The sequence below is a fragment of the Nicotiana tabacum genome, chromosome 20, assembly GCF_000715075.1.
Source record: "Nicotiana tabacum cultivar K326 chromosome 20, ASM71507v2, whole genome shotgun sequence".
Taxonomy (NCBI): Eukaryota; Viridiplantae; Streptophyta; class Magnoliopsida; order Solanales; family Solanaceae; genus Nicotiana; species Nicotiana tabacum.
Window position 1 is genome coordinate 155,569,015 of NC_134099.1, and position 72,089 is coordinate 155,641,103.

Consider the following 72,089-nt stretch of genomic DNA (forward strand, 5'->3'; position numbering starts at 1 on the left):
AAGAAGAGGCTCAATTCCGACTTTCTTTATATTTTCGCTCTCTTTTCTTCTTTTATTTCTCTAAAACTAAATTATAAAAATACTTAAATTATTATTAAGAACTAAATTAAGTTATAAAAGCGCAAATTAACTCCAAATAATAATTAATGCACAATTAAGTAGTAATTAAGCATAAAATTGTATATTTGGACATTAAATGCTAAAAATGCAAACGATGCCTATTTTTGTAAATTTTTATTTTTTTGTAAACAAACATAATTACTAACAAATTGTAGAATTAAATCCTACATGCAAAATGCGACATATTTTTGTATTTTTTATTAATTTAGCAAATAAACATGCACAGACAAATACAAATAATTATTCAAAATATCACAAAATTGCACACCAAGGAAAATTATTTTATTTTTGAATTTTTTGAGAGTAATTCTCATATAGGGCAAAAATCACGTGCTTACAATCATGTAAGTACTTCATCTTGCCCTTATACAAGGAGAGCTGGAATAGGCATGAAACCGGAACTCATCAAGCTCATTGAGTTGTTCTACCTGGAGATTTGCTGCAACGTCCCATTCAAGATTTAACTTTTTCAAAGCCTACGTAGCCTTGTGCTCTAACTCAACCGGAAGATGGCAAGATTTCCCAAATACCAACCGGTACAGAGACATACCAATCGGAGTCTTGTAAGCAGTCTTGTAAGCCCACAAAGCATCACCTAGTTTCTTTGACCAGTCAGTCCTATTTGCATTGATAGTCTTTGACAATATGCTCTTTGTCTCCCATTTGGAGACCTCAACATACCCACTAGCCTGAGGATGGTAAGGGTTTGAAACCTTTTAATTGACACCATACTTTACAAGCAAAATGTCAAATGCCTTATTGCAAAAATGAGAACCCCCATCACTGATGATTGCTCCATGAGTGCCAAACCGAGTAAAGATATTCTTCTTGAGAAAAGCCACCACACTCCGGGCCTCGTTGTTGAGTAAAGACATGGCCTCAACCCACTTGGAAACATAATCAACGGCCACCAGAATGTACGTATTGCCACATGAACTCACAAAAGGTCCCATGAAGTCAATGCCCTACACATCAAATATGTCAACCTCAAGAATAGTGGTGAGAGGCATTTCATCCTTCTTTGAAATTCCACCAGCTCTCTAACACTCATCACATCTCTTCACAAGCTCACCTGCATCCTTGTACAAAGTAGGCCAATAAAAACCACAGCTAAGCACCTTTAAAGCCATTCTCGCCCCACCATGATGACCACCGTAGGTGTCACGACCCAAATTGGAGGGCCGTGACAGGCACCTGGTACACTACTCAACCGAGTACCAATGTAACGTATCTTTCTTATCACACCATCATGGGTAAATGGTCCAGAAGGGTCATCATGAGATAATCAGAATAAAACATAAGGGAATGCTAGACATAGGGCGACCCCAACATGATATAGAAACCTATACATGTGATATACATGCCTATAAGGTCGACATGATTATTTGTATACTTAAAACATAGGCCGACAAGGCCGTACAAGTATTCATGTATATGACATTTGTCTACAAGCCTCTAAGAGTACATAAACATCATAAAGGTCGGGACAAGGCCCCGTCATACCAATCAATACATGTCCAAATCATATTAACCAAATGGGCAACTCCAGAGCAAGTGGAGTGCACCAATACCTTCCGATGAGCTGATAGCCTACTAGGAGGAATGTCAACCTGTCTATCAGGACCTGCGAGCATGAAATGTAACGTCCCCAGGAAAAAGGGATGTTAGTACGAATAAAGTATCGAGTATGTAAGGCAGGATAGAATAAACAAGAACAATAATGTAAATGAGAGATAGAGGAGATACAACCTGTAGCATCTGAGTGCCTCTGGGGCTGATGACATGAAATGCATAATACATACATATACATAAACTTCTAAAAAACATACTCCTTTGTGGTCATCATAATCATATCGTACCCGGCCTCAAAGAGGACTCGGTAAAAATGTACCCGTCCATCATAAGGCTCGGTAGAATCATAACCGGCCACGTGGAGCTTGGTAAACCAAGCTGATCAGTGGTTGGACAATAGGTGTCGTACCCGGCCGACTATAGCGCGGCTCGGTAGAGTAAAATAGATATTATATATAATGCATGCTAGACTCATGGAATCACGTTCTAAACCTTTCGATGTGACTTAAGGTTGTTGTACCTTCGATTAATATTATGGACATACATACCCTCAATATGAACCTCAGTAGGATTCAAGGATCATACACACTTGCTTAGGATAACTTTATAAGGAAAGGACAACATGAACAACCTTAGTTGCTAGGAGTAGATCCGTTATGAAATAGCATATTCATTTCACTTTAGATCATGCCAAAAGAAAGAATGAAGTGCCTTAACACACCTTAAACCCGTTAAGTCCTTAATACCTTCCAAGCAACTCTTCAAATAAGTCAACTCAATCTATCATAGTATATGGAGATTCAAAATCACTGCTGAGCAAAGGCTAAATTTGTAACTTAAGTTAGTAGCTCATTTACGTAAACTCGGGCAGCATCTCCCCTGTAACAAGGGCCTCCTCCAATACCATATACCAACAACTACAACCAGAGAAATCCATCAACATATAAATATTAATAACAAGACACCATATAACAACAACAAGTTACAACTACTTCACGACGAGCGACAAGCTCCGATTGGAATCCGTATAACCCATATCACCCCTTATAGACTTCTTACATTAACTTAACAGTATCTCCCCTGTAACAAGGGTCTCATCCAATACTATATACCAACAACTACAACCAGAGAAATCCATCAACATATAAATATCAATAACAAGACACCATATAACAACAAGTTACAACTACTTTACGACGAGCGGCAAGCTCCGATTAGAATCCGTATAACCCATATCACCTTTTATAGACTTATTACATTAACTTAATAGTATAATTAACATGATAATAGAGTCATTCATCAATGATTACATCCTTATACCATATATTTATAACAAAGGAAACAATCCTCAACTCTAACTATCTTCAATTAGTAACTTTATTCACTAGTTTATATCTACTCCATCCATTTAACTTAATCAACATAAAGTTAACCTTAAACACATGCAAGAACACAATACACATACCTCCTATAGTAACTTCAAGTCAAAATCCAAGTTATATTCATCTTACAACAACCCTCAATGGCAATACAACACCATAGTAGTGACTTAAGCTATTCCAAGTATTATATTATAGTTTATCATCCTAACAACTTAACCAACATACAAGCAAGCTTAAGAACAATTAGTAGGCTGTTATACTCACCTTAACCAGTAGCAACACCTTGGAATTTTATCCAAACACAACCCACAACAATCCTCAATGACAACACAACCTCAAAGAGTTGTTGTTCTTCACTAGAACTAAGCTTTGATATTGAAATATGGTGTAATCACTTCAAAACCTTGTGGTATCTGTTTAGAAGGGTTAGGAGAAGTTTGGAGACGAAGTTTAGTTGAAAATGAGTTAAAAAAAGGCGTCCAAATCATTTATAAAGTGAAGTAGGTCGACCACCGCCTAAGTGGGTCCCACTGGGAGATGCTTGCACGGTCTCGCAAAAATGTGAATATCTCTCTACTCCGATGTCGCATTGACGAACATTTAATGCGTTAGAAACTAGACTCGTAGATCTTAAATTTGGTAGTTATATCACCCCATCCAAGTATATTTTTGAAAAGTTCAGCTACATTTGACCTAATTTTCAGAAAATTTATGAATGTAACTTGTGATGACCTTTGCCAACTTTTGTTCCACAACTTGCCTGCCTTCAAAACCTAGCAAATGACTATCATACGACTAAAATAACTCATAGAATAACCTTCTTATCATGTTAATGACCCTAGTCTCACCCCAAAGTACATGTTATAACGTTCCAAACTTGTCGACTTTCGACGAAACTTATTTTCTTCAATTGGTTTAGCTTCTAAGCTTTCCAACCCTCTTGGTACTCGTTATTCATGATCTTAAATATTTGTAACCTCCAAGGTAACATGATTAACTTACTTTATTTGCTTCCAAATATAATCTCATTTCTGAGCTTACATCAATGACTTACGACGTACTCTCACGTATGAAAACTTGGGGTGTAACATGGGAGCTCTCAACTCAAGAATACTCATTTGCTCCTCTTCTGGAACACATCTCCGGAGCACACCATCATTACAAATTTTAAACAAATAAGGCTCATCCCAGTAGTAGTCCAAGCTATCCCATTTAAGCTTCTTCCTTTGGTTAGAAGAGAGATCACATGGAACAATACTGGTTACAAGAAAGTTGGCAACATCCGCGAACCAAGGCATGCTATTCACAGATACGGAGAGGAGTTGCTAATCAGGGAATGAATCATTAATTTCGAGGTCATCACGGGGCCTCCCCTCCTCCTTCAAGCGGGACAAGTGGTCCGCCACTTAGTTTTCATACCCTTTTCGATCAACAATCTCAAGATCAAACTCTTGAAGCAATAGAACCCATCTCATCAATCGAGCCTTAGAATCCTTCTTTGTCATCAAGTAGCGGAGTGCTGCATGGTCAGTACAAACTATCACCTTGGAACCCATGAGATAAGGCCTAAACTTATCCATTGCAAACACAATTGCTAACAACTCTTTTTCCGTCATCGTGTAATTTACCTGAGCATCATTCATTGTTTTTGTGGGTCATCACTTGATTTACAAGTAAATTCTACATTCCGAGGTCTTAAAAGCCTCCATTTATCTCACATTGATTTTCGTGCGCAGTTCGGGCGTATGTCCGGAACGCTTTTATGTGAAAATTTGATGAAAATGCTAATTTGGCCTTAAAATTGAATTTAAGTTGACTTAGGTCAATATTTTGGGTAAACGTACCCAGACTCGTGATTTGACGGTCTCGGAGGGTCCGTAGAAAAATACGAGACTTGGGCGTATGTCCAGAATTGAATTCCGAGGTCCCAAGCCCAAAAAATGAATTTTGAAGAAAATTGTTTAACTGAAATTTTAAGAGTTTTTGCAAATTTGAATATATTTAAAATTGATGGTATCAGGACTGTATCTAGGTTCTGGAGCCTGGTACAGGTATTATATGGTATATAAGTTGAGCCTGTAAAATTTGGTAAAAAACGGACTTGAAATGACGTGAATCGGACCCTCAGCTGTTAAAATTTGAACTTAGGAGTTCTTAAGATTCTTCTTTGATTTTAATGTTAAATTCATTTTTAAAGGTGTTAATTTGGCGATTTGATCACACGAGCAAGTTCATATGATGTTTTTGAGTTAGTATGCTTGTTTGGTTTGGAGCCCTGAGGGCTCGGGTGAGTTTCAGATAGGTTTTGGGATGTTTTTACACTTAGAAAAGTTGCAGGTTTTGCTATCTCAAGTGCTCAGTGATTTTGTTCTTCACGTTCGCGTGGCTTCTCTCGTAAATGTGTAAGGCAAACTCCTCATGTGTTGGATTTGTTCATCGCAAATGCGAAGCTTGGGGGGGTTACCCTTCGCGAACGCGGACCTGTTGTCGCGAACGTGGAGGCCTTTTTGGTCGGGGACTGGGGGAAGGGATTTTGTTCTACGCGAATGCGGCCACTTGACCGTGAATGAGAAGTCCATCTGGGCCTGACCCATCGCGAATGCGACAGGCCCATCGCGAACGCGATGAAGGCCTGCCTAGTCATTTAAAACAGATTCCAACACAGACAGAACTCATTTTTCTTCATATTTTCGAACTCCCAAGGCCTAGAGGCAATTTTTCACACAAATTCATCCCCAAAGTATTGGTAATCAATTCTAAACTTTACTCTTTCAATTACCCACTATTTTTCATCACTTGTTAATTAAAAATCAAGAGTTTTCATGGTAGAAATTAGGAATTTGGGTAGAGTTAGAACTTTTTGAATAATTGGGATTTATAAATTGTTTCGGGGTCGGATTTCGAAACTAATTGTATATTTGGGCTCGTGGGTGAATAGTGATCGGGTTTTGGTCCAAACCTCGAGTTTTGACCAAGCGGGCCCGGGGTTGATTTTTGACTTTTTGGGGAAAATGGTAGAAAATCTATAATTTAGCATTGGGTATGAATTCCTTAGCATTTATTGATGTTGTTAAATTAATTTGGACTAGATACAAGTAATTTGGACGCGAATTCTAAAGGAAAATCGGTGTTTGAGGCTTGAGTAGGCCGTGGAAATTCGAGGTAAGTGTTTAGTCTAACCTTAGCTTGAGGGAATAGGTATCATGCTTTATTTGCTATGTGCTAGTGTAGTGTACGACATATAGGTGTGGTGACGAGTATCTATACGTCGTTGTCAAGTATGCCCGTGAGTCTTAAATTGAAATTGTTGTGTTCTTAATAAGTACTACAAATGCCTAAGTAGTTGATTCTCGGTGTTGGGTAAGAATTATGATTATTCTCGTGGTATTTGTTTATGGTTGAGTATTGTTTATAGTTGAGGTTTCTTTTGTGAAGTTAAATGTTGGAACAAGTTTGGTTATAGTTGATTCCCTTGCCAAGACGTATTTACTTCTTACTGTTGGTTCCCTTACCGGGATGTATTTATTCTCATTGTTGATTCCCTTGTCGGGATAATGCTATTTCCTTATTGTTCCCTTGCTGGGATTCTTTTGTGATTGGTGTCGAATTATATATTGGGATCGGGTTGTACACCGCAACAACATGATATGGGATCGGGTTGCACACCGCAACATGGAGTAATAAGGGAGGACAGGAGGGGTCGAGTTGCACGTCGCAACAATGATATATGATTGGATCGGGTTGCACGCCGCAACCATGATATATGATTGGATCGGGTTGCCTGTCGCAACAGTGTTATATGATTTGGATCAGGTTGCGCGATGCAACAATAAGTAATAAAAGTGGATATTGATTTGTTATTGTTTCCCTATTCTTACTGATGCAAGCCTTAAAATGTTCTTTTATGTTTTTCTCCTGAGTTACTGTTGTTACTTGATATCCCCCCACAGTATTTTCCCCTTCCCATCTTTAACTGCTTGTTTCCGTTCTTATTGCTTGTCGTATATGCTTTAACTACATAGGTTTATTTGGTAGTCTCGTCCTAACCTCATTACTACTTCGCCAAGGTTAGGCTCGACACTTACCAACACATAGGGTCGGTTGTGCTGATACTATACTCTGCACTGTGTGCAGATCTCGGTACTAGAGCATACAGACCTTAGCTAAGGGTTGCTGCCTTTAGTCCATTAGGAGACCCGAGGTAGACTTGCAGGCGTCTGCAGGCCTTGGCGTCCCCTCCCTATCTAACTTATTTCTATTTTTTTATATTCCAAAGACAGACATGTATTTTCTTGTTCAGACTTTATTTGTAGTTGTATTAGATAGTCTGTGAGATTGTGACACCAGTTCTGGGTGGTTTATGTTATAGATTCGTTTTGGTATTGGATTAATTGTTAAATTTCATTCTTCCGCTTATTTAATATCCGTTGTTTATAAAATATTAATTTACAACTGTTAAGGGATTAAAAAATAAAAAGGGTAAAATAATTGAAATTATTGGCTTGCCTAGCTTTAACTAGTAGGCGTCATCACGACTCCCGAGGGTGGGAACTCCGGATCGTGACAAGTTGGTATCCAAGCTCTAGGTTGCTTAGGTCTTACAATTCACGAACAAGTTTGGTAGAGTTTGAAGGATTAGTACGGAGACGTTTGTGCTTATCCCCTAGATGCTGCAGAGTTAGGAACAATCTCACTTATATTCATCTTTGTCATGCGGTTTGGTTTCTCAATGCTAATTGAATTTCTACTCTATTCTTTTGCAGATGGCGAGAACACACACTTCTTCATCCACTGACCATCAGCCCAAGCCCCCAGCAGCAGCTCCCACAAGGGGTAGAGGGCGAGGTCAAGGCGGGGCAGAGCTCAGCCTAGAGCAACAACACTAGTGGCGGAGCCTCATGTAGAGTTTGATGATGAGGTTCCGGCCCAGACAATTCTGGTGGGCCCAGCTCAGGTCCCAGAGGGGTTCATTGCTACCCCAGTACTCTAGGATGCTCTCGTCCGTCTAGTGGGCCTTATGGAGAGTGTCACCCGGGCAGGCTTACTTCCTGTAGCACCAGCTATCTCTTAGGTTGGGGGAGGAGCACAGACTCCCCCTACCCACACTCCGGAGCAGATGGCTCCCCAGTTTCAGACTCCAGCAGCTCAGCCAGTTGGAGCAGTTCAGCCGGGTGTAGTAGCTTAGACCGATGATGGAGCAACTATGTGTGCCGATGCTTTGTGGAGATTGGACAGGTTCACTAAGGTGTTCACTACTACTTATTGTGAGCACGTGATTTTTGCCCTATATGAATTACTCCCAGAAATTCAAAACAAAATAACTTCTTTCAGTATTTGCAATTTTGCGAATTTTTGTGACGTTTTCCATTAATTGTTTGCATTTTTGTCTTTGCATTTTTATTTTTTTTAAACTAATGAAAATACCAAAATATACATTGCATCCGCATTTAGGACTTAGTTTCACATATTTTTAGATTAATTAATAATTAGGGTTTTTACAAATTAGAAAAATCACAAAAAATAATTTATTTGTGCATTGCTTAATTCTTAGCTTTGAGTTTCGCTAGTTTTCTTCTAATTTGGTATTTAATTGATTGTGTCGATTATTAATTAGAGCTTAATATAATTTGATAGGTCAATTTAGTTTTTAAGAGTTAATTTAGGTTTTTATTTTAATTTGAAAAGAAAAGAGAACAAATTAAAAAGAATTTTGGTCCTCTTAATAAGAGACCCATTTTGGGCCATTTCAATTTACTCTCCCCAGCCCAAACGAATTTCACCCAGAACTCGCCCCCATCCGGCCCAGATACCCTCCAAACCAATCCGTCTCTAATACACACACGATACAAAGAGCCAAAACCAAAATCCCTAAATCAGATGCTTACTGTTCTTCTTCTCCAACACGCCCAAACCCAACCTTTTTCAAGCCCAAAATCCACGCGAGTGAGCTCCCATCCCACCTCACGCGTTCCCCCTCCCTCCTCATTACCATCTTTGTAACGACCTCTGACAGATTCTCTCATCCCCATTCCCTTCTCACGTGATTGGAAACATCTAGAAGGCATATGCTGGATGAATGGAGAGCGTGGGATGGATTCCGATTAATCCCAGCCCTTCATTCATCAGGTGTTTGCCTAATAACTAGAGGGATTTTGGGATTTCAGAGGGGGATTTTTTTTTTGTTTTCGGATAAGAATTTTGGGAAGAGAAAAGTTCGGAAGTTGGATTTCTAATTTCTATTTTGGTTTTCTGATTCTTGGCGTTGGTTTGATTGATACAGAACCCTCGTTGTTTTGGATTTTCTTTTAGTTTCAATCCAGAAAATACCGAAATATACCAAAAATGGCTTGAGTTTCTTTTGCGATGAATTCTATTTTCCTTTGTTAGAATCAGAAAACGAAAAAAATAATTAAAAAAAAGTTTCGATTTCTTTGCATATCATCTCTGGCTTAATCGTGCTTGTGATGGAGTTGGTTCACAAATGGAGCTCATTTGAGAATTGCTGAGTTCGTCGCTGTCTAAACTTCTGATTTCTGCTCGTCTTTGCTACTGGTTGGGCTGTGCTTCGAGCCTTGACCTGCTGTTATTTTATTGCTGAAAGTTTGGAGTCGAAACTGTGTAATCGCCTTTTATTCTGTTAGCAAAAGAAGTTCGAATTTTCAGGTTCAATCTTTATCTCTCTACTCTTGCGATTCTATTTCGTTTCAATGCTTTGAACTATGCGTTTCTGCCTCGAATGATTCTATGATCGAATTTCATATTGAATGAATTCATTCTCAGTGGTGTGATGTATTTGAGTATCTCCAATTAGTAGAAGCTGATTTTGAGTGGTCGTTTTCTATGGTTTAATGGTTATTGTGATGTCGAGCCTTCATTTGAATCCCAATTTCGTCTTTTCAAATAGCTATTATAGTTTGGTTGGTCTGTCATTGTGAAACTACTCTCGGCTGCTGGAACTGGAAGGTTGGCTCATAAGTTTGCTTGATTTTGAGCATTATAGTGTGAGTATGGAAATCGATCGTGTGTTTTCTAGGAACACAAATTGCATATCATTTGTTTTCCTTCTCTGAAAAACATCTGCTACCCTATACCATGTTTTGCTTTTGGTATTTGGACGTCTATATGAAATCTGTTCAACTCCAACATGGTTAATCGAGGCTCAATTTGATTGTGTGATTATGTGAGTTGGTGAAGCATGTTAGGTTACTGTTAGAATTCATTTAACATGTAGCTGTGTGTGTGCGTCTGCCTCCTCTATGTTTTTTTTGGAGAAAATGTTTGAAAGCTGGTTTCTAAATGATTTGAAGGTTAACTTTGTTTGGCTTTCTTTTATCGTAGGATGCTGGAGTTGGTTTGTTGTTACTAATTGAATAAGTTGAATAACTCGTGTATTTTTCTGAAATTCCATGCTTACTCGTGTACTATTTGCAAATCAGACAAGTCACGCGTAGTTTCATTTAGGTCTTAATGCTAAGAAGATGTGACTATCTTGACGTTTGTATTCCAATCAACTTGAATTTTCTATCTATTTGTCGACATTTCCAGTGATCTGTTTTCACCCTTGGATAAGATCAGGATCATTTCAGTTTTCAAGCATCGTTTCTATCCTAATCCGGTTATGTAGGTGGTTTGATCTTGGATTGAGCTTCATATTCTTCTAAATACAATCAAGAAAAGATAGATTTGGGAAAGAATTTCTGAAATTGTATCCTCTTTTCATTTTCTGAGACTGCTTTCTTCTGAACAATGTTGGAAATTCTAGGATTTGAGTGAGTTTTCTCTGGTAGGCTGCTGCTATGTCTAGCTGTGCTTGAAGTCCAACCTGAAAGCTAGGATTATTGCTAGGTTCTCTTTATTTGTTGCTTTACTACTAGTAGCTGAGTTTATTCCTGTGGGTTGCAGGCCTTTACTTAGTATCAGTTCTGTGATTTATTCTTTAGGTACCTTAAAAACTCTCTTTATGACTAAAATGTGTCAATGGAAAATTGAATAGCTTGCTGCCTGACTCTTTATCTTTGTCTGATGGATTTGTGCATGGTTTAAGTGATTTGGAGGTATTCTCTCTTTTGGTCCATGTAAACTAATGAGGCCTACCGTCGAGGTTTGCCAATGTAATTGCTATGTCTCCACTTTTTTGAGAAAAACTATCTTGTGATGGGCTTAGGTTAGGATAACACTTCAGTTCTTTCTAAATAGTGTCCTTATAACACTTTACATTGGTTAAATTTTTGGAGTTCAAAAGGTGATTTCTTGAGTAGTGCTAGATAAAACTTTGGTCAGCCTTGTTATAGTTTTTCATACGCTAGTTTCATGTTAGTGTGCTTGTTGAACTAGTTTGTTTACACTTAAATCATTTTCGAATCAGTTTGGTTAAGCATGATTTCAAGTCAGTCTGTTTGAATTTAAATCTACTGTTACTGGTGATATTCTTCCCTTAGATTCAGTCTCGGCGTCAAGCCTGTGAGTCTGTTCAATTTGATTTTCCTTAAAGTGAGATGATAGTTTGATAAGTTGGGATTTAAAGAGTTTGGGTTTCATGTTAATCAGTATGGTTGGCGGCTAGCTTTCTTTGTATTCTCTGTTTCGTTTTTTTTAGTGGTGCCAGCAGGGGAGAAGCCTTCACTAAGAGTGGCAGCCGTAGTTGTTGCACCCTCTTCCTTTCTGGTAGATTTTGAACGTTTTCTTAGCTTTCTTCTTTTAGTTTTACTGGATTCCAATGTCTCAGCATGAAGCATCTGAACCAGAACCTGCATCATCATTCTTGTCTTATTGTGCCTCAGCCAGTTCTTGTTTAGTAAACTCAGTCAATTCGTGTGAGTTAAAGTAAACTCCGCGAATGTTTTCTTATTATATTGATTTTAGATTGCAGGCCGATTTTTCTTTCTCCTGATTCTGTGAAAGTTTACTTTCTTTTATATTCTTAGTTAAAGATCTTTGTTCATTGATAGCAACTCACTGATTTTCTTGAACAATTAGATTCGAGGCGCACCATATTAGGCGAGTTATAATTTATGGCCCCTCGAAATTCCGTTTGAATTCCCCTTTAAAATTGGAATTGAGGTGCGCCGCGCCAAATAGAATCCCAAATGCGTGGCCCTCGCTTAATTATTTCTTTTAAAAACCTTTAGAATTCGAGGCATGCCATTTAGCAAATATCCATGGCCCTCGTGAACTTAACAACGCGTAGATGTTCTAGGCGCGTGAACTTAAATTATTTCCTTAAAGCTCGGGTGCGCATTGATGCGACCCAAATCCAAATCTCAACGGAGTCAAAATGTATTAACAACCGCGGGTGCATTGATTGCGACGTGGTTCAAGACGCATTTCCACGACGTTGTAATTCGTTTAAAATAATGGCAAAAATGGTTTACGAATAAAAGGCACATAAGCTAGTATGCATTAAAATCAGATAAAATTAAATACAACAGTTAAGCGACCGTGCTAGAACCACGGAAACCGGGAATGCCTAACACCTTCTCCCGAGTTAACAAAATTCCTTACTCGGATTGCTGGTTTGCGGACTGTTAACAGAGTCATAAATCTCCTCGGTTCGGGGTTCAACCAGTGACTTGGGAGACCATTGACATCCCAAGTGGTGACTCTGATTAATTAATAATTAAACCCCGTTCCGATTGTCCTTTAATTGGAAAAACTCATTTATGTCCTTACGGGGTGTGGGTGAAAAAGGAGGTGTGCCACTTATGGTAGTATATCTTTAGAGGATCCTCAGGATTACTTAGATAGTTGTCATGAGGTTCTTCGGAATATGGGGATAGTGGAGACCAATGGGGTCGACTTTACTGCTTTTTGTCTGTCAGGTTCCGCCAAGACTTGATGGATGGATTATTGTTTGGCTAGGCCAGCTGGGTCGCCTGCCTTGACTTGGGATCAGTTCTCTCAGCTATTTCTGGAGAAGTTTCTTCCTATCACTCAGAAGGAGGACTATCAGAGGCAGTTTAAGCGTCTCCAGTAGGGTTCTATGACCGTCACTCAGTACGAGACCAGATTCATTGCTTTGGCCCGTCATGCTCTTATTATACTTCCCATAGAGAGAGAGAGAGAGAGAGAGAGAAAGAGGATGAGGAGGTTCATTGAAGGACTCGCTCAGCCCATTCGATTGCAGATGGCTAAGGAGACTAGGCACAAGATTTCTTTTCAGAATGCGGCCAATGTGGCCAGGATAGTTGAGATGGTTTTATCATAGGGTAGTGGTCAGGGGTCTGACAAGAGGCCCCTTCATTCAGGCAGGTTCAGTGGTGCCTCATCTGGAGGCAGGGATTGTTTTGGTAGGGAACATCCTCCTAAGACGTTTTATTCAGCACTTTAGACTTCTCATGGTGCTTCAGGTGGTCGTGGTTCTCATATGTAGTATTCTGATCAGCAGTCTTACTATGCACCATCAGCTCCTATTAGAGCACCTCATAGTTAGAGCTATTCTCATGGTTAGCCGACCTACCAAGGTCGGTCTCAGTTCCCTCAACTGCAGCACTCAGGTGGATGCTTTGAGTGCGGTGAGTATAGTCATATCCGGAGGGCTTGTCTGAGATTAGTGGGTGTTCAGTTGCAGCAGCAGGGTTCCCGTGCTATGGTTCAGGTACTAGGTGTTCCACCGCCCGCTCTGCCAGCTAGGGGTGGTGGTAGAGGTGCTAAAGGTGGAGGTACTAGAGGTGGAGGCCAGGCCGCTAGAGGTGGGGGCTAGCCAGCAGGAGGCCGTCCTAGGGATGTAGCTTAGAGTGGTAGGGCCCAGCCCCGATGTTATGCTCTTCCAGCCAGGCCCGAGGCTGAGGCCTTTGATGTAGTTATCACAGGTACCGCTCTGGTCCGTAGTAGAGATGCTTCAGTTCTATTTGATCCAGGGTCTACATACTCATATGTGTCATCTTATTTTGCCCCGTATCTGGTCATGCCTAGTGATTCTTTGAGTGCTCATATATATGTGTCTACATCGATGGGTGATTCTATCGTGGTAAATCATGTACATCATACATATAGAGTTGTGATTGAGGGTTTTGAGACTCGAGTAGATCTGTTACTTTTGGATATGGTTGATTTTAATGTCATATTGGGAATGGACTGGTTATCACCTTACCACGCTATCTTGGACTGTCATGCTAAGACTGTGACCTTAGCCTTGCCGGGTTTTCCTCGTTTAGAGTGGAGAGGGTCTCCTAGATATTCCACCCATAGGGTTGTCTCATATATGAAATCTCGGCATATGGTTGAGAAGGGATGTTTGGCCTATTTGGCATATGTTCGTGATTCTAATGCCGAGGTTCCTCCCATGGATTCTGTGCCTGTTGTGCGTGAATTTCCAGAGGTATTTCCTGCAGACCTGTCGGGTATGTCGTCCGACAGGGATATTGACTTTTGCATTGATTTGGCTTCGGGCACTCAGCCCATTTCCATTCCGCCATATCGTATGGCCCTGCCAGAGTTGAAAGAATTGAAAGAACAGTTGCAAGACTTACTTGATAAGGGCTTCATTAGACCTAGTGTCTTGCCTTGGGGTGCGCCAGTGTTGTTTGTTAAGAAGAAGGACAGATCGATGAGGATGTGTATATATTATCAGTAGTTGAACAAGGTCACAATCAAGAATAAGTATCCACTGCCGAGGATAGATGATTTGTTTGATCAGCTTCAAGGTGCCAAGGTGTTTTCAAAGATTGACTTGAGATCTGGCTACCATCAGTTGAGGATTAGGGCATCTGATGTCCCTAAGACAACTTTTTCGCACTCGGTATGGGCATTATGAGTTCTTAATTATGTCATTTGAGTTGACAAATGCCCCAGCAGCCTTCATGGACTTGATGAACCGAGTTTTCAAGCCTTATTTGGATTCCTTCATGATTGTCTTCATTAATGATATTTTGATCTATTCTTGTAGCCGGGAGGAGCACGAGCATCATCTTCGAGTCGTTCTTCAGACTCTTAGGGATAGTTAGTTGTATGCCAAGTTTTCAAAGTGAGTTTTGGTTGAGTTCGGTTGCGTTCTTGGGTCATGTTGTATTAGCAGAGGGTATTTAGGTGGATCCTAAGAAGATTGCGACAGTCAAGGACTAGCCTAGACCCACATCAGCTACAGAGATTCGGAGCTTCTTGGGTTTGGCGGGTTATTATCATCGGTTTGTGGAGGGGTTTTCATCTATTGCAGCCCCGATAACTAGGTTGACCTAGAAGGGTGCCCAGTTTAGGTGGTTGGATGAGTGTTAGGCGAGCTTTCAGAAGCTCAAGACAACTTTGACTACGACACCAATGTTGGTTTTGCCCACAGGTTCAAGGCTATATACAGTGTATTGTGATGCATCACGTATTGGACTTGGTGTAGTGTTGATGCAGAATGGCAAGGTTATTGCATATGCTTCGCGACAGTTAAAGATCCATGAGAAGAATTACCCAGTTCATGATTTGGAGTTAACAGCCATTGTTTACGCGCTAAAGATTTGGAGGCATTATTTGTATGCCGTGCCATGTGAGGTGTTCACAGATCACAAAAGTTTACAATACTTGTTCAAGAAGAAGGAGCTGAATTTGAGGTAGATGAGGTGGTTGGAGCTATTGAAAGACTATGATATCACCATCATGTATCATACGGGAAAGGCCAATATAGTGACAGATGCATTGAGTAGGAAGTCAGCCAGTATGGGTAACCTTGCGTATATTCCAGTCGGTGAGAGGGCGCTTGCTTTGGATGTTCTAGCTTTGGCCAATCAGTTCGTGAGGTTGGATATTTATGAGCCCAATCGTGTTTTAGCTTGCATAGTCGCTCGTTCTTCATTATTTGAGTGTATCCAAGATCGGCAGTATGATGATCCTCATTTGCTTGTCCTTAGAGACATAGTGCGGCACGAAGGTTCCAAGCAGGTTACAGTTGGAGAAGATGGAGTTCTGAGGATACAGGGTCGTATTTGTGTGCCTAATGTGGATGAACTCCGTGAGTTGATTCTAGAGGAGTCCAATAGTTCCTGGTATTCTATTCATCCGGGCACCGATAAGATGTATCAGGATTTGCGGCAGCACTATTGGTGGAGGAGGATGAAGAAGGACATTGTTGCGTATATGGCTCGGTGTTTGAACTGTCAGCAAGTAAAGTACGAGCATCAGAGGCCTGGTGGTTTGTTTCAGAGGATTGAGCTTCCTGAGTGGAAGTGGGAGCGTATCACTATGGACTTTGTTATTGGACTCCCACGGATTCAAAGGAAGTTCGATATAGTGTGGGTTATTGTTGATAAACTGACTAAGTCAGCGCGTTTCATTCCTATGGCAGTCTCCTATTCTTCCGAAAGGTTAGCTGAGATCTATATCCGGGAGATTGTTCGTCTTCATGGTGTGCCCGTGTCTATCATTTCCGATCGAGGTACGCAGTTTACCTCGCATTTCTAGAGGGTGGTTCAACGTGAGTTTGGAACACGGGTCGAGTTGAGCACAACATTTCATCCCCAGATGGACGGACAATCCGAGCGTACTATTCAAATTTTGGAGGATATACTCCAAGCTTGTGTTATGGACTTTGGAGGTTCGTGGGATCAGTTCCTGCCTTTAGCAGAGTTTGCCTATAATAACAACTACCAGTCGAGCATTCAGATGGCTCCCTATAAGGCACTATATGGTAGGCGGTGTCGGTCGCCATTTGGATGGTTTGAGCCAAGAGAGGCTCGGTTGTTAGGTACAGATTTAGTCCAAGATGCCTTGGATAAGGTGAAGATTATTCAGGACAGGTTTCGTACAACTTAGTCCATGTAGAAGAGTTATGCCAACCGCAAGGTACGTGACGTGGCATTTATGGTCGGAGAGCGGGTGTTGCTCCGGGTGTCGCCCATGAAGGGCGTGATGAGATTTGGGAAGAAGGGCAAGCTAAGCCCTAGGTTCATAAGTCCTTTTGATATTCTTGACCGAGTGGGAGAGGCAGCTTACAGACTTGCATTGCCGCCGAGTTTATCAGCTGTGCACCCAGTGTTTCATGTGTCCATGCTTCGAAAATATCACGGCGATCCATCTCACGTGTTAGACTTCAGCACTGTCCAGTTGGACAAGGACTTGACCTATGAGAAAGAGCCGGTAGCTATTCTAGACCGGCAGGTTCGTCAGTTGAGATCAAAGAAGTTCCCTTATGTTCATGTTCAGTGGAGCGGTCATCTTGCCGAGGTAGCTACCTGGGAGTCCGAGTCCAATATGCGGAGCCGTTATCCCCATCTTTTCCCCGACTCAGGTACTTATTTTCTATGTCCGTTCGAGGACGAACAATTGTTTTAAAGGTGGAGGATGTGATGACCCAAAAGGTCATTACTTGATTTACAAGTAAATTCTGCGTTCCTTCTTAAAAGCCTCCTTTTATCTCACCTCGATTTGCGTCGCAGTCCGGGCGTATATTCAGAACGCGTTAAAATTTGATAAAATTGCTAATTTGGCCTTAAAATTAAATTTAAGTTGACTTAGGTCAATATTTTGGGTAAAAGGATCTGGACCCATGATTTGACTGTCCCAGAGGGTCCGCAAAAAAATATGGGACTTGGGCGTATGCCCGGAATTGAATTCTGAGCCCCAAGCCCGAGAAATGAATTTTTGAAGAAAATTGTTTCACTGAAATTTTAAGAGTTTTTGGAAATTTGAATGTATTTGAAATTAATTGTATCTGGCTCGTATCTTTGTTCTGAAGCCCGGTATAGGTCTTATATGGTATTTAGGTTGAGCCTGTAAAATTTGGTAAGAAACGGACTTGAAATGACGTGAATCGGACCCTCGATTGTTAAAATTTTGAACTTAAGAGTTCTTGAGATTCTTCTTTGATTTTAATGCTAAATTCGTTGTTAAAGGTGTTAATTTGGCGATTTGATCGCACGAGTAAGTCCATATGTTGTTTTTGAGTTAGTATGCATGTCTGGTTTGGAGCCCCGAGGGCTCGGGTGAGTTTCGAATAGGTTTCAAGATGTTTTTACACTTAGAAAAGTTGCAAGTTTTGCTGTCTGAGGTGCTCAGTGATTTTGTTATTCACATTCGCGTGGCTTCTCTCGCGAAAATGTAAGGCGAGTTCCTCAGGTGTCAGATTTGTTCATCGCGAACGCAAAGCTTAGGATGCGAACGCGAAGCTTGGAGGGGGTTACCCTTCACGAACGCGGACCTGCTGTCGTGAACACGAAGGCCTTTTTGACCGGGGACCGGGGGAAGGGATTTTGTTCTATGCGAACGCGGCCACTCGACCGCGAACACGAAGGCCATCTGGGCCTGACCCATCGCGAACGCGACAGGCCCATCGTGAACGCGATGAAGACATGCCCCGTCATTTTAAGACAGACTCCAACACAGATCTTATTGAGATTTAATATTGTGTCTCCCCTTGATCGATGTGGAGATAACTTTACATCTTCTTCAATAGATTACTTCTTTCCTATCAAGAATACAAAGAGAGAGCTTCAGAGAGAGAAAGGAGGGAGCAACCCCCCTAATTGAAGGTTTTCCCTTATTATATTTAGTCAAGTCACCCTTGTCCTTTACTTGGGCAGACGCCCTCTTGCCTCCAATATGTCTCGGTCGTCCCTTTAGGCGCTACTTCTTTCGACTCGACGGATGTCGGGAAAGAGATGCAGAGTGTGCTATGCTATCTTTCACTGCGCAATCACCTAGGCGGGGCGTTGGTTAGGTCAGTCGTGACAGTTAGATTTTGACCATTACAACCCTTACTCCAATAAATATGAAAATAAATTAATATAGTGAAAACAATAATAGTGATTAAATGAGATCAAGGAATAAATAAGTACAATTCAGTTTAATTATTTTTTAATTAATTATTTTTTAAAGTTTAAAGGGACAAGAGCGAGTAGTACTTACCTAGTTAAGTTTCCTAATTCAAAAGTAATTTTGAAAAAATAAAAAATACAAAAAGAGGAAGCCGGGTCATGATCCATCCGTTTCAATTTGGGTCGGGTATCAATTCTATATTTACAACAATTCATACCCTCAAATTTTGATTTTTTTCCCTCTTTAGCTGTCACTGCTCATCAGCTGCTCTTGCTTCTGCTCACGGCGAACTAGAAACTCAGCTCTCAATCCAAAACCCTAGCTCTCAATTTTCAACAATGAACTGTTCAAGTAACTCCCAATCCCTTCTATACGTACTCTTTATGCATTTTCTTCATACCTTTAATATATGCTTTTATGTTTTTATATCTGATTTATCGTTTTCTATGTTTTCTCAATTGTACGTGCAGTTTCCGGTGAGGTACCGGAAGTGCCAGTAGTGTCAATGAAATCTGGACTTATTTTTGAGAAGCGTTTAATTGAAAGACACATCTCGGTTAGTTTTTTTTATTACTCTCTATGTGTTTAGTGCGTGAACATATTTTCATGTGGTCTTCTTTTTCTTATTTATGTGGAAGTTGTTTTGTGTTGCTTATCTTAGTCATTAAAGTAAAATTTGAAGTAAAAAAGGTTTAGAATTTGAGAATGTGTATGAATGGAGGGTTTTATTTGTGCTTAGTAAAGAGAACGGCTTAAAATGAGGTCTTAGGTTCTAATCCCAATGGAGTAAAAAATACTAGGTAGTTATTCCTATCTGTCTAAGTTTTTGGTGGACATAGTTACTCGGTACTTGTACTGGTAGGAAGTAGCAGGTACAAATGGAATTAGTTGAGGTGTAAGCAAGCTGGCCGGGAAACCACTATCATAAACACAAAAGTAAATAGAGTTGCTTAATATAAAAACCAAATGGACATGATAAGATCGGAGTGAATAGTAGAAAATTCATATAGCTCCCATACTGAGTGTAATATTGGTCTATAAAGTTTAATATGATTGATTGATTGTAGTTACCTGGTATCTTTGCTGGTATAAGATACAGGTACCCGGTGGAATAGTTGAGGTGTGCACAAACTGGCCTGAATACCACCGTCCTAAAAAAATGATTGTTTGGTTGTATGTAAATAAAATTAGAACCCAAAGTTATGATTACGTAATTGCGACTAAGAATGTTGTTAGGTTGGATGATTCTACATTTCTACCCATTAGCACAAATTTGGAATTTATTGGTCTCTATCTCTTCGAACTTCCATCTCTGCCCCTCCTACTGAACTAAGAGAATTGACCTAGGTTATCTTGATAGCTAGGAGTAGGTTGATGTGATGTTCCCTATCTTTGACTTGGGCCAAGTCAGCTTCTTTTCGGAGGAAAAAAACTGAACAGAGCGATTAAATTATTTACACCTTAATTTTCAATTTGATCATTGGAAAGTTTTCCTAGTTTTTTAGTAAACAATATTATAATTTTTGTTTCAAAATATGTTTAATGTGGTGTCTAATGATTTCTAGGTATATGCTCCATTTTCTCATTTTATTTGTTGTAATATGGCACCCTTTTGTATTTTCTTTTTTGGATTATATAGAGAGATTGAAAACTTTTGAAGGGGCCAAGAATCAAGAGTTCATTGTTGCATTAAGGATTCTCTTTTGTCTACCTTGTATATTTGGTGTGTACATGAAATTCTGATTTGTATAGATGATTGTTTAGATTTCGGGAATTTTAATACGTTCTTGTATGATGTAGTTATGTAATACGATGCGAACTTGGAGTAACATTAATAAATACATTTGATTTATGGGACAAATATTTTGCATTTTCTCATGTTTGCTTGGTGTGTTCCTTCTATTTTTCCGTTTCTTTTTGTTCGTATAGGATTATGGTAAATGTCCGGTCACTGGAGAGCCACTGACAATGGATGACATTATTCCAGTTAAAACTGGCAAGGTACAAATCCATTTGAAGTTTATTAGCATGATTTGCTTGTAGTGTTTGACAGCAATTTTGAAGTTTCTGTACCATATGATGTCAAATGGGCTTTTATAGTGCAGCTTCCTTTACTTGGGACCTTTTGCAGATAGTGAAGCCCCGACCTGTGCAGGCCGCCAGTATTCCTGGGATGTTGGGAATGTTTCAGATAGTATGTATTTCTGATCCTAGATTTTCTGCTTCCGTTTTCTATGCATTACTTGCAACATAAATAGATTAAAAAAACTCTGAGGTGAGGCGTAGTATGAAATCAGTCTTTTTTGATAGGTGAAGTGTAACTTATATTGAATTACCAACAAAAAGGTAATGCTGGGAGGAGAACCAAAATATTGAGGCCATTACAAGTTGTATAATGAGCTAGAAAGTCTAAATCTAATGTTACTTTCCTTCCAAATGGCTCACCAAGTAGCAGCTGGAATTGTGCCTCTATAAGGAGATGAGGCATTGTGTAGATCCTTCCTATGCCAACTTTGAAGAAACTAAAATGTAGAAACAGGCATGCACCACTTTAGACCCATGATATAAAATTGAAAACGAAATGCCAAAACTGTGTTGTGTACTTGCAGTGAAGAAACAAATGATTAATGTCCTCTTCCTTCTCCTTTCAAAGGCAGCATTTGTTGCACAATCGAGATCACTTTATTTAGTTTTTTATTTCTTGTGTCTTTTTTTTTCTTCTTTTCTTATTGTTACTCCCGTTAGCATGTATGCAATATCTGATAGAAATTTAAATCTTGCACATTTTAATTTCATGTATACTATACAGAATTCTGTGTTGAGGTTGGTAGTTGGAGTCAAACGCGGATCTGTAATATTAGATTCCTTTTTAGTGCTATATATCTATATAAAAATCTTTATATTTTACATTGATGGGTCTAAAATCATAGTTTTTATTTTGTCTTATAGGAGTGGGATGGTCTGATGCTATCCAATTTTGCATTGGAACAACAATTACATACTGCAAGGCAAGAGCTGAGTCATGCTCTATATCAGGTAATAATAATATAGAGCATCTTTCAAAGCATTGAGACAAGCTTAAGGAATTTATAGAGCTCCTTTCCTCATTTATTGTCTTGGTGCAAATAAAGAATTCCTGTTTGTTTATATAGGTTGTTGGGCTTGATAGGGGTTCATGGATAGCCTTCCTACCATATCTTTTTAGCACTGTCTTTGTGAATGAATCAAATGATTTTACGACATCAAAATGCTCAATCATATTTCTCATTTTTTATCGTACTCTTTTGTATCTCAAATGTTTTCTCTCTCATATTCTATGATTGAAATATAGCCCTTTCTTTCATATTCCTCTGTTGCCTACTTGTTTGCCTCTTGTATGGACATGCATGTCTATCTGTTGCATTCTTTGCTCTTTATAGAAAAGAAGTATTCTTTGCTGAAAGTATCTGCCCTTTCTTGGCAGCATGATGCTGCATGCCGGGTAATTGCTAGGTTGAAAAAGGAAAGGGACGAGGCAAGAGCATTGCTTGCACAGGCTGAAAGACAAGTACCCGTGGCAGCAACTACAACTGCAACTAATGGTGATGCTTTAAGCAATGGGAAAAGAGGTCCTTGATTTTTTTAATTTTACTGTTAGGTCTATAATATGCCATTTTTCTTTCCATACTTGCTGATTTGTGTAATCAACTTGTATCAATAGCTGCTGCTGCGGAGGAGGAGATGGGTCCTGGTGGTAAGAAAATTCGCCCAGGAATATCAGGCGATGTTATTAAAGAGCTTCAAGATTGTAATGCTGCTCTTTCACAACAAAGGAAAAGGCGACAGGTAATATCTGCTATGGAAAAAACTCTATAAATCGGAAAGATGTTGTTATGGTGTTATTCTTTCCCCGCTCATCTTCTAGCTTATATGCTTTCCTCTTTTAAATTAATTGTATGAACATTTTAAAGTCACTAGTATATGAGTTATTTAGCTTTCCCCCAGTTTGAATGCAAAATGATTATACAACTTTTGTTTGCCACCTAGATTCCTGCAACATTGGCTCCGGTTGATGCTGTTGAAAGATATACCCAGCTGAATAGTTATCCTCTTCATAAAACAAACAAACCAGGCATTTTGTCTCTGGATATCCATTATCCTAAGGTATGGGTCCATCTTTATCTGGACTATTTTTATTGATTCTTTTTCAATTCTTGTTCATCTATTCGCATCCCTTTCTTGTTCATACACGACGCCGAGCAACTGATCATTTTGATTATGATTGTATCTCTGAACTACAGAAGTGGATATATGAGTCATTTTGTTAACAAAACTTCTGGCTATGTACAGTTGCCTAGGGTTTGTTGCTTCTTTGTTTCTACATGAATTGTGAGTGCTTATCTTAAGAATATCAGCAGTTTTCACTGGACTTCGTCCAAGGCAATAAGTTTTACAGTATCAGGTGCTTTGACTAAGGTCTTAAAAGTGAGCTGGTAATTTATATTCTTAACCTTCTCAAAAGTATGCATATGATGTTCACTTAATATCTGTTCAGTATTGTTAGAGATAGCTATGTAATTGTCCCACATTAGAATAGGAGTAGTATCCCCTTTGTATAGAGTGGCTATAAATAACACCTCTTGTATTGCATTACACACAATATCAATATATATCATATTTTCTCCGGTGCTTTCTCACATGGTATCAGAGCTATCGTGAGAGATTTATTGCTGTGCATAAATTCAGCGATTCCGTGAAGTGAAATCAGTCACCGGAACCCTTTTTCCGGTGACTTTCAAAGTTGTTTTGCGTCTGCTTTGTCTCGGTCAGTGTTGTGCAAAAAAAATCCAACACTACCACAAGAGTAGTCACTGTCTGGCGGCCAAACCCCAGTGAAAATCCTGGCGGTACTGTAGCTGTCCGAAGAAAATTTTCCGACGAAGTTCCGACGTCACGTGGGCCACCTTCCGGCCATTTTTTGGCGACGACTCTTCAAGACAGATTGTTTCCCTTGCAATTCCGAGCCTACCCATCCAGGTTACACCAAATTCCGACCACTTTTATATTTTTCCGGCGTGAATAGTGATTTCAAAAGTGGACTTCCGGCCATTTTTCGAAAAAGTTCCTTCAGAACAGTTGGGTTTTTTGATAATTTCGATCTTACCCCTACTGTTTTTATTTCATTCCGACCACTTTGAATATTTCTCTAGCAGCTACAGTAACTTTCCGACTGCTACAGTAACTTTCCAAACTGCTACAGTAGTTTCCTATTCTGGTTCAGTGTTCCTTACTCTATTTTCAGTGGATTACAGTTGATTATTTCTCTTATTTGGTAATAATTTACAAGATGTCTTTGGGAATTGATGTTTTTGGGTCTAAAAGAGTTCTGGAAACTCTAATGTTATGATTACCTCGGAACCTTTAATGGGAGGTTCAAACTACTTAACTTGGGCTTCATCTGTTGAGTTGTGGTGTAAAAGTCAAGGTGTGCAAGATCATCTAATTAAACAGTCTAGCGAAGGAGATGAAAAGGCGATAGCACTTTGGGCAAAAATTGATGCTCAATTATGTAGCATCTTGTGGCGTTCTATTGATTCTAAGTTGATGCCTTTGTTTCGGCCATTCCAGACATGTTATTTGGTTTGGGCAAAGGCTCGTACGTTATACACTAATGACATATCTCGCTTCTATGATGTGATATCACAGATGACAAACTTAAAGAAGCAAGAATTAGATATGTCTACTTACTTGGGTCAGGTACAGGCAGTCATGGAGGAATTTGAGACATTGATGCCAGTTTCTGCTGTTGTGTCAAAACAACAAGAGCAACGACATAAAATGTTTCTAGTTCTTACACTCGCTGGACTTCCTCATGATCTTGATTCAGTACGAGACCAGATTTTGGCGAGTCCGACTGTCCCCACAGTTGATGAATTATTCTCTCGATTACTTCGCCTTATTGCAGCACCAAGTCACCCAGTGATTTCATCACAAATACTTGATTCCTCTGTTCTTGCATCCCAGACAGTGGATGTTCGGGCATCTCAAGCTATGGAGAATAGACGAGGAGGAGGTCGTTTTGGGAGATCTAGACCCAAGTGTTCTTATTGTCACAAACTTGGACACACTCGTGAAATGTGTTATTCCCTACATGGCCGTCCACCCAAAAATGCCTACGTTGCTCAGAGCGAGACTACAGGTAACCAGGGCTTTTCTGTATCTAAAGAAGAATATAATGAGCTCCTTCAGTATCGAGCAAGTAAGTAGACATCTCCACAAGTAGCTTCAGTTGCCCAGACTAATACTTCTGTTGCTGGTAATTCTTTTGCTTGTGTTTCCCAGTCTAGTACTCTTGGACCATGGGTCATGGACTCAGGCGCTTCTGATCACATCTCTGGTAATAAATCACTTTTGTTGAATATTGTATATTCACAGTCTCTTCCTATTGTTACTTTAGCCAATGAATGTCAAACTAAGGCATAAGGAGTTGGACAAGCCAACCCATTGTCTTCTATCACCCTAGATTCTGTTCTTTATGTTCCTGGTTGTCCTTTTAGTCTTGCATCTGTTAGTCGTTTGACTCGTGCCCTCAATTGTGGTATATTTATTGATGATTCTTTTATTATGCAGGACCCCAGTACGGGACGGACAATTGGTACAGGTTGTGAATCACAAGGTCTTTACTACCTTAACTCGCTCAGTCCTTCCACAACATGTCTAGTTATAGATCCTTTAGATCTAATCCACGTACGTTTAGGACATCTGAGTTTATCCAAACTTCAGAAGATGGTGCCTAGTTTATCCAGTTTGTCTACATTAGATTGTGAGTCGTGTCAGCTTGGGAAACATACCCGAGCTTCCTTTACGCATAGTGTTGAGTCATGCAGAGTCTGTTTTCTCCTTGGTTCATTCTGATATATGGTGTCCTAGTAGAGTCAATTCAACCTTGAGATTTTGTTATTTTGTTAGCTTTATTGATGATTACTCAAGATGTACTTGGCTTTTCTTAATGAAAGATCGTTCTGAGTTATTCTTTATATTCCAGAGTTTTTGTGCTGAAATCAAAAACCAATTTGGTGTCTCTATCCGCATTTTTCGCAGTGATAATGCCTTAGAATATGTATCTTCTCAGTTTCAGCAGTTTATGTCTTCTCATGGAATTATTCATCAGGCATCTTGTCCTTATATCCCTCAGCAAAATGGGGTTGCAGAAAGAAAGAATAGGCACCTTATTGAGACTGCTCGCACACTTCTAATTGAGTCTCGTGTTCCGCTGCATTTTTGGGGCGATGTAGTTCTCACAACTTGTTAGTTGATTAATAGGATGCCTTCATCTCCCATCAAGGATCAGATTTCACATTCAATATTGTTTCCCCAGTTAGCCTTATACCCTCTTCCACCTCGGGTTTTTGGGAGCACATTTTTTGTTCATAACTTAGCCCCGGGGAAAGATAAGTTAGCTCCTCGTGCTCTCAAGTGTGTCTTCCTTGGTTATTCTCGTGTTCAGAAGGGACATCGTTGTTATTCACCTGATCTTCGTAGGTACCTTATGTCAGCTGACGTCACATTTTTTGAGTCTAAACCTTTCTTCACAACTGACGTCACTTCTGCTGACCACCATGACATATCTGAGGTCTTACCTATACCGACTTTTGAGGAGTTTAGTATCAATCCTCCTCCACCTTCGACCACAGAGGTTTCGCCCATACCAACTTTTGAGGAGTCCAGTGTTACCCTCCTAGTTCTCCAGCCACAGGAACACCACTCTTGACTTATCATCGTCGTTCGCGCCCTACATCAGGCCCATCTAGTTCTCATCCTGCACCTGACACGGCTCCTACTGCGGATCCTGCTCCTAGTACACCGATTGCACTTCGAAAAGGTATACAGACCACACTAAACCCTAATCCTCATTATGTTGGTTTAAGTTATCATCGTCTGTCATCTTCCCATTATGCTTTTATATCTTCATTGTTTTCAGTTTCCATCCCTAAGTCTACAGGTGAAGCGTTGTCTCATCCAGGATGGCGACATGCTATGAGTGACGAGATGTCTGCTTTACATACAAGTGGTACATGGGAGCTTGTTCCTCTTCCTTCAGGCAAATCTACCGTTGGTTGTCGTTGGGTTTATGCAGTCAAAGTTGGTCCCGATGACCAGATTGATCGACTTAAGGCACGTCTTGTTGCCAAAGGATACACTCAAATATTTGGGCTAGATTACAGTGATACCTTCTCTCCAGTGGCTAAAGTGGCATCAGTTTGCCTTTTTCTATCCATGGCTGCGGTTCGTCATTGGCCCCTCTATCAGTTGGACATTAAGAATGCCTTTCTTCATGGTGATCTTGAGGATGAGGTTTATATGGAACAACCACGCGGTTTTGTTGCTTAGGGGGAGTCTCGTGGCCTTGTATGTCGCTTGCGTCGGTCACTTGATGGTCTAAAGCAGTCTCCTCGAGCCTGGTTTGGTAAGTTCTGCACGGTTATCCAGGAGTTTGGCATGACTCGTAGTGAAGCTGATCACTTTGTGTTTTATCGGCACTCTGCTTCAAGTCTATGTATATATCTGGTAGTCTATGTTGATGATATTGTTATTACGGGCAATGATCAGGATGATATTACTAATCTGAAGTAGCATCTCTTCCAGCACTTTCAAACTAAGGATCTAGGCAGATTGAAATACTTTCTAGGTATTGAGGTTGCTCAATCTAGCTCAGGTATTGTTATTTCTCAAAGGAAATATGTTTTAGACATTCTTGAGGAAACATGGATGACAGGTTACAAACCTGTTGACACGCCGATGGATCCGAATTCTAAACTTCTGCCTGGACAGGGGGAGCCGCTTAGCGATCCTGCAAGCTATAGGCGTCTGGTTGGTAAATTAAATTATCTCACAGTGACTAGACCCGACATTTCTTATCCTGTGAGTGTCGTAAGTCAGTTTATGAATTCTCCATATGATAGTCATTGGGATGCAGTTGTCCGCATTATCCGATATATAAAATCGGCTCCAGGCAAAGGATTACTGTTTGAGGATCGAGGTCATGAGCAGATCGTTGGGTACTCGGATGCTGATTGGGCAGGATCACCTTCTGATAGACGTTCTACGTCTGGATATTGTGTTTTAGTAGGAGGAAATTTGGTGTCCTGGAAAAGTAAGAAACAGAATGTAGTTGCTCGGTCTAGTGCAGAAGCAGAATATCGAGCAATGGCTATGGCAACATGTGAACTAGTCTGGACCAATTGCTCAAGGAGTTGAAATTTGGTGAAATCAGTCGGATGGAACTTGCGTGCGAACTTGTGTGCGATAATCAAGCTGCACTTCATATTGCATCAAATCCGGTGTTTCATAAGAGAACTAAACACATTGAGATTGATTCTCACTTCGTCAGAGAAAAGATACTTTCAGGAGATATTACTACCAAGTTTGTGAGATCGAACGATCAACTTGCAGATATTTTCACCAAGTCCCTCACTGGTCCTCGCATTGATTATATATGTAACAAGCTCGGTACATATGATTTGTATGCTCCGGCTTGAGGGGGAGTGTTAGAGATAGCTATGTAATTGTCCCACATTGGAATAGGAGTAGTATCCCCTTTGTATAGAGTAGCTATAAATAGCACCTCTTGTATTGCATTACACACTATCAATATATATCATATTTTCTCCCGTGCCTTCTCACAAGTATTGTTCTGGAGAACTCATTTCTTGAGAAGAAAAAGTATTACTACGCTTGATTGCATTTCATGTTTAGTTGCCTGAGTTCACAATTTCATTTTAAATGTACGAAACCGGAAATGCTTATGATTTTTGTGCAACTCGCAAATCTATTACCCTTCTGTACATTCTCAAACATGGCTCCTCTTTTCTAGAGGTGCGCCATCTGATAGACTCCATATGTCCGTCTAAGAGGGATGTAAGTAGTAAATCTGAAGTAGAAAAGCTAATGATATCTTGATAGCCAATGTTATTGCTGTATTCCTGCTTAATCACAGGTCACTAACCTTTTATTAGGAACAAAATGTAGATCTAAGGATTACCTCTTGGATTCTATCAAGCTAAAAGCATTGTGGTCAATGAGCAAAAATACTTTACTGGTAAACTGTACTATATTTATTTTTAATGGGTAGGTTTAGTCTGGTGCTAGGACTTCTGCATACTTTTCGAGGATGTTCCCTGTTGTAGAATCTTCACACATTTAATTGCTCATGATAAATTTATTGTCAGATTTAAATATATGCATTGTGCTTTACCAAAAAATATAGTCACACTGTATTGGTGTCAAAGTGCTGTCACTTATCAGACACTGCATTTGCATCTTGTTATCTCGGTTAATGGTTATGTCTTCTTTCATGTAGAAGATGTATCACCAAACTTAATATTGGTAGCTCAATTTTTTTTTTTTTTGCCTATCTATTAGGACATCATTGCTACTGGTGGAGTTGATTCAAATGCTGTGATCTTTGATCGGCCTTCAGGGCAGATTGTATCGACACTAAGTGGTCACTCAAAGAGGGTCTGTTATCTTTTTCCAATACATCATTATTTTATTCCAAGCAAGAATGTCTGATTCATGATATCCTCCTTTTCTGATATCCTGATTAATACTTATTTATTCATTAACCTTACCCGCAACGAATTTGTGGCTCATATTCTTCTTTTTTAGGTTACCAGTATCAGATTTGCTGCTGAGGGTGAACTAGTAGTTACTGGCTCTGCAGATAAGGTAAACCTGTTTGACTCTGTTTGATCGGAAGTTGCAATTGACTTGTTCCTTTCCTGTGTGTTGTTTTTTGGATTCAGTTGTCATGATCGTATTCTCATTGATAGTCCACTTCATCTTCTTCTTTGTCATTTAGAACATTTACTTCTCCCAGTGTTTCCTACCATATGGTGGTATGGGTCGGTAATAGTTGTTTGGAATTAATGAAACGTGGGTTTACTTATGAAGGATATAGAAATACATGGTATCCAAGATTTAACTGTGAAAGTACAGAATCTCTTTAAATCCGAAATATTTGGTGACAATTTGCTTTGCCACAAAATTATACTATTTGATATGCTTTAAAGAACAGAATGCTAAATAAAGATAAAGGGCATGTTGGTCAAACTTGTGTGTTCGTTAGTGATTCCTTTGTCCTTCATTTCTAGGTTAAGATCTGGTTGAGGTAGGATTGAAAAGTGGTACATATGAAACATAAGAACAGCTTTAGTTTCAGATGTTACTTATCAATTTAGATGGGTAAGTTAAATGCTGTTATTGCTTGAAGTTCAATTGCATAACTGGTGCATGTATTTTTTTTGCCTTCCATGTTCTATTGAACTTCTGCAGTTGACCTTTGCAGACAGTACGTGTGTGGCAAAGCTCTGAAAATGGAAATTATGACTGTAAGCATACTTTGAAGGATCACAGTGCTGAGGTACTTCATCTTGTTATCTCATTTATTAATACTGAAAGTTATGATGTTCTTTGGCTTTTTGAATATTTTAACAAGGTGCTACTAGTTATCCTGATTTGACGAATTAAGATGGATTATGGAAAACCTTATTTTGCTTTGTCTCTCAAACTTAGAATGCACTTTGTGGTTGGTTGCATTGATATTCGACCTCCGCTTTAGGTTTGCCATTTGGATGTTTCTTTCCTGGGCTGGAATGAAAGAGATCCGTGCCTAAGTGATGAAAAATTGGGATGGAAGTCATTCCATAGGGGCTGATGCTTAGTTGTATGATTATGGTTGTCTATGTTTCACCATGAATATTTGCGAGGAAGCAATATGAACAAAATTTGAGACAAGGAACAATTTTTAGCTAGAGAGAGGCAGGAGCGAAAAGAGAGAAGATAGCTGGCTATAGATGTCATTATTTCTTTACCAGAGCTAGCCACATTGTTATTTTCCACCTCTAAATACATACTTGAGTGGGTCAAAGGAAGGAACGCTCTTAACACCATTCCACATGCTTGTGGCAAAACCCTAAGATTTTCCGTGGAAATTGGTAATACCTTGTTCCCTGCCTTGTTTTATTATACAAGTTCTTCAGAGCACAAATATTACTTCGACTTAACAATATGGACCCACAACTGAAATTTTGGCTCTCTGTTAACTATAGTGAATCTTTAACGTTGATTTATCTACCAATAAATTCAGGTGCAAGCTGTCACAGTCCATGCAACCAATAAGTACTTTGTGACGGCTTCTCTTGATGGCACATGGTGTTTTTATGAACTTGCTTCTGGTTTATGCCTTGCTCAGGTATCTTGCTCCTTTGTTCTCTTTTCCAGAAACAATTTTCAGATTTCTGGGGTCATCAACTCTAAAGTTCTAATGCAGGTAGCAGATGCTTCAGAATCTGAGGGCTACACATCTGCAGCTTTTCATCCTGATGGTCTGATCCTTGGAGCAGGAACTTCGGGGGCTCTGGTCAAGATATGGGATGTAAAAAGCCAGGTGTGTATTCTTGAAGAGCTGCATAAGCTACTGATGTAATTCCTCTTCTATCTTATTGTTTTTACTGTTCCTCATCCTTTTCTTTTTTCTTTGGATTCCCTTTTGGTGCTTGCTATATAGGCAAATGTTGCAAAATTTGATGGCCATGTTGGAGCAGTAACTGCAATCTCCTTCTCAGAAAATGGTTATTTCTTAGCAGTGAGTGTTCTGTTACTGAATGAACCTTTGCTGACCATTCTTTTACCAGCATTAACTAAGTTTTATGATTAAAATTTTAACTGGTGGGTTTCCTTTTTTCATTTTTTTTTCAGACCGCAGCCCAAGATGGCGTCAAACTTTGGGATTTACGCAAATTGAGAAACTTCAGAAGCTTTACTCCTTATGATGAAGATACAGCAACTCAATCAGGCATAAATACTAACTGCATTCTACTGGAGTTTGACACGAAAAATATCTTAGAAGAGCTGTGTTAATCAAAAGAACTTCGCTAAGTGGTTTAGCAAAATTCGACTTTTAGTGCGCACTAAGCAGTTTAAAAGCCAAGTTTCTTGTTTTATATATGAACTATAATATATCTATGATTATACTATCTTTAGGAGTTGCATGTACATATGGATCATTTCCCTTTTGGGGCACTTCAACCCTTTTCTTTTCTGATGCTTCATAATGTTATGGTTACCTGTCAAACTTGCTTTTAAAGATAATTTTTCTACAAATGATATCTGAAATGTCTTTCATTACTGCAGTTTGTAATCATTTACTAAGATGATTGTATCTTCTATGGGAATTTCTATGCATTTAAAAACTGACTAGCTGCTTCTTCTGTACTTGCAGTGGAATTTGACCACAGTGGAAGTTATCTTGCATTAGGAGGCTCAGATATAAGGTAAGACTTCTTTACAAACTTCCCGTGCTGGTTACTGGATAAGGAAGGTGCATTACCCCCTTAGAACATCTGTTGTTCAAGTGTCCTAATTTTGCTTGAACTTATATTTTGTCCTTTGTCATCACCCTACACCTTACTGGGTGATCAATGAGGCTTTAGTTATTACCCCAACTAGAATGGGATTAAGGTGTAGTTGTCATTGCCATTGTTGTTACTTTGATTATGACTGTCCTCCATTCCAATTATGCATTTAAATGCTGATTGCTATTTGGAGCTTTCTGTTGATACATTGGAATTAATATCAACATAATTTTGCGCTGAATCAGAGTTCATCAAGCTGCAAGTGTCAAGTCCGAATGGAATCTCATCAAAACTTTCCCTGACTTGTCAGGCACAGGTAAGCTTTCTCTGCTCGCTCTTTTTGCCTATTTGTGCTTTTGATGTCCTCTGTTTCATCCCTGTTTATTAAAGTGGAGTCTGTTATTGTCTCATGCAGGTAAAGCAACATGTCTGAAATTCGGACCAGATGCGAAATACATAGCTGTTGGATCCATGGATCGGAATTTAAGAATATTCGGGCTGCCTGGGGAGGATCAATCAGAGAGTTAGGCTCAGTTAGAGGAGTTAAAAGGAGATAACTAGTCCTACAACTCCTGCTGCGGGGTCGGCACATTTATCTTCCAGGGTGAAGAAAGAGGTTGACAGAGATTTATTGTTCTTTCAAGTGTAACTTCAGTGGTTTTTTATTCAATATAGTTCCATTCTAGTAGGGGAAGCAGGGAAACATATTTACCACTAACATGGTATAATATAGAAGTGATGTAAAACAATTCTTGAATAGTGATATATCATTCATTCATATGCATCCGCTATCCATTTTCCATTAAAAACCAAGACGTGCTCAGGAAAATTAGAACTTGCTTAAGTACACGCAATTCGGACTCAGATTTTGAATACAACCTTCTGTCTTATCCTCCTTTCTGCTGATGTTAGCTCACGTTGACACACAATTTAACGACAGCAAAACTGTCTTCTCCGACATAACTGTTGGTTCTTCAGAATTTAACATAATTTAACATTGGGACCTTATTGGTGAGAGTAGCAAAACGGACCTGAATCAGTGAAGCATCGTTGATACAACTATCCATCCATCTTAATGCTGTTAAGGGAGGATTTTTTTGCTGTCTTTTGCGAAAAAAGGGGGAAAAAGAGAACCCTAGAAGTCAAAAATGCTCCAAGGCATCTTCTCTCTCCTTCATCTTCTCTCTCTTCTTCTTCCTAAGAGTCCACCACCCCGATCAAGAGCCAAGCTTCCCGCGTCCAAACCCCAGTGAAGTTCTCCGGCAACCGATGCCGAAAAAGCATTGTTTAGGGAGGATTTTTTTGCTGTCTTTTGCAAAAAAAGAAAAAAAAGAGAACCCCAGAAATCAGAAATGCTCCCAGGCATCTTCTCTCTCTTCTTCTTTCTAAGACTTCACCACCCCCATCAAGAGCCAAGCTTCCCGCATCCAAACCCCAGTGAAGTTCTCCGGCAACCGAGCCCTCACGCGCGGCCAACTCGCCTGCTTTTCCGGCGAGATCTCAGCCACGAGCCGGCGCGTGTGGCTTTTTCCGGTGACTTTTTAAACTTTTTTCTTCAGACAGCCTCTTCTCGAGGCTTTTCCGAGCCTTCCCATTTCAGTTTCACCAAAATTCGACGACATTTTCTTTTTTCGGCCATTAAACCCTAGATTCCGGCGATTGTTTCCTTTGTCAGTACTAGAAAACTTTCTTCCCTCCCTATAATACTGTTTTCACCCACTGTGAATACTGATATTCTAACCTTTGAGGCTTTTTTCAGCCAGATCTGCATTTAGAATATGATGGATTCTATAGAGAGAAGCTCCTACTTCTCTCTAGAATCTAGAAAACTGGAAAATATGTCGTTCATCAAAGCTGCCTCTTGGCCAGCCCTAGAACTTGGGGAAAGATGCCATCGAAAGCTTGACGTAGGGCAGGAGCCGCACTTATCGCTGTCTGAGGAGCACACTCTCAAGCGCAAGGGTTTCTTGGAATCTTGTCTGATTGAGTCTTTCTCCAAATGGGTTGGTTCTCCAGAGGCTGTTAGGAACTGGGTAGCAGAGGCATGGAACGTCAAGGACGGGTTGAAAATATCGCAATTGGGGACACTCAATATCTCTTTCGTTTTATCGGCAAGTCTCAAGCTTAAGAAATTCTTGTCAAAGGAAACAGGTGGTTCGATGGGAACTTTTTAAAGCTAGATAGATGGGTGGAGCACGATGGGTGTCTCGACCCTCATTTCACCGGCGAATCATTAGTGGTCAACATGGTGGGTCTCCCGGTGCATCTTTGGTGTCTTGAACTATTCAAGAAGATTGGGGAAATCTGTGGGGTTTTTTATTGATGTCACTTGCAGCTTACACGATCTCTCGCGAGTAAGGATTGTGGTGAGGAAAGGGGGCAGAATCCCTGTCTCCACTGTGGTGGAAGATGGCTACTTGATTTATAGGGTTTGGTTGAGCCCTGAATTTCACCCTATCTTTATGCCTGTGATAGTGGCAGAAGAAAAGGGAAGGTCAAATAGAAGGGAGGGGAGGGGAAATCAGTCTCGGAGGGGAGGGGAGGGCTCACCGGATCAGTGGTCTAAGCCAGAATCAAATGTTAGATCGAGAAGAGATGGGAGGTTTGAATTTGGGAGAAGAAGACAAAATTTTAATAGGAGGAGACGACGTGAATGGGTTAGTGATGCGGTCTGGAAAGGCAGAATGGGCCGGTCCTCTTCTAATTATCATAGGGTCGGGCAAGGTTTCAGCAAGTATAGGCCCGGGCCTCCTCACATGGGCGCAATAACTTTTCCCAATTCTATTAGAATTGATCCAAAGAGGCCCAGATTATTTCAAGTTGCGTCTGATAAGGCTTCTATGCATATAGGAACAATCGTTCCTCCTTCTTTTGCCAATGGTGCTTCACACAACGACATTTCTTCACCGAGCTCTAGTGACCTGCGCCCCTCTTCGATGGCTGTTGCTTCAGGGGCAGCACCGGCTAAAGGTGGTGCTGTTATTCCACGGCCTCCCGCCTCTAATGGACCCAACTCCATCGCCCCCTCATCTGCTCCTGGGCTTAGTTGTGCTGAGGTTACACTTCAAGCTTCTTCTTCTTCTGGGGAGATTGTTGAGCATTCCCCAATTGATGATAGTGCCGGACTAGTATTTCCAGTTAGTATGCCGCCAAAGGTTCCATGCTCTCTTCCTTCCTGCTACCCTACTGGTGTTTCTGGACATTCCTATAGCAGCGGGGTGTTAATTTCAGATGTTACTGCCCCTCAAGGAAATAGTGAGATCCTTTCGGCACCTAAGGTTCCTATTGCTAGCAATGCTATGGTCTTGTATTCCTCCGACAGGAGCAAGGAAAGGGTACATGTAGAAGACGCCTATCCAATTTCGTCAGGGATTGGAGGAGGGGATATGTCTTTCCGGATGGAGGATAAACTATTAAACTTTGGGAAGTTTCTAGGTGTTTCTTTTGAAGGGAAGGAAGATAGGGTGTTAGAACTGTTGAGAGAGACTGAGCAACAATCTTTTTATGATGGTGCAGGGAGGGAGTTGGGTCAAGGTGTTAAGCAAAATAATTTAGGAGATGTAGTGGTGTACCAGAGAAGGGGACATGTGTATGACAGGGAGGAAGGGAGCTCGGTTGGGGGGGGGATGGGGAAAAGGGGGATATTGTTACTTATGGAGGTTAATATTCTTTCATGGAATGTGAGGGGGATAAATGACCCAAACAAAAGGGTCATCATCAAAGTGAGAGTTAGAGAGTGGGGTGATTTTGTTTTCAGGAGACAAAAATGGAAGTTTTGTCGGATGTGATTGTGAGGAGTATTTGGGGAGGTAGTTGGGTAAAATATGACTGGGTTCCAGCAGTGGAAAGTGTCGGGGGCATTTTTCTTATGTGGGATGATAGCAGCACTTGTCAAAGATAGAGTGAGCAGGGTGGAGTGAAGATTTGGGGGAGTGTACGGACCGGTAGGAGAAGAGTCCAAGGTGTTTTTCTGGGAGGAACTGGCCAATCTGATGGGGGAATGGGATATTCCATGGGTTCTAAGGGGAGACTTTAACACTATTAGATTCCCGAAGGAGAGATTAGGGTGTAGTATGATTTCGGGGGCCATGGAGGAGTTTTCTGACTTCATCAATGATCACTTTCTCATTGATTTTCCTCTATCAGGGGAAAGGTTTACTTGGGCCAGGGCTGAGGATTCCAACTCTAGGTCTAGACTTGATAGATTTCTGATATCGCCCTCCTGGGATGAGCTGGTGCTGAATGTGCTGCAGATTCCTTTACCTAAGCTGACTTTGGATCATTTGCCTATCTTGCTAGATGGATGCAGAGGGAGGAGGGTGCGTGCTCCCTTATGATTCGAGAACATGTGGTTGAAAGTGGTAGGATTTGGTGACAAGGTGAAAGAATGGTGGACAAGCTACGGGGTATCAGAGACACCTTCATTGCATATTTCGAAGAAACTTAAATTGCTCAAGGGAGATATTATTAGGTGGAATAAGGAGGTTTTTGGGAGGGTAGAGGTTAAAATGAGGGAACTTATGCATGAATTGGGGGAATTAGAGAGAGGGGAAGGGGCGAGAGAGTTAGATGAATATGAGAAAGTGAGATTGGGGGAGGTTAAGAGGGAAATAGTCGAGTTAGCAATAACGCAGGAGACTAGTTGGCGGCAAAAATTGAGGGCGCTCTAGTTAAAGGAGAGGGATTCGAATACCAAGTTTTTTCACCGGGTGGGGGTTGCAAATCGAAGGAGAAACTTTATAGAGTCCTTAGTTATGGATGGGGTGAGGATTGAGGGAGAGGAGGAGGTAAAAGGAGCAATAGTGGGGGGTTTTATGAGAACTTATACAAAGAGAAAGTTAGTTGGAGGCCGACTTTGGGGGGAATAGAGTTTAACCACATAGGGGAGGGAGACAATGAGTGGTTAGAAAGGGCTTTCGAGGAGGAGGAGGTGCACAAGGCTGTGTCGAGTTGTGCTGGTGATAAGGCCCCCGGGCCTGATGGTTTCTCTTTGGCCTTCTTCCAGCTTTGTTGGGACACCATCAAGGGGAGTTGATAGAAGCCATTTAATACTTCCATGTGAATGGTATTTTCGAGAGAAGTATCAATGCTTCTTTTATTACTATTGTGCCTAAGAAAGAAGGTGCATCTTGTATCAGAGACTACATGCCTATTAGTCTCGTGGGGAGCATTTACAAGATTATTTCTAAAGTGCTTTCCAACAGACTCAAGAAGGTTCTTGACGTGTCTATTTCGTCCTCCCAAAAAGCGTTTGCGGAAGGTAGGCAGATAATGGATGCTGCTTTGGTGGCAAATGAACTTGTAGACTCCAGAAGGAAAAATAGAGAACCCGACTTACTATGCAAGTTGGACCTTGAGAAAACTTTCGACAATGTCAATTGGGAGTTCCTGGATCTCATTATGATGCGAATGTGGTTTGGGGAAAGATGGAGGTGATAGATCAAGTTTTGCATTTCCTCAGTCAGATTCTCTGTCCTAGTTAATGGTAGCCCGTGTGGTTTCTTTGGCAGCTCCAGGGGTCTCAGGCAAGGTGACTCCCTATCTCCCATGCTATTTATTCTAGTGATGGATGCTCTGAGTAAAATGATGGATCGTGCGGTGGGCGGTGGCTTCTTAAGAGGATTCTCAGCTCCGATCGGGGTGCTTAGTGCCCGAAGAGTTTCTCATATGCTCTTTGCAGATGACACCCTGATTTTCTGTGATGCCGATATGGATCAGTTGACCTACCTGAAGCAGGTCTTGCAGTGGTTTCAGATAGTATCATAACTCAAAATCAACCTCGACAAGTGTGAGAGTTTTCCGGTGGCTGAGGTTGCTAACGTTGATGCTTCGTCTTATGTTCTCAGATGTAAGGTGGGATCCTTTCTTACTACTTACCTGGGTCTCCCATTGGGCGCTTCGCATAAGGATACTACGGTTTGGAATCCAGTGATCGAAAGGGTTGAAAAAAGATTAACACGCTGCCAGAAACGGTACTTGTCAAAAGGCGATGAGGAAGTGCTTATTAAAAGTACTTTATCGAGTATGCCCAGCTATTACTTGTCCCTGTTGCAAGCTCTTGTGAGCACCACAGAAAAACTGGAGAGGTTTCAAAGGAATTTTCTTTGGGATGCGGCGGATGGAACTAGAAAGTTTCATCTAGTGAATTGGCAGACAATCACTTCCCCAAAGAAGTGAGGTGAACTTGGAGTAAAAGATCTTAGGGTATTCAACATATCTTTGTTGGGAAAGTGGCTGTGGAGATTCGGGGTAGAAGAGCATGCTCTATGGATGGTCATAGTAGAAAAGTACGATTCCACGGGAGGGGGTTGGAGGACCAAGACAATCACAATACCTTTTGAGTGTGGCATGTGGAGGAGCATCATGAAGAATTGGGAAGCTTTCAGTGGCAACATCACTTACAAGGTGGGAGATGGAAGGAGAATGAGCTTTTGGAATCATAGGTGGTGTGGAGAGGATACTCTGAGGGTCTCCTTCTCCCATGTATTTAGAGTTTCAAACCAGAAGGAATTGATGGACCAACAGATTCGTAAGGAGCATGGGGGTGGGGGGTGGGGGGGGGAGGAGGGTTAGTATGGGACCTCTTATTTAGAAGGAACATGCAAGATTGGGAGATTGTGGAGCTCCAAGATTTGTTGACACTGTTATATGGGCAAGACAAGCCCCAACCATCTTATGATTCTTGGAGATGGGGTTTGTGTGGCGATGGTTTGTTCACCGTAAAGTCCTTTTACCAGAGTAAGTTGGTGAGAGAGGAGACCACTTTTCCATACTCCTCGATCTGGATTCCTAAGGCTCCCACAAAGGTGTGCTTTTTTGCATAGCTAGTGGCGAGGGAAGTGATTTTGACTGCTGAAAATCTGCGAAAGAGAGGGATTAAACTTGTTATTTGCTGCTACATGTGTAAAAGCTCAGGGGAAGAAGTTGATCATCTTTTGTTGCATTGCCCTGTGTCCTCGGCTTTGTGGAGGGTAATCCTGAATCTTTTTGGTGTTCAATTGGCGATGCCAAGCACGGTAAAGGAAATGTTATACAACTGGGCCGGTTTCTGTAGAAGAAAAAAGCAAAAGACGTGGAAGTTCGCCCCATTAGCTCTCATGTGGATAGTTTGGGGGAGAGAAATAGGAGAACTTTTGAGGGGATTGAGTCTCCTTTTTCACATCTTAAGAATAGTCTTTTATTTTTGATCGCTTTTTGGTGCACTCATATAGCCCCTACCTGTTTAGAAGATTGGACGTCTTTTGTAGAGAATCATGTTCTGATGTAAATTCTCTACTTTTTGGTATACGGGAGTTCTCTATTAAAAAAAAGAAGCTATTAGCACCATATCTGGTTCGCTAGAACTTGGTGGCGATTTCTCAATTTTTTGGAAAATAATAAGATTGGTTACAATTTTTTAAAATACCATAAAAAAGAATGAACGTTGTCACACATGCATCTGTGTCTGTTTGCGTTGTTGGAAAATTAATGAACGGATTCATAGATAATCCGATCCTAATTATAGACTGGATAGAGTATGATCTATTTTCTAGTGATCGATAATAATGCTCATGTAATTACGATTACCAGCATTAGTGTGTCGATTTAAGAAGCATGTATTAGCCTTCGCAACCCAGACCTCACTTGTGAGATTATACTGGGTTTGTTGTTGTTGTATATTGGCCTTCGCAAAGGAAAATCATTGCCAGGACACTCATAAGCAAATAGCTTAACTACAAATTGTGTGCAGAATATATAACTGCTGTGGTTTGTATAATAACACTCATTTTTTTAATAAAGAGTTTAACACTCATGAGTGCTAAGACCTGTATTTTGTATGATTAGAAAGGACTCATAATGTCATAAACCATTCATAATGTCATAAACAAGAAGAATGAGTGTACTTGCAACCATAATGATCAGCTGATTTAATCTACACTAACTAGAATCTCATTTCTTGATACAACTTGCCCATGTACAGCAGGAACACTCCACCATTAAAATGGAGACGGCTGCTTCTTTGGGCATGAAAGAATAAATAATCATATTTATATATTAAAAAAACATTTCAGGCTTGCTACGAGGTAAGGTACCGAGATGCATGTGTAAAACCCCACAGCTGCATCAAGAAAAAGAAACTGTCAAACATTGGTAATAGAATGTTCAGCAAAGTATCCAAACAGTATACTTTCTGGACAAGATTGGCAGCACAATTTTGAGGAACTTGTCTAAATAATTTTCTCGAGTCTGCTATGACGTGTAAAGTGTCCGCGTTTTAGAACACCTTACTAGTGAGTTTGTGACATCTTAAGCTTTCAGGCATTGGTGAATGATCCTATTTGACTTATTTAAGCCATAATCCTTAATTATCAATAATAGGTTGGTTTGGTATGAGAGCAGAGCGGCTTGACTTTTATAAGCTTCCCTAACACTAGAACAACCTTATGATATCTTTTCCTGCCCTAATCTATAACCTTAAAATGTAAACGAGAACAACACAAAGGGCAGCTCTGTGCACAAAGCATCCCACGTACACGTAGGGTCCGGAGAAGGGCTGCACCCCAAGGGGTGTGATATAGCAGCCTACCCTGATGCAAGGGTCAATGGCCGATTCCACGGCTTGAACCCGTGACCTAAGACAACTTGACCGTTGCTCCAAGGCTCCCCTTCTAAACGAGAACAACACATCACTTGAGAATTGTTCTTCAATATATTTTCTATTTTTATCCTTCTCTAAAAGACCTCTTTATGAGTGCTTTATTACATCATTTGAATTTTGTCGACCTTCCAAAAATGTAGTCTTTGAAATATTCAAGCAGTATGATTCCCAGTTATCCTCATCTATGGATCAACTGTGATCAAACTTTCTAAAATAGAAGTGCCTTTGTTATACAGTTGTTATGCATCAATATGTAGACAATCCATGCAGATTAGGATCGTAAGGAGAGAGTTAGATTTATGGAAGACCATTCAAAAAATTTCCCCTTTTTCTGAGTACAGTCCAAAGTCGGAATTATAAATGAGCTTACACCTAAGTTTCCCTTTCCTACCTCTTATTTTTGCACGAGTTATGCAACTTTTTTTATTTGTATTCTTTTGTGGGACAGGTGACAAGAAGATTATTAATTAAAGAAGACATTACCTCAACATTCTTCAACTCAAACTCTTCATTATGTGCCAAGCACGAGTTGCCAAATGTATCACAAGGTCCACTATTGCCAGATAACCTTCATCAAAATTTATTTTATCACAAAAATGGAACTTCAGAAAATTGTAAGAAAGAAAAGAAGAAATCTGCAAGCTACAGTGTTGAACGCCAGGCACAGAAACTTACAGATCTCCGTCCAAGCATAATGCGAAATGTCCACCGCCTCCAAGTGCAAGGAAATCATTCATGCACAAGTAAAAATATCTGTTGGCACCTAATTCCAAAAAAAGATAAGAAGATTAGCTTACGTCTGCACCCTCTCATGGATTATGTCAATGATAATTTGCTCTTGCAATCTTTTTTTTGATGAAGTAATTTCATTACTGGCATCAAGAAGATGTAGAGAGTGCAAAACACAAAGTGACACTAGACAGCTCCATTACAATGGGCCTATGTTAAGGATAGGAAGCTTTGTGTTCAAAAATATAAGGGGGGGGGGGGGGTGTATTAACAGGTGTCAAGCTCGAGCAGTATCAAACAACAAGCCTACAGCTACATGATCAGTATATATGAATGTTGGAGAAAATCTTATATACTTACATACTAAACCAATATAATCTCTTTTACTTTAGTATATAATGGAAAATGTACATTAAACAGATATTATGTTAGAATTCCTCAACTTCCTTAGAGGAAATTTTTCAGCCACTGCTTTTTAAGGACTTATATAGTAGCCAGGTGATATACTTACCCGTAGGTCTAAATAGTCTTGGTTCACCATATACAGTTGTGAATACAAATGTTTGAATTGTTCCCTGTCATAATCATAGAACAAAGGTACCTTAGCATTGGAAATAAACATATAAGAAAAAAAAAAGAAGAGAGAGGTCGGTTAGGATGAAAAAGGCAAAAAATAACTACTTGTTTCAAATGTTTACGTGACTACTAATAATATAGAATATTTCTTCTTGCGGAATGGTGTTTGACTTAGCAACATTACCAAGGGTAACACTAAAGAACAAAGCTGGTAATCTGTTCTTTGAATAATAGTTTACCATTACTCCATTAGTTCAAATTGATTAAAGAAAATGAATATGCGGTATTGTCACATGTCAAGGAGAAAAGAAATATTACTTGGTACTTTCACTTCACAGTTGGCTTAAGTGGTGCCTCAAGCAACACACCAAATACAGCACCTTTCAAACTGTTTTACGTGATTGCTAAGAATATACACTGTTTCTTCTTGCGGAAGGGTGTTTAAAACTAGACAACAAAAGATGGTGGTTTGGAGTCCGAATATTAGTTTACCTTTAGTTTGGATTGATTAAAGATAGTCAATACTGGCTATTATCACTTGTGTCATATAAAAGGAGAGAAGAAAATTTACTTGGTACTTCCTCTTCGCGGTAGGCTTGAGTGGTGCCTCAAGCAACCCACCAAATACAGCACCTTGCTTATCACCAGTAATCTGTAACAAGCATGATTAAGAAAAATTCACATTGACTGATAACGAATTTTTTTTAAAAAAAATGCTAACATATCGGGAGTGCATGCGCAAAAAGTTATGGCAGTAATGTGGAGGCGAAAATACCAGTAAGCAAGGACCAGAAGTATCAGCGCTCTTGCGAATTAGAGTACGAAGAGATATACCATGTTTCGCAGTGCTGCCCTTCATTCAAATAAACAGAATAAATATGAATATTCAAGCCCGAGAGTTGCAACAGATTTTGCAGTAAAAACTAGTTTTAAGTCGAAGTTACCTATATAACAAGACCCATTGACAACCTTTCACTATATTAGGGAGGGAAGACTGGAAAAAATCATACAAGCCCGGAGAAATGAAAACAGAATCATCAATGAGATTAGGCACGGATTGCTCTAAATTGTCTCCATCAGGAGCATCTTCAAAAGCTTCGAAACCGCTGGCGACACTCCTTGCAGAATTAGGCTCTCCATTACATCTAGGTGTATAGAATGGTTCGTTCGGCATCTCTTTGTAATCATCATGATCATCACAATCTGTGTATCTTTCCAAAGGTCTATCGCGCCATGAGAAACTTTTACTTCTCCACGTAAAAGAATGAGATTGAAGTGACTTGACATCATTTTGATCTCTGAGCTTAACAAAATTTGTTGACGGTAGAAAGAAAGAAAGTATAGATGATAAAGATCTACCCTCTTTGGTGTATGGCCTGGCCTAAACACAGAGAAAAACAGTGTCACAATAATAGGTCAATCAAAGGTTGCATACTAAAATACTTAAGAAAACAGTAAGTCTGCTGATATGGAAACACAAAGGGGAAAATAAGTCTATAAAATTTCTGCTTGAATAAACCAAAATCCTACTTCAAAAGGACCAAATAGGAAAAATGTAGCATGTTGCTCAACTTAGCAGAAAATTGCATTCAACGGACTTCAGTTAGAATGTCAAGTGTTCTTTGCGATAAAAAATTTGTTCTTGGAACATGATAAAGCTTGCTGGTGTGGCTATATAATTTTCAATATCCGTTTCACTTATATCGGACCTGTTTCATTCCAATACTCAATAACTTGGAGGTCTTTAACATTAGAGGTTCTCTGCGCTTTCTACTGACATACAAATCTCTGAAAGACTTCAAAGACAGCTCGCAAACGCCTAATGTAAGGACACCAGCATGACTAGTGCTTAACCCAACTTGTCTTTTGTTATCAAAAACTAAGGAATAGTTCTTTTACTAATAACCGAGAAATCCCGAGCTTCCGCTAGCGCACAGTTCGAAATTCCATAACCGAGAAATCCCCGAGCTTCCGCTACCGCACAGTTCGAAACTCCGTAGATAACGGGCATATGTCCCTCTTTCTTTGTCCACTTAAATACTAGGCTTTGTTTGCGACTCTGCACAAGATTCGGACTCATGATAAGTGCCTAATCCACATCATCGTGTTGCGCTTTTATCACTAGACCAAAGCCCCATGGCAAAGTAAACAATAATGAAAACCAGTCAATCCTTCTAATAAGGAAAGAAAAAATAATTCCCATCACATAATACAGAGTTCTCTAAATATTTATTTTTTAAGGACAACCAATTTAATACATTATCAGATTAGTCAGCTCATTAAGGGATCATCAAGATTCAAACTCTAATGTTCTAACTTCTAACTACATTGTTCTTCCTCATATGTCTACATCTTGGTGCGCCGAGTTACCCGGTACCTATGTAGGCTGGAGATTACACGTACCAGGTGAAATAGTCGAGGTGGGTGCAAGCTGGCCTGGACACCACCTTAATCAAACAATAATATTCAAACTACAATGACATTGCTTAATAATCAAAATATCAACCTCAAAAACAGATTAAAGGCAAAGATCTCAGTCTCATAACAACATACACGTACAAAATATAGGGGCTTTTATACAAAAAAATTAAAATAGAGAAAGAGAGAAAAAGAACCTGATCAGGAGGTTGTTGATCAGAAGATTTAGAAGGAGAATCAGAAAAAAGACGTGAAAGCTTCTCAGAAACTGTATCTTTTATGGCATTCATACCTCTTTTCCACCCCTATTTTTAGCTGCTACCCAATTCAGAAGCTTTAAATTCAGAACAAAAAAATGGGTATGTTTTTTTATAGGTCAATGTGAACGTTTGCTGATTTTAGTTATGTGCATAACGGGAAAAGGGAACAACTTTGGATGGAGAGGGAGTTGTGTGGGGATGGCCCCGAGGGGGGGGGGGGGTGTCCAGCAGACCAGCACCGACCGATTGTCGTAACAGCCGAAAGATCAGAATGTCAAAAGAAAGAAAGAAAAACTCATCTGTCCGAAATTTAAAAAATAAAACCATAAATATAGTTTGTGTTATAAAGCAATAAAAGAACAAGAGTATTGCCCAGAGTAACAAAGTCAATTCTTATTGATTTGGGATAAATAATAATGTGATAGAAAAAGTAATTTAGTCTTAAAGTAATAAACTCTAAAAACTCTCTAAAGATACACATTCACCTTAAATATAATTTTATGGAAAAAAAGAGTACACATATCTACCAATATACCTTTTGATTGCCTTGTTAAAAACCTTGTAAGAAAAATTTAGTGGGACAAAACCTTTTAAGGAAAAAAAAGTACACCGCGTATTAACTCCCCTTGATAAGACAATTAATTCAGGAAAATTTACATGAAAATACACTTGGAGAAGGTACTTTTCACCCGCCTAACCCACAAATACGGTTTTCATCCAATAGCCCACAAACATTAATTAATTTTATGAAAACAAGTCAAACTCGTAAATTTCGTCAAACTTCGTCAACTACACCCATAATCACGCCTAAATCAGATTCCGCTTTTTTCTTTCATTTTTATATTTTCCTTTTTTCCATTTTCATCTTATTTACTTTTTACTTCACTCTTTATAGTATTTCCTAAAATTCACAATATCAAGAAGTTGAAGTAAAAAATATATTCATCCTTAAAGCCTATAATTTTAATTTTTTTTTTGTTTCAAAATTCAAAATTTTGTAAGGGAAATTCTTATTTCACTGGAAAAAAAATAAAATTTACATTATTAAACACCTTATATACATTGTTATACATAGTCATACGTTTATTATACATAAATATATCTATGTTGTATAATATGTATAATCATGTATATTTGTGTATAATCATGTATAATTCTGTATAACTATGAGAATACATACAAATATACATGGTTATACAAAGTATATATAGTTATATACAACATATACATCATTCTTCCACCCTTCAGAAGTCATTAAAAGTGAGAAGAAGAAAAAAAATAAGAAGGAAGCACTACCAAAAAAAAAGGAGATTTCATAACTTAAAATACGAGACAAGAATCAAAAGAAATAACCACTCAATATTTTCTTTTTCTTCGAACGGGAATAAAACGATTCTCTAATGTCAAAGTCGGAATCGGCTTCGGCGAGCACTGAATCAAAAAGAAAAAACTACAAAAGATAGATCCGGTGTGAGCAGCTTATTTTTGACCTTGTTTGAATTTATTCCTACTTTTCTCTACTCACTACCCACTTTCCCCACTTTCTCCACTTTCTCCACTCACTACCCACTTTCCCCATTTTCCCCACTCATGTTCCCCACTCTCCCCACTTTCCCCACTTTCTCCACTCACTACCCACTTTTTTCACTTTCTCCACTCACTACCCACTTTCTCCATTTTCCCCATTCATGTTCCCCACTCTCCCCACTTTCCCCACTTTCTCCACTCACTACCCACTTTCCTCACTTTCTCCACTCACTACCCACTTTTCCCATTTTCCCACTCATGTTCCCCACTCTCCCGAAAAAATATTTCCTCCACCCACTCTTCATCATTCTCTCTACCTATAACACACACATCAAAACCTCACCTTAAAAAAAATTATATATAGAAAAGGGCACATTTTACAAGAGAGCTCTCTTCTTCTTCTTGGATTTTTTCTCCAAGCAACAGACAAATACAACAGATCTCACAGACAAATACAACAGATCTCACCCTTTCTTCCCAAGAAAAACGACCGCACACACTCATTTTACCACGGAAGCTTCTCTGAAAATGCACACCTGAATTCACACCCAACATTTGAGAGACTCACTTTGAAAGTTCTTCACACTCAAAAGAGCTGAAAACAAAGGCTTCAAAATTTAAAATTTTCAGCTGGATTCGGGTAAAAGTTTGCTGCTCTGTTGCTACTGTTGAAATTGCTTCTTGAGCTCCTTATGTGATTTGGATTCTGCTTTTCTTTGGCTTATCTCTTGGTGTCCGCTTAACTCTGTTAGGTCAGTCCCAAATCCTTTGTATTATGTTTTGCTGAATGGCTATATAAAGTTATTGAATTCCTTTTAGATTTTTGGATTTGCTCAAAAATACGATTTCTGCTATTCTAGTGTGTCATGGATGAATGTTTGGTTTCCATTTGAATAAAGTAGTGTAATGAATCAAAAATGTTAAACTTTAGATTAAATGTTGACGAAGTAAATGCTGTAAAGATTTTGGAATCTGTTATTTGCTTTGGGAGTCTTTACTCATTTTCTTTAATTTTCACTTCTTGTCATCGAGGAAGAGAGTAAAATCCAAGCAAATTTGCTCTTAAATCGAGGATCTGATGGCCATCAATGGTTATCTTTTAATAGCAAACAAGCCGTAAATTATATTCTATACTCCATTTTCAGAAATAAGATAAGCGACATCATGAGGTATATAGTTTTTTTTTAGTAGCAAAAATATAAAGATCTATAGTATCACATGTTTCAACTCGTAGGCATAATGATTCCTCAATAGTTTGTTAATGAGTTGTTTGTGCACTCCAACTTTTACAACCACAATCTACTTTATTTATTTGATTAGTTTAACGTCAAAATTTGCCCCCCTATCCTCTCTGCCTCACGTTTTCTGGTTCTTGGACTTTTTGCCTCCTGATTTATCCAATCCTTTTTTTACTAGTCTATGTATTTTCATGACTTGTAAATTAAGTTACATAAGTCAAGCAAATTTAAATATATATATCTTCCTTTTTTACAAAAACTTTTGAAGTATGTATATGTTCGTGTATGTATAAAAGAGATAGAAAACGCAAGCTAAAAAAATAGAAATTGGCTTGAACTTTCGTAGTTTACTTTAGGTGCGTTAATTGAATAATTGTCATAGCTACGGGTACGGTTCCCGTAACGTAGTTTGTGACACCTAGTTACTAAAATCCGGGGGTACAGTTATGTGACCCGGCCACAATTTAATCTTTTAAAAAAAAATTAAACATATTGTAGATTGTGAGTACGGTTCTCGTGACATAATTCGCAATATGTAACAATAATTAAATAAAAGCGGTTATAAGGTAAAAATGCACAATAGTTTAAAACATGTATTAAAATCAGATAATATGCCAGTTATAATAGTTTAAGCGACCGTGCTAGAACCACGGAATCCGGGGATGCCTAACACCTTCCCCGGGTTAACAGAGTTCCTTATTCAGAATTTCTGGTTCGCAGACTTCAAAAAGGAAAGTCGAAATTTTCCTCGATTTGGGATTTAAAATAAATCGGTGACTTGGGACACCAAATAAACTATCCCAAGTGGCGACTCTGAACAAAATTGAATAAATTAATCTCATTTCGAATAATGTCACTTTAATTGGAAAAACTCCCTTGTACTACCTTCGGGTGTGTAAAAAGGAGTTGTGACTGCTCTGGCGACTCCGCTGGGGAACGAACCCAGAATCTCTGGTTCAGGGTTCAAGAATTCGAGCTTAGAATAACTGTTATAGTTGGCTTGTTTTATTTGATTTTTACATGTTGAGCCTAATGTGCTAAATGCTGCTTTTACCGCTTTGATATTGTTTGGACTGTATATAAATTGCTACGAAACCCTCCTCTCTCTGAGTCTTCTACATCATCTGGGAAGTGTGCACTTCGTGTGACTTCTTTTCTGTTAGAGTCTTATCCCAATTTTAGAATGAGGTTCGGATAAGTTACAAAGCCGGTGAAGCTTCTGTATTCCCGGTACGCTGCCCCCCCTCGGCTCGAGCTGTCCGCTCGGGTAAGCCAGGTCTAGAACAATAAACCTAGGTTTTTAAATCTAGTATAACAAGCCTCATGCCGGATCCCTAGTAGGAACGTTTATTTGCATCACGTGCATTTGACCTTGGAGACTCAACACAGAGGTTGGGTCTGTCTAGGACAGGTGTACCCAAATTGAAAAAGACCATCCTGATGCATCTTACGTGCTACTTGCGCATCTGTTTGTTTCGGCTTGCATGTTGACCGGCTTCTAGAACAGAGGAAGAAAATCAAAAAAAAAAAATCAAAAAAAAAAAAAATCAAAAAAAAAAAATAATAATTATATAGGAGAGAAAGGTAGGTATTTAGAAAATTCTGAAACTCTGCCGAAATTCCGTAAAAAAAAGAAGTCATCTCCAAATGAGCCAAAGTTTTCAACTACCATGTTTCCCCTGTTCTGTCAAAACTGGCGAACTACGCGGGTCTGATTCTCACCGGATGTGAGATACGTAGGCAAACCTCATCGGTTCCGGTCCATAATTTAAAAAAAAAATCCAAAAATATTTTCCTTTACTTCCTCTCTAGAAAAGTCTTTTTTTAGACTCCAATTTTCAAAAAATCCAAAAAAAATAAAATATTTTCCATTACTTGCTTCTTTAGAAACTAATTGTTTATTTAAAAACAATATATACAAAAATATTTTCTTTTACTGCTTCTTTAGACCCTAATTTTTTTTTTAAAAATATATATATACAAAAATATTTTCTTTTAGTTTCTTCCAAAAATCCAAAAATATTTTCATTCTTCTTTCAAAATTGAAAAGAAAATTCAAAAATATTTCATTGTTTTTAGAAGCATTTCTTTCATAGATTCAAAATAAAATTCCAAAAATATTTTTCTTTCTTCTTTAGAAGTTTTTTCTATCGAAATTCAAAAAAAAAACAATAAAAGTCTAACTTGTGGGATACGTAGGCAACCCCCATCGGGTCCAACTTCATTTTTGTAAAAATAGCCCAAAAAGAACAAAATTTTTTTGTTTTGATTGTAAATAAGTAAGGTGATGTCATTCTTGTCTAAAATAGTTGAATGTCCCCAAAAGGGCGTCAGAAGACCGTTTTTGCAAGAACAACCACCTTTAGTAGTTTTTTTTAAGGTTTTGGCCGTTTAGAAAACACAACGTTAAAATCTTCTTCCTCGAAGTGCTGAAAGGCCGTATTTACAAAGCCGGATTTTTTATGAAAATTTAAAAAAAAAAAAAAAAAATAGTGATAACCTTTTCTTGAGTCAAAATGAGTCATAACCTTTTAAATTAAATCACCCTAATAAATGTGCAGGATGAGCACAGATGAAAACGAACCCTTCGCAGCTCTTGAAGAGATCCCCTTACAACTCCACATGTGGTGGAATGACCTAGGAAAAGGTAGCCGAGGAACTGTGATAAAAGTTTTGGGTGGTCTTGTCGGACTTTTGAACATCAAGCCAAGATTGGACGTGATTGAAGCCTTGATACCTTTTTGGGATCCGACTCGCAATGTGTTTCGCTTTTCTGATTTTGAGCTCAGACCCACGCTAGAGGAAATTGCGGGTTACGCCGGCCATAGCAGAAACTTTAGAAGTCGGTACCCGGTGTCACCGAGACCAGTATCTCCTCACAAGTTTCTGGATATGTTGAGTATTAGCCGGGATATTCAGGATGGGAATTTATCTGAAGGGTTTTGCACTTTCCAGTTCCTGTACCAACGCTATGGAAATTCCCAAGGTTTCGAAGCACCGAATACTGGTCTGACCCATGCCGGAAATAAAGATAAATGTGAGGCAAGGCGGGGTTTGGTTTTTATAGTAGCATTCTTGGGTGTTATAATATGTCCGCGAAAAGACGGCAACATAGAATTGGGCCTCGTGGGAATGGTTGATGTCGCAATCACGAAAGCTAATGGCACTTTGGTTCCCCTGATCTTATTTGAGATTTACCGAGCTTTGACCATCTGTCGAGAAGGGGGAAAATTCTTCCAAGGCTGCAACTTACTACTACAATTATGGATACTGGAACATCTCTGCCACCGTGTTGGGTATATGAACTACGACATGACCGGTTTGGATTGCATCGAAGAATTTGAAAGCCGAGTGGTGGGGGTTGAATTTCCAGAGGGTACCGAAGCTTGGTTTGCACACTTGAGTTCTTTAACTTCGGATAAAATTGAGTGGACGTTCGGATGGCTCCCTGCCACCGAAGTCGTATACATGTCAGCTAAAGTGTGCTACTTTCTCCTAATGGGCATCCGGAGCATCCAGCCATATACTTCTCACAGCGTTTTACGCCAACTGGGAAGATTTCAAACCGTCCCCCATGACGAAGATTTGAGTGTACATGTCGTCGAATTGGGCCCAAAGGCTGTATTTCCAGAAGGAAGATTCGCCAAGTTTGGAATGAATGCAGATTTCTCGAACCCAAGACTATGGTGCGGGATCTAGCTAGAGGTGAGGTGGACCCCAATTATATGGTTTGGTTTGGCAAAAGGTTTCAAATTCCTCGAGAGCCCGAGAGACATGCTAAGAGACCCCATGTCCAACAATTCACTAACGACTCTCAGGAACAGTGGGGCTTGTTGGCAAAAGAAGAAAGCTATAGGGCCAAGATAAGTAAATTAGAGGGACAAATCAGGGACCTCAAATTTGGCCACAGTATCCAAGCTGCCGCAGATGAAGGGGAAAAGAAAAAGCTAACTCAGGAAAACGAAGCTCTCAAATCTCAAATCCATAAAATGAGAATAGTTGCTAGAAACCTGGAAAGAAACCGGGCAGATGAAATGCTTATAAGCGGTATGAGAAAGAAAGTACTTGAGTGTCAAGATGACCTAAAAAAATCTGAGGCTAGTCTAGCAAAAGTCCGAGCACAATTGGCAGAGAATGCAGAAGGGCGGGCAGAGTTTGTGCAACAAATGAAAAGAAAATATGAGGGGACAATCGCCAATTTAAAGAGAAAGCTAACCACCCTTGAAAATGAGGCGGACAAATAGGCCAGGAATTTTAAAACTGATAGGGAACATGTTATGCTCTGATGGCCCAAATGGACGAAGATATGCAACAATTGCGGAATCAAAATCATCATGACACTCAAGTGTTGGAAGCTCGGAATCAGCAAATCGGGCGTTTACTTCAGGAAAAGGGTATTGTCCGAGAGAGGGTTAGAGTCATTGCCTACTATAACATCATGAAATGCCACGCATGTGAGGATATGACTCAGACCACTTTCTTCGCTGCTATAATGACATTTGTCTGCCAGATAATGAGTGATTTGGAGCAGCTTCAAGGGTATCTCGCACGTAGGCCCGTGAGACCGAATGATGTCCCACGTGCCTCAGGAGTCGAAGCATTGATGTATTCATGATTTTCATTTATTGAGTCTGTATTTTGGAAATTATTTTTGAGTCTGTTGGTAATTTTTAAAATTCCAAGAAAATGAGTAGTTGGAAGTCTTTTGTAATAGAAAGTTTAGGAGTTTTAATGAAAATATGAAAATTCCCAAAAATTGTTTCTTTATTTTTCGCATTTGTTTTTCTTGAACTACGTAATGATCTGATTCACGCGACATCGTGATACGTAGGCAATCCTTATCGGATCTGGTCACATTTTTGTAAATATCTCAAATAAGAGAGGGATGTGAAAAAGAGAGCCAAAGAAAAACCAAAAGAAAAACGAAAAAAAAAGCAAGGAAAGAGAGGAAAGAAAAGAGTGGAAAATAGGAATAAGAGGAGAAGTACAAAAGCTAAAAGTGGAAAGAAAAAGAAAATTGGGGAAAATAAGCAGAGCCGGGATGAAACATGAAACCGTTGCGAAACATGTAGAAACACATTTAACTGTATAGGTGCATCACACCCCAACATGCAATTACCTATGTGTTAATTGCTTCAAACTGACCGGTTTGTTGTTTACTGTTAGTTGAGGTTCTATAGTAAGGTGGTTGGTTTTGTGGTAGTCTGGCTTCACATTCATACTTCACAAGGTCAAAAGGAAGCATTGAAATGTCTTCGGAAATTCCTCTGCCAATAGTTCCTATTCCAGAGGATAGTCCGATCTCGACCATCCCAACTTCTGAGTCAGCAATTGCTGAGGAAAATAGAATTCTGCGTCTCCGCATGATGGAAATGTGGGACGCCTGGGCCAATGGAAAAGAACCACCAAGTGCGATCCCTGGATTCCCTGAGCTTTTTCCCAGGACAAGTGGGACCTCCAACATCCCCATGAGTTATCCAAATACCACACTGGGATATCCTACCATTTCGGCCCACTTTGCTGGAACACCTTCTGAGTCTCGCCCCCAGGTGTTAGCTTCAGGTGCAGCTTCAAAAATATTCACCGCTCCAGCTTGTTCAGCTATGACACAACCCGCTTTACCCAGGCCTAACTTCGATTCATCTTCCTTCACATTTCAAGCACCATTTTTCCCACTGGAACCTACCCCAGTTTACTACCAATGCTTACCCTCAGCCGCCCTGGTACGAGTTCACCGCAGGGCAGGAAAAAGCCGAAAAAACACCTGAATAAGAGGAAATTACCAGAAAGATGAGAAGCATGGAGCAAAGTCTCAAAAATATACAGGGTCTGAGTGGGCAAAAGAGCGTATCTTACGCTGACCTGTGCATGTTCCCGCACGTACATATACCCTTGGGTTTCAAAACCCCAAAGTTTGAAAAATATGACGGGCATGGGGATCCCATTTCCCACCTCAAAAGGTACTGCAACCAGTTGCGGGGAGGCGGAAAAGAAGAGCTTTTTATGGCCTACTTTGGAGAGACTTTGGTCGGCATTGCTTCTGAATGATATATGGATTAGGATATATCTCGTTGGCATATCTGGGATGACTTGGCTCGAGATTTTGTCAGGCAGTTTCAATATAACATCGACATTGCCCCTGACAGGAATTCATTATCAAATCTAAAGAAGAAGTCCTCGGAGAGCTTTCGAGAGTATGTTGTCAAATGGCGCGAACAAGCGGCCAGAGCCAACCCTCCAATGTACGAAACAGAAATGGTCAGTGTCTTCCTTCAAGCCCAAGAGGCTGATTATTATCAAAACATGATGTCTGCAATGGGAAAGCCATTTGCCGAAACCATCAAAATCGGTGAAATGGTTGAGAATGGGTTGAAAACAGGGCGAATCTTGAGTTAGTCTGCTATAAGGGATACCTCCCAAGCAATCCAAGGCGGGTCTGGAGGAGTAGCAAACCGAAAGAAGAAGGAAGAAGTAGCAATGGCAACTTCGAGTGTAAGAAAACCCCGTTCGGCCAGACTTCATTTCTCTGAAAGAACCCCACAACACTACTACCCCCATCAAGATGCGACCTATGCTATGAATCTTCAGCCATACGCAGCGATAAATGCACAACCATACGCTAGGCCACAACAACAATTTCACCAAAACCGAGCTCAATTTCCCAGAAATCAACTGCCTTACCAAGCTCAGTATAATCCCCGACCTCCACAAAATAATTTCCCCTACAATGCCCGTGCTCGAGAGCCGCCCAGGAAGACGAACTTCACACCTATTGGTGAGTCATATTCTAGCCCTTTCCCTAAATTGGTCCAAATGGGTTTGTTAAAACCCGTACCCCCAAATAGGCAAAACCCAGAGTCACCCTCTTACCAACCTGGCGCCCGATGTGCCTATCATTCTGGGGTGGAAGGGCATGACACTGAGAGCTGTTGGACTTTGAAAAGGGTTGTTGAAAATCTCATAGAACAAAAGCGGATAGTGTTAAAGGATGAAGACATTCCTAATGTGACCAACAACCCGTTACCGGCTCACAATAATGGACCGGTTATTGGAATGATCTGCGAAGATAAAGAGTTTGATCCTACCTTGAAAGCCATCATTGCAATTGCTGACGTCGAGAAAAAGCCAAAGGCCGATGTAAAGCAAGAAAAAGGGGAGAAGAAGAGTAAACCCACCCCTCAAAATACAGAAAAAATAGTGGAAACCAAAACTGAGGTAGTACCCTCGAAAAATGCCATCCTTTATGTGCCCCGGGGTCCTAGGAAAGGACAAGTGACATTGAGCCCTCCAAGAAGGTTTGAGCTGAACAAAGGATCTAAAATGTATGTGCCAAAAGGGACCTATGTGGTACGGGGGCCAATAATTTCACCAAGGCTGAATGAGCCCGTGGTTATTGTCCGCGCACCGCAGAGGCCCATGACAGATCCTACTGCCATCCCATGGAATTATAACGAGGCGGTAGTAACCTACAAAGGAAAAGAAGTCCTGGGAGAAGTAAATGAAACTAACCCGGCTGAGAAATACCTCAATCTGGAGGAAGTGAATAATGCCACGAAGAAGCGTTTCCCACTCAAGAAGCCAGTTAGTGCCGAAGAAGCAGAAAAGTTCTTCAGGAAAATGAAAATTGCGAACTACGAGATAATTGACCAACTCTGAAAGTCTCCTGCTCAGGTCTCTTTGTTGTCTCTATTAATGAATTCAACTGAACATCAGAAAGTGTTGATCAAAACCCTCAATGAAGCTTATGTTCCGATTGAAACTACTGTGGAACAACTGGAGAGGATGGCAGAAAGATTCTTCACAATCAATCAGATCTCCTTTAGCAAGAATGACCTGCCCCCGGAGGGGGCCACCCACAACAAAGCCCTCCACCTAACAGTTAAATGTGAGGGGTACTATGTGAAGAGAGTCATGCTGGATGGCGGTCCGGAGTAGACATCTGCCCTTTCTCAACTCTGCAAAGAATGGAGATCGAGACTGAGAGAATCAGGCCCAACAATGTCTGTGTTCGTGCCTTTGATGGCATCAAAAGAGACACCATAGGCGAGATCGATTTGATTTTGACTATTGGACCTGTGGATTTTGAGGTGACCTTTCAAGTCCTAGACATGGATACTTCTTATAATTTCCTCTTGGGAAGGCCTTGGATTCACGCGGCAGGAGCCGTACCTTCCACTCTCCACCAGATGGTGAAATTGGAATATGAAGATCAGGAGATCATAGTCCACGGAGAGGATGGGCAATCAATCTATCGGGACCCGTCGGTCCCATGCCTCGAAGCTAGGGAAGGTAGTGAACATATAGTCTATCAAGTTTTCGAGGTTGTGGTCGCAGACCAATATGAAGAAGGAAGCCCTTGCCCTCAACCTTTTCTCTCAAAAGCGTCAGTTATGGTTGCCAAAGAAATGATCAGGCATGGTTATAAACCCGAGAAGAGGCTCGGGGCATCATTGCAAGGTATCACCGAACCTATCACCTTACTTGCCGCCAAGAAGTTCTTCGGTGTGGGTTTTCACGCCACAGAAGCTGAGGTGATGTGGGCAAATCAACGAAAGAGCAATGGTTTAGTTTTATCTCAGCCAATTCCGCATCTCTACAAAACATTTGTCAGGCCTAAGTACAATGAAGAAGAAGAAGATTAGGCCTTCACGGCCGAGGAAATTGAAGAAATCTGTGGGGCTATGAGGCAAATGCTGTATGAAACCCACATGGTTCAGCCGAGAGAAGGCTCGAGCACCGCTGAGGTGCTGTATATGGGGCCCAATACCAAGCTGCAAAACTGGAAGGCTACTCCGTTCCCAATCAGGCGGGAATCCCGGTAGTCCAGTCCTGCCACCTTTTCTGCATCACGAGTTATTTCAGGGTGTAACTCGGATGTTTTTCTTTTAGTTTCTTGTCTTTAAATGCTAATGTAAACCCTGTTATCTTCAAAATTCAATGAAATGAAATTAATATTTCATCGTTCATCTCTCTTTATTCTTTCTGATTTTGTTACTTTTTCTTATTTCTTTCAGTTCTAATAATGCGGCTTTAAATAACATGACATGCTTGCGGACTTCATGCCCAGATCCAAACATGCTGTCTAATTGTGAAATAATGAATCAAGAAATGGAATATGATGAAGAAGAGGCTTTTAAGGAAATAAATCGAGAATTGGAACAATTTGAGAATAAACCTAAGCCAAACTTAAATGAAACCGAGCCGGTTAATCTGGGTAGCTCTGAAGAAGTCAAAGAAACCAAGATAAGCATTCACACAGATGAAAGAACCAGGGACGCATTGATCCAACTTTTGTTTGAATTCAAAGATGTGTTTGCTTGGTCATACGATGGCATGCCAGGATTAAGTGTCAATTTAGTGGTCCATAAGTTGCCAACCTACCCCGATTATTCCCCTGTCCAGCAAAAATAGAGGAAGTTCAAAATTGATATCATTGACAAGATTAAAGAAGAAGTCACAAAACAGTTAAAGGCGGGAGTGGTCCGAGTGGTCCGATACACCACATGGTTGACTAATATAGTTCCCGTGCCAAAGAAAGATGGGAAAATTCGGGTGTGCGTTGACTACAGAGATCTGAACAAAGCAAGCCCCAAGGACAATTTCCCTCTGCCAAACATCCACATCCTTGTTAATAACTGCGCCGAACATGAAATACAGTCTTTTGTGGATTGTTATGCAGGATATCACCAGGTGTTGTTGGGGCACCTACTGTTACAGGGTCATGCCTTTTGGTTTGAAAAATGCCGGGGCAACTTACATGAGGGCCATGACTGCCATATTTCATGACATGATGCATCAAGAGATAGAGGTGTATGTGGACGATGTGATCATCAAATCCAGAACCCAGGACGACCATGTTCGGGACCTAAGAAAATTCTTTGAGCGGATACGTAAATATGATTTGAAGCTAAATCCGGCGAAATGTGCATTCAGAGTTCCGTCTGGCAAACTCTTGGGATTTATAGTCAGTCGGAGAGGCATCGAGCTAGACCCAACAAAGATAAAGTCTATTTGGGATTTGCCTTTTCCAAGAACCAAGAAAGAGGTTATGAGCCTGCTGGGAAGGTTGAATTACATTAGCCGATTCATTGCTCAGTTGACTTCAACATGTGAACCCATCTTCAAGCTGTTAAAGAAAGATGCAGCGATTAAATGGACGGATGAGTGTCAAGAAGCCTTTGACAAAATCAAAGAATATTTGTCGAATCCGCCAGTCTTGGTCCCACCTGAACCGGGAAGGCCTCTGTTCTTGTATCTGACAGTCTTGGAAAATTCCTTTGGCTGCGTCCTCGGGCAACATGATGTGACCGGAAAGAGAGAGCAGGCCATCTACTATCTGAGCAAGAAGTTTAGCAGCTATGAAGCCAAATACACTTTGTTGGAAAGAACTTGCTGCGCTCTAACTTGGGTCGCTCAGAAGCTTAGGCATTACTTGTTGGCCTATACCACTTAGCTCATTACCAGGTTGGACCCTTTGAAGTACATATTCCAGAAGCCGATGCCCACAGGGAGGTTAGCAAAATGGCAGATCCTGCTCACTGAGTTTGACATAGTGTATGTCACCCGTACGACAATAAAGGCCCAGGCTTTAGCAGATAACCTAGCTGAAAACCCTGTGGATGATGAATATCAACCTCTGAGTACTTACTTTCCAGATGAGGAGGTGAATTCAATCGAGATGACATCAGAAGACACCAGTGCTTGGAAAATGTTCTTCGATGGAGCTGTGAACGCAAAAGGCGTTGGAATTGGGGCAATATTGTTCTCACCCACTGGTCAGCACTATCCAGCCACAGCCCGACTTCGGTTTTTCTGCACAAACAATACTACCGAGTATGAAGCCTGCATTATGGGTATGAACATGGCAATCGACCAAGATGTCGAAGAATTGTTAATCATGGGAGATTCAGATCTGATTATCCGACAAGCTCAAGGAGAATGGGAGACTCGAGATGTCAAACTTATTCCCTACAGGCAACATGTGGAAGATCTTAGTAGGCGATTCAAGTCAATAGAGTTCAGGTACATCCCTCGTTGTCACAATGAACTGGCCGATGCACTTGCTACTTTGGCCTCGATGCTTCCATACCAGGAAATGCCCATATTGATCCCTTGGAAATCCAAATCCGGGAAAGGCACGGTTACTGTAATACGGCTGAGGCATAACCAAGTATTCAGCCATGGTATCATTATATCAAAAGATTTATGAAAACTAAAGAGTACCCCGAGCAAGCCAGTGGGGACCAAAAGAGAACCATCAGACGGTACGCAAGTGGTTTCTTCCTGGGCGGTGATGTTTTGTACAAAAGGACTCCGGACCTCAACTTGTTAAGATGTGTTGATGTCAAAGAAGCCGGAAGAATCATGTATGATGTACACGCAGGAGTGTGCAGACCCCATATGAACGGGTATGTTTTTGCAAAGAAAATCCTACGAGCAGGCTATTACTGGATGACTATGGAAAAGGACTGCTTCAGTTTCGTCCGAAAATGTCACCAATGTCAGGTGCACGGTGACTTGATTCATGCACCGCCTACAGAACTGCATCCCATGTCAGCACCTTGGCCATTTGTTGCCTGGGGTATGGACGTCATTGGGCCGATTGAGCCGAAAGCTTCAAATGGGCATAGATTCATATTGGTTGCTATCGACTACTTCACAAAGTGGGTTGAAGCAATTACCCTCAAATCTGTCACCAATAAAACTGTAGTAGACTTCGTGCATTCCAACCTCATCTGCCATTTTGGTATTCCTGCAACTATCATTACGGATAATGCTCCAAATTTGAATAGTCATTTGATGAGAGAGATATGTGAACAATTCAAGATAACGCATCGGAACTCTACTCCTTATCGTCCCAAAGCCAATGGTGCCGTCGAAGCAGCAAACAAGAACATCAAAAAGATTTTGAGATAGATGATTCAAAGTTCCAGGAAGTGGCATGAAAAGTTGTCGTTTGCATTATTGGGGTATCACACTACTGTGTGCACATCGGTCGGAGCAACCCCGTACCTTTTGGTTTATGGCACGGAAGCCGTAATACCCGCGGAAGTTGAAATACCTTATCTACAAATCATTGTTGAAGCTGAAATTGAAGACTGTGAGTGGGTCAAAACCCGTTTGGAACAGTTAACCCTGATCGATGAAAAACGAATGGCTGCAGTCTGCCACAGGCAGTTGTATCAACAAAGAATGGCTCGTGCCTACAACAAGAAAGTGCAGCCTAGAAACTTTGAAGTGGGGCAACTCGTCTTAAGGCGTATTCTCCCCCATCATCAAGAAGCCAAATGAAAATTTTCTCCTAACTGGAAAGGCCCATACATCATCAAAAAATTGTTGCCAAAAGGGGCATTGTATCTGGGAGACATTGAAGGAAATTACTCTGAAACAGTTGTAAATGCAGATGCGGTCAAAAGGTACTATGTCTAATCCTTTTGCAGCAATAACATTATCCGATTGGGATGACGAAGGCTTTCATTCTCGCTACCCCAAATACTCCAATCCTTTGCTAACCCTTTGAGCCATTTACCTTTCTTTCATTACCCTCTTTGGAACCTGAAAGTGTCATTAAAAAAAAAGAGAAAACAAAACAAAACAGAAAAACAAAAGAAAAATCAAAAACAAAGTTTCCTGAACTACGTTCGACTTGATTCCGAAAGGATACGTAGGCAGCCTCTCCCTGGGGTTCAGTCACACCAAAACAAAAATCCAAATTTCCCCAAAAGTGAAACTGGGGCAGACGTTATAATAATTCGGCGATGATCCCGCCCGAACGGTTCCAAATTTGTAATTCGATCCAAGTTCTTTTTACCCAAACCTGTTTCAAGTCCTTTCGATCAATCGGCAAAAGGTTTTTCAAAATCAAAGAACGCAGTTGCTTGGATCTGATGCAATCAAGATGAGAGAAATAAAATGAGAGAGTCTTATTGGTGAAAACCTACGGGCACCATAAGGTAATGGCGAGCAGAGAAATAAAAAATGAGAGAGTCTTGTTAGTGAAAACTCGTAACGAGCACTATAAGGCGACGGTAAGAAGAGAAATGAGAGAGATCGATTGGTGAAAACCCACAAAGGGCGTCATCGATCGAAAAGAAGAAACCCCTCACCACCATTGGTATTGAAAGAGTCCTGGCAAGGTTTCTCGGTTTTGAAACACGGGTCGCAATGGGTTTATGAGAAGATAGGATATTTGTGCGGATCGGTTGTCTAGTCCAAGAAGTATGTCATGTCTATTTGAAGTCTGCATGCACCTCAGATAAGTCCGTCCTTCCTCCCCGAAAGGGATGCTTCTCTTTTAAATTCATTTTCTTGTCCTTCGTTTACTTTTCCTTGAACCTCTTTCGGTCTAACTCTGTTCCATAACTAATACAAAGAAAAGGTGGCAAGATTGGTTTTACAGAGTTTTGCTTGATAAAAACCAAGTCCAAAGAAAAGTACCCCAGCCTCAGCGGGTGCATCAAGTCGATCCCGACTGGCCATAATAGCCGATGCTCTAAAACCAGAGTTATTGAAAATGAAAAGAAATTCGAAGTCAAAGCTCTAGAGGTGGATTAAAGTGAAAGGGCCAAAGCCCCGCACGGTTGAACCGCCGTTTGGAAAGTTTGAAAAGTTGAGTTCCTCGATTTTAGGAGAGAGATCAATCTTCAGCAAGCAGCAGAGGTTCTCACCAAAAGAGCTAGGCCGAGATTAAGTGATCAAAAACAATGAAGGCCACAAAACCGACCACCGTTTCAAACTAACAGTTGTTCTTTGTTTGAAAAATTGAAACAGGTGCAATCCAAAGCAACCATGCAAAAAGCAGGTGCAACCAAAAGGAAATGCGCAAGGGTTAGAAATAGCTATGCTGCAATAATCAACCCAAAAGGGAAGTCTCCTCCCAATTCTTTCCTGCATTTTTTGCTCATTTTAAAAAAAAAATGAAGATTGATAAAAAATAAAAATAAAAAGAAGAAGAAGAGAAATTCAAAATCATGGTAGCATAGGGTCTCCAATCTCTAGCTACGTCCTTTCCAACATAGGATCCCATTCCCTAGTCGATGCCAGCATAACCTGGTAATCATTTCCTACCTAGGGTCTCATTCCCTACTCACTGCTAGCATAACCTGGTAGTCTCTTTTAGTATTGAGTTCCACTCTCTAGTTGATCCCCGGCATAACCCGAGGACCTTTTCCTTTCTCCAGCATAACCCGATGACTTTCCCGATATAACCCATGGATCTCCCCGGCATAACCCGAGGACCCTTTTTCTTTTCCGGCATAACTCGATGAACTTTTCCGGTATAACCCGTGGACCTCCCCGGCATAACCCGAGGACTTTTTTTTTCTTTTGCGGCATAACCCGTGGACCTTCCCGACATAACCTGAAGACCTTTTTCTTTTCCGTCATAACCCGATGACTCTCCCGGCATAACCCATGGACCTCCTTGGCATAACCCGTGGACCTCCCTAGCATAACCCAGGGACCTTTTTTTTTCTTTTCTCCCGGCATAACTCGTGGACCTCCCCGGCATAACCCGAGGACCTTTTTCTTTTTCGACATAACCCGATGAATTTTTTGGCATAACCCGAGGACCTTTCCTTTTTCCGGCATAACCCGATGAATTTCCCGGCATAAACCGTGGACCTCCCCGGCATAACCCGATGACATTTTTTATTTCCGGCATAATCCGATGACTTTCCCGGCATAACTCGTGGTCTTCCCCGGCATAACCCGAGGACCTTTTTCTTTTCTGGCATAACCCGAGGACCTTTCCGGCATAACCCGATCATTTTTCCAGCATAACCTGGTAATCTTTCCAATTTGGGGATTCCGATCCCCATTTGATTTCATTTTAGATATATGGTCTCCATTCCCTAATCTCTTTTTCTCTGGGATACACAATCCCGATTTTATTGCTTTCAATAAAGAAATAATTTAGATTTTGTTACAATAACTCACAAAAGTTTCCTAGTGAAAACTGGGGCAGAAAAATTTTGTTTGTTTGTTTGTTTTGGTGCCTAAGTAGGTTTTTACCTTGAAGGACAAGTTTCGAGGCGACCAAAAGAAGAAGTCTCTTTTCAAATAAAAGAAAAGAAAAACAAGAAAAAAGAAGTGAGCTCTAAAGTGCAGAAGCGGAGAAAAGATGAGGACTGCTCAAGATAGGATTGAAGTCACAAGCTTCGCATGTCCTGCCTTGATCCAAAAGCTGAAGAATGAACCAGCGATTGCAGCTAACAAGCATTAAGATTCAGATAGGAGTCCAACAGCAAGAACCAGCTAAGACTCAAGATCAAGCTTCAAGAGACTTATAGATGGGAATCTTGTAACTCATAGTTGATAGGCTTAGCTAGTTTAGCTTTTTATTTTTCCATTTTTTTGTGTAATAAGGAGCTCAGCAAGCAGAAACAGCAACAACAACAGTGAAACCACAGTTTCCCGATAATCCCAGCTACCAAAACTTTCAGAACTACACCGACCTGATTCCTTTATAGCCAAGGATATGTAGGCAACCTCCGAAGCAAGGTTCAGTCAAACTTTTTCAAAATGCTTCCAAATGGAGTTTCAAACGGGCAAAAATTGCTTGTAGTTGCTCACTTTATCTTTGCCCGAAAACTCTTCATGTTTTCGAGCAAAGAGGGGCAGCTGTGAGCAGCTTATTTTTGACCATGTTTGAATTTATTCCTACTTTTCTCTACTAACTACCCACTTTCCCCACTTTCTCCACTCACTACCCACTTTCCTCATTTTCCCCACTCATGTTCCCCACTCTCCCCACTTTCCCCACTTTCTCCACTCACTACCCACTTTCCCCACTTTCTCCACTCACTACCCACTTTCCCCATTTTCCCCACTCATGTTCCCCACTCTCCCCACTTTCCCCACTTTCTCCACTCACTACCCACTTTTCCCACTTTCTCCACTCACTACCCACTTTTCCCATTTTCCCCACTCATGTTCCCCACTCTCCCCAAAAAATATTTCCTCCACCCACTGTTCATCATTCTCCCTACCTATAACACACACATTAAGACCTCACCTTAAAAAAAATTATATATAGAAAATGACGCATTTTACAAGAGAGCTCTCTTCTTTTTCTTGGATTTTTTCTCCAAGCAACAGACAAATACAACAGATCTCACCCTTTCTTCCCAAGAAAAACGGCCGCACACACTCATTTTACCACGGAAGCTTCTCTGAAAATGCACACCTGAATTCACACCCAACATTTGAGAAACTCACTTTGAAAGTTCTTCACACTCAAAAGAGCTGAAAGCAAAGGCATCAAAATTTAAAATTTTCAGCTGGATTCGGGTAAAAGTTTGCTGCTTTGTTGCTACTGTTGAAATTGCTTCTTGAGCTCCTCATGTGATTTGGATTCTGCTTTTCTTTGGCTTATCTCTTGGTGTCCGCTTAACTCTGTTAGGTCAGTCCCAAATCCTTTGTATTATGTTTTGCTGAATGGCTATATAAAGTTATTGAATTCCTTTTAGATTTTTGGATTTGCTCAAAAATACGATTTCTGCTATTCTAGTGTGTCATGGATGAATGTTTGGTTTCCATTTGAATAAAGTAGTGTAATGAATCGAAAATGTTAAACTTTAGATTAAATGTTGACGAAGTAAATGCTGTAAAGATTTTGGAATCTGTTATTTGCTTTGGGAGTCTTTACTCATTTTCTTTAATTTTCACTTCTTGTCATCGAGGAAGAGAGTAAAATCCAAGCAAATTTGCTCTTAAATCGAGGATCTGATGGCCAGCAATGGTTATCTTTTAATAGCAAACAAGCCGTAAATTATATTCTATACTCCACTTTCAGAAATAAGATAAGCGGCATCATGAGGTATATAGTTTTTTTTAGTAGCAAAAATATAAAGATATATAGTATCACATGTTTCAACTCGTAGGCATAATGATTCCTCAATAGTTTGTTAATGAGTTGTTTGTGCACTCCAGCTTTTACAACCACAATCTACTTTATTTATTTGATTAGTTTAACGTCAAAATTTGCCCCCTATCCTCTCTGCCTCACGTTTTCTTGTTCTTGGACTTTTTGCCTCCTGATTTATCCAATCCTTTTTTTACTAGTCTATGTATTTTCATGACTTGTACATTAAGTTACATAAGGCAAGCAAATTTAAATATATATATCTTCCTTTTTTACAAAAACTTTTGAAGTATGTATATGTTCGTGTATGTATAAAAGAGATAGAAAACACAAGCTAAAAAAATAGAAATTGGCTTGAACTTTCGTAGTTTACTTTAGGTGTGTTAATTGAATAATTGTCATAGATACGGGTACGGTTCCCGTAACGTAGTTTGTGACACCTAGTTACTAAAATCCGGGGGTACAGTGATGTGACCCGGCCACAATTTAATCTTTTAAAAAAAAATTAAACATGTTGTAGATCGTGAGTACGGTTCTCGTGACATAATTCGCAATATGTAACAATAATTAAATAAAAGCGGTTATAAGTTAAAAATGCATAATAGTTTAAAACATGTATTAAAATCAGATAATAGGTCAATTATAATATGTTTAAGTGACTGTGCTAGAACCAATGAACCCGGGAATGCCTAACACCTTATTCCGGGTTAACAGAGTTCCTTATTCAGAATTTCTGGTTCACAGACTTCAAAAAGGAAAGTCGAAATTTTCCTCGATTTGGGATTTAAAATAAATCGGTGACTTGGGACACCAAATAAACTATCCCAAGTGGCGACTCTGAACAAAATTGAATAAATTAATCCCATTTCGTATAATATCACTTTAATTGGAAAAACTCCCTTGTACTACCTTCGGGTGTGTAAAAAGGAGGTGTGACATCCGGTGTGGATTGTTCAACATTGTTATTTTGTGGAAGAGGAAGATACAGATGAAACAGAGCAAGGAAATCTGAAGAAAAACTCGACTATTTTGCCAGAGAGAAACAACAAGAGCGAATTGAAAATGAAAGATAAAGAGGGGTGAGGAGAAAATCAGAAAGAGAAAATTGATTTGGGAATGAAAAAAATTCCTCCACATAAAGAAAAAGAGTGGGGACAGTAATGTGGCTAATCGATGAAAATAAATTTTCAACTTATGTATAAACTGGGCCATACCGGGTAAGAAGGGAAAATATAGGCCCAATTTTGTTAGAATGTTAGGCCAACTGACAATGAGAGTAATTTTGTCATTAATTCACATCTTTGAGCATTCACATTTCATTCTTGTGCACTATCTTCAAAAGATCATTGGTAGAGATTTGATAAACAAATCAACCATTTGAACACTACTAGAAATCCGGGAAAAAACAACCAAAAATTAGCGACCAAATTTGGTCTGTCAAGAAAAGCGACCAAAGTTGGTCGCCAAACTGCCGAAAATAATAAAAAAAATATTTGAAATACTTTAGCGACCAAAGTTGGTCGCTATTTGGCAGCAAATTTAGTCAAATTGTTGACTGGACTGGTCAGACTTGCTTGGTCAAATATATACTGAGATTAGCGACCAATATTGGTCGCTAAAGTGGGACCCACATTAAATTTGTTAATAATTTTATTATTATTTTATAAAACTTATAAAATATAAATATATATAATTTAAAACTTGCGACCAACGTTGGTCGCTAATTGAAGGATAAGTTGATAGCGACCAACATTGGTCGCTAACATGGGACCCAGTTATAATATTTTAATAAATATATATTTATTTAAAAAAATTTAAAATATAAATAAATATAATTCAAAAGCTAGCGACCAAAGTTGGTCGCTTAATGAAATAGAGACCAACGTTGGTCGCCAATGTGGGACCCAGTTCTAACGTTTAACAATTTTTATTATTAATTTAAATATTATATAAAATATAAATAAATCTGATTAAAATTTAGTGACCAAATTTGGTCGCTAAATTAAATTCATGTACTGTTAGTGACCAACTTCGGTCGCTAAATTAAATTCATTTACAGTTAGCGACCAAAGTTGGTCTCTATATGGTCAACATTAAAAATCACTTTTGTATTTACTATGTAAAATGTAAGTCGTTAACACTTTTGTAATACAAGGGATGAATAGTACTACGAAGCGGGCGTGTGTGTCTATATATATAATATATATATATACTTACGCTATATACTATGCACTAAGTATAAGTGTATTAGGTAATACTGTATCGAATATAGCTTATATATATAATATATGTACTTACGCTATACTATGCACTAAGTATAAGTGTATTAGGTAATACTGTATCGAATATAGCTTATATATATATATATATATATATATATATATATATATATATATAATATATGTGCTTACGCTATACTATGCACTAAGTATAAGTGTATTAGGTAATACTGTATCGAATATAGCTTATATATATATATATATATATATATATATATATATTTACGCTATACTATGCACTAAGTATAAGTGTATTAGGTAATACTGTATCGAATATAGCTTATATATATAATATATGTACTTACGCTATACTATGCACTAAGTATAAGTGTATTAGGTAATACTGTATCGAATATAGCTTATATATATATATATATAGAATACAGCTTATATATATAAATAATATATGTACTTACGCTATACTATGCACTAACTATAAGTGTATTAGGTAATACTGTATCGAATATAGCTTATATATATAATATATGTACTTACGCTATACTATGCACTAAGTATAAGTGTATTAGGTAATACTGTATCGAATACAACTTATATATATAATATATGTACTTACGCTATACTATGCACTAAGTATAAGTGTATTAGGTAATACTGTATCGAATAATACTGTATCGAATACAGCTTATATATATAATATATGTACTTACGCTATACTATGCACTAAGTATAAGTGTATTAGGTAATACTATATCGAATACAGCTTATATATATAATATATGTATTTACGCTATACTATGCACTAAGTATAAGTGTATTAGGTAATACTGTATCGAATACAACTTATATATATATATATATATATATATATATATATATATACTTACGCTATACTATGCACTAAGTATAAGTGTATTAGGTAATACTGTATCGAATACAACTTATATATATAATATATGTACTTACGCTATACTATGCACTAAGTATAAGTGTATTAGGTAATACTGTATCGAATACAGCTTATATATATAATATATGTACTTACGCTATACTATGCACTAAGTATAAGTGTATTAGGTAATACTATATCGAATACAGCTTATATATATATAATATATGTATTTACGCTATACTATGCACTAAGTAAGTGTATTAGGTAATACTGTATCGAATACAACTTATATATATAATATATGTACTTACGCTATACTATGCACTAAGTATAAGTGTATTAGGTAATACTGTATCGAATACAGCTTATATATATAATATATGTACTTACGCTATACTATGCACTAAGTATAAGTGTATTAGGTAATACTGTATCGAATACAGCTTATATATATAATATATGTACTTACGCTATACTATGCACTAAGTATAAGTGTATTAGGTAATACTATATCGAATACAACTTATATATATATATATATATATATATATATATACTTACGCTATACTATGCACTAAGTATAAGTGTATTAGGTAATACTGTATCGAATACAACTTATATATATATATATCGAATACAGCTTATATATATAATATATGTACTTACGCTATACTATGCACTAAGTATAAGTGTATTAGGTAATACTATATCGAATACAACTTATATATATATATATATATATATATACTTACGCTATACTATGCACTAAGTATAAGTGTATTAGGTAATACTGTATCGAATACAGCTTATATATATATATATATAATATATGTACTTACGCTATACTATGCACTAAGTATAAGTGTATTAGGTAATACTGTATCGAATACAGCTTATATATATATATATATATATAATATATGTACTTACGCTATACTATGCACTAAGTATAAGTGTATTAGGTAATACTGTATCGAATATAGCTTATATATATATATATATATATATATAATATGTACTTACGCTATACTATGCACTAAGTATAAGTGTATTAGGTAATACCGTATCGAATATAGCTTATATATATATATAATATATATACTTACGCTATACTATGCACTAAGTATAGACTGTTTGACCAAAATAGCGACCAACGTTGGTCGCCATTTTTGACCGTTTGACCAAAAGGCGACCAAAGTTGGTCGCTTTTGTAGGATATATATATATATAAGAGGAAAATAATTATTTTATTTATTTATTTTCAAATATAGCGACCAAAGTTGGTCACCATTTTGGTCAAACGATCAAAAATGGCGACCAACGTTGGTCGCTATTTTGGTCAAACAGTCAAAAATAATTTGGCTACCAAAATAGCGACCAAGTTTGGTCATTATTTTTTTTAATAGGAGCCAAAACGGGTTTCAGGTCCATTCTTTCAAAATTGTTCCCCAAATTAAAATCTTTCTCCTCTAACACTCAAAACCCCTTCCCCCCTCCGACTTCCAGCAGCAGTGATGCCCCCGCCACCGGTGACCCCTGACGGCAGCAGCAAATTCCGGCTACCTCCACTCCCAAGGTTAGTTTCTCTCTCCTTTCTTTTATTTTTCCGAAAAACAGTGATTTTAGGGGTTCAATTCCAATATATTAGGGTTCAAAGTAATATATTATTTGTTCAACTATGTTTAGTTCAAAGTTAATTCCATGTTAGGGTTTAATTTCTCCATGTTAGGGTTCAATTTCTCCATGTTATATATTATTTGCAATTTTGAAGGTTCTTATTAATACTTTTAGAGTTCAAAAAAATTAACTATTTAGGTAGACTAATTTATATATGGGGTTAAATTTCATTTTGTGAAGCAACAATAATAGGATATGAATTGGACTTTTAGTTAACTAAAAAAAGATTAGGCTATGAATTAACTAATTTAATTTGTTCTTGCTTTATTTAAATAGATAGAACATCGTTCTTGGATGTACAATAGGAATTATCCTAATCGGCGGGGATTGCGGGAGGATTTTGTAGAAGGGGTTGAGGACTTTATTAGACATGCAATGTCACTTCCGCCATACATAAAAGAAGGAGTAATTAGGTGCCCTTGTGTTAAGTGCGACTGTATGAAGTTTGGAAAACCGGAGGAAGTTAAGGTTCATCTTTATATGGTGGGGTTTATAGCGAATTACTTTGTGTGGACTAATCATGGAGAGATGGATGGTAGCCATGAGATATTTCATAACATGGTTGTTGGTGAAAGTAGTAGGTCGAGGGAGAATAGAAATAGTGATTCCAGAATTCATGATATGGTTGCGAATGCTTTTGGAATGTACTTTGGGGGTGAGCCCAATGAAAATGTTGAACAAACTCCTAATGATGAAGAAAGACATTTTTATGAACAGTTAGAGGAAGCTAGTCGTCCACTACGTGAAGGACGTCCGCACTCTGAGTTGTCTGTTGCAGTTAGATTACTAAGTATCAAATCTGATTGGAATATTTCTCAAGCAGCCATGGATTCTTTCATTGACCTTATGCGTGAACTAGTTGATGAGGAAATCGAATTACCTGGTGATTTCTATAAGGCAAAGAGATTAGTTTCTAAGTTAGGACTTTCGTCAATAAGAATTGATTGTTGTGAAGATGGTTGCATGTTATATTATAAAAATGATGCAAATTTAAGCAGTTGTAAATTTTGCGGAAAGTCTCGTTTCAAGAGGCTTTCCAGCGGAAAGATGGTCGCTATCAAGGCGATGCATTATTTACCTCTTATACCTAGGCTAAAGAGGTTATATGCGTCGATGAGTTCTGCTCCTCATATGAGATGGCACTTTGAAAATAGAAGACCACCTGGTGTTATGTGCCATCCTTCAGATGGAGAAGCTTGGAAGCACTTTGATAGGACATATCCATGTTTTGCTAGTGAACCAAGGAACATTCGGTTAGGTCTGTGTGCGGATGACTTCACGCCTTTTTCTGTATCTGCGACACCGTATTCATGTTGGCCTGTCTTTCTTACACCTTATAATCTACCACCCGAGTTGTGCATGACTAGTCCATATATATTCTTAAATTGTATTATCCCCGGTCCACGTAATTCGAAAAGTTTGATAGATGTATATTTGCAACCTTTGATTGATGAGCTAAAACAATTGTGGTACGATGGTGTTGAAACATATGACATATCAACCAAGCAGAATTTCAATTTGCGTGCTAATTTAATGTGGACAATTAATGATTTTCCTGCGTATGGAATGTTGTCTGGGTGGATGACTGCTGGGAAGCTAGCTTGTCCTTACTGCATGGAAAATAGTAAAGCGTTCACTTTGAAACATGGCCGAAAGCAATCATGGTTTGATTGTCATCGTCAATTCTTGCCTGAGGGTCATGAGTTTAGAAGGATGAAAAATGCTTTCAAAAAGAATAAACTGGAATATGATTATCCACCTCCGATACTTTCAGGTGATGAAATTTGGGAGAGGGTCCAGAACTTCAGTAAAGTTACTGAAGTTCCACCGCATAGATTCCCTGGATACGGTGTTACTCATAATTGGACCAAATAAAGTATATTTTGGGAGTTGCCTTATTGAAAGGATAATCTTCTCCGTCACAACCTTGATGTCATGCATATTGATAAGAATTATTTTGACAATTTGTTCAACACAGTGATGGATGTTAAAGGTAAGACAAAGGATAACCCGAAGGCTAGAATAGACTTACAAGAATATTGCAGGCGGCCTAAATTACACTTGCAGACAACAAATAATGGTAAGTTATTCAAGCCCAAAGCAAGTTACACATTCACTTTGGAAGAAAGACGGCAGATTTGTGATTGGGTAACGAAATTGAAGATGCCTGAGGGTTATGCGTCGAATTTTGAGAAAAAAGTTGATATGGAGGTAGGGAAGTTGAGCCATTTGAAAAGTCATGACTGTCATGTTTTCATGGAGACCTTAGTGCCTATTACATTTTCTGGTTTGCCTGAAAGAATCTGGAAACCCATCACTGAGATTAGTTTGTTTTTCAAAGACTTGTGTTTTTCCACATTAAGGGAAGAAAACCTACGCCGGATGGATCAGAACATTCGTGTAACTTCGGGTAAGATGAAAAAGATATTTCCATGTTGGTTTTTTGATGTGATGGAACACCTTCCAATCCACCTTGTACACGAGGCACAACTTGGAGGGCCTGTTCAATGCAGATGGATGTATCCCTTTGAGAGGTAATATTATAGTCCATATATAATTTTCTGTTTTATTTGAATGTTCTTGGCTAACCTAAAATTATGTAGGACAATTGGCAAATACAAACAATTTGTTAAGCAGAGGAATAGAATTGAAGGATCTATATGCGAAGCTTATCTTGCAAAGGAAACTGCTCATTTTTGTTCTTATTATTTTGAGAGCAACGTGCCATGTTCTCGGAATAGACCCAACAGGCACATAGTCAACCTTACGAATGATCCATTATATCCGCCTATGTCCATATTCAATCAACCAGGCCGATGTTCTAAGGATGGTA

At 39.4% G+C, this 72,089-nt stretch overlaps 2 protein-coding genes across 4 annotated transcripts; one reads left to right on the plus strand and one right to left on the minus strand.

Annotated features, from left to right (window-relative positions):
• The first annotated feature begins 9,618 nt into the window (after nt 1-9,618).
• Nucleotides 9,619-32,984, plus strand: LOC107764234 (pre-mRNA-processing factor 19). 3 transcript variants are annotated; one of them, XM_016582789.2, is made up of 19 exons: nt 9,619-9,737; nt 19,054-19,157; nt 19,277-19,362; nt 20,736-20,807; nt 20,938-21,000; nt 21,756-21,842; nt 22,270-22,387; nt 22,507-22,631; nt 22,833-22,949; nt 29,208-29,303; nt 29,454-29,513; nt 30,133-30,207; nt 30,934-31,038; nt 31,117-31,233; nt 31,354-31,431; nt 31,545-31,641; nt 32,068-32,119; nt 32,446-32,516; nt 32,616-32,984. In XM_016582789.2, the coding sequence occupies exons 2-19, from the start codon at nt 19,145-19,147 to the stop codon at nt 32,726-32,728; spliced, it is 1,545 nt and encodes a 514-aa protein (XP_016438275.1). In that variant the 5' UTR covers nt 9,619-9,737; nt 19,054-19,144; the 3' UTR covers nt 32,729-32,984. The 3 variants fall into 3 exon arrangements, with proteins under 3 accessions (XP_016438275.1, XP_075096873.1, XP_016438274.1); XM_075240772.1 differs by having other exon boundaries at nt 9,623-9,737; nt 22,270-22,414; XM_016582788.2 differs by lacking the exon at nt 9,619-9,737 and having other exon boundaries at nt 19,039-19,157; nt 22,270-22,414.
• A 7,066-nt stretch (nt 32,985-40,050) lies between these two features.
• On the minus strand, nt 40,051-45,090 carry LOC107764236 (uncharacterized). The gene is made up of 8 exons (XM_016582792.2): nt 44,759-45,090; nt 43,088-43,524; nt 42,919-42,991; nt 42,715-42,795; nt 42,079-42,142; nt 41,514-41,601; nt 41,322-41,406; nt 40,051-40,298 (listed from the first exon to the last, which is right to left on the minus strand). The coding sequence occupies exons 1-8, from the start codon at nt 44,849-44,851 to the stop codon at nt 40,257-40,259; spliced, it is 963 nt and encodes a 320-aa protein (XP_016438278.1). The 5' UTR covers nt 44,852-45,090; the 3' UTR covers nt 40,051-40,256.
• Between the last annotated feature and the right edge of the window lie 26,999 nt (nt 45,091-72,089).

What these genes read in the sequence shown, in the direction of transcription:
- LOC107764234 (XM_075240772.1), top strand. An exon ending in AACAAAGGAAAAGGCGACAG is followed by an intron (nt 22,632 to 22,832) that starts GTAATATCTGCT and finishes TTTGCCACCTAG; the next exon opens with ATTCCTGCAACATTGGCTCC. An exon ending in TATGGGATGTAAAAAGCCAG is followed by an intron (nt 31,234 to 31,353) that starts GTGTGTATTCTT and finishes CTTGCTATATAG; the next exon opens with GCAAATGTTGCAAAATTTGA.
- LOC107764236 (XM_016582792.2), bottom strand. Translation starts at nt 44,851, where the DNA reads ATGAATGCCATAAAAGATACAGTTTCTGAGAAGCTTTCACGTCTTTTT. An exon ending in ATCAACAACCTCCTGATCAG is followed by an intron (nt 43,525 to 44,758) that starts GTTCTTTTTCTC and finishes CTCTGTGTTTAG; the next exon opens with GCCAGGCCATACACCAAAGA. An exon ending in CCGCGAAGAGGAAGTACCAA is followed by an intron (nt 42,143 to 42,714) that starts GTAAATTTTCTT and finishes TGATTATGACAG; the next exon opens with GGAACAATTCAAACATTTGT.